This window comes from Dama dama, chromosome 24 (assembly GCF_033118175.1).
Source record: "Dama dama isolate Ldn47 chromosome 24, ASM3311817v1, whole genome shotgun sequence".
NCBI lineage: Eukaryota > Metazoa > Chordata > Mammalia > Artiodactyla > Cervidae > Dama > Dama dama.
The window spans coordinates 23,188,403-23,259,734 of NC_083704.1; the positions used below are offsets into that span (position 1 = coordinate 23,188,403).

The 71,332-nt window shown below is 47.3% G+C and overlaps 2 protein-coding genes across 2 annotated transcripts; one reads left to right on the forward strand and one right to left on the reverse strand.

The window, feature by feature from the left end:
* The first annotated feature begins 23,493 nt into the window (after positions 1-23,493).
* On the forward strand, positions 23,494-36,770 carry OXTR (oxytocin receptor). The gene is made up of 2 exons (XM_061128039.1): positions 23,494-24,424; positions 32,113-36,770. The coding sequence occupies exons 1-2, from the start codon at positions 23,494-23,496 to the stop codon at positions 32,358-32,360; spliced, it is 1,179 nt and encodes a 392-aa protein (XP_060984022.1). The 3' UTR covers positions 32,361-36,770.
* Positions 36,771-39,338: 2,568 nt separating this feature from the next.
* CAV3 (caveolin 3) lies at positions 39,339-51,258 on the reverse strand. Its single transcript, XM_061129152.1, has 2 exons — positions 51,145-51,258; positions 39,339-39,680 (listed from the first exon to the last, which is right to left on the reverse strand). Exons 1-2 carry the CDS (start codon positions 51,256-51,258, stop codon positions 39,339-39,341), a joined length of 456 nt encoding a protein of 151 aa, XP_060985135.1.
* Between the last annotated feature and the right edge of the window lie 20,074 nt (positions 51,259-71,332).

A 71,332-nucleotide genomic window follows, 5' to 3' on the forward strand; every position in this document is an offset into this window, starting at 1 on the left:
GACTGGCTGTGGGGGAATCTGGGTCTTGCTCTGATGGGCAGGGCCATGCTCAATAAATCTTTAATCCAATTTATGAAAAGGCAAAAAAATATGACACTGAAAAATGAACTCCCTAGGTCAGTAGGTGCCATATGGCTCCTGGAGAGGAGTGGACAAATAGCTCTAGAAGGAATGAAGAGGCTGAGCCAAAATGAAAATGACACCCAGTTATGGATGTGACTGGTGATGGAAGTAAAGTCTCATGCTGTAAAGAACAATATTGCATAGGAACTTGGTGTTAGGTCCATGAATCAAGATAAATTGAAAGTGGTCAAACATATGGCAAGAGTGAACGTCGACATTTTAGGAATCGATGAGCTAAAATGGACTGGAATGGGTGAATTTAACTCAGATGACCATTGTATCTACTACTGTGGGCAAGAATCCCTTAGAAGAAATGCAGTAACCTTCAAAGTCAACGAAAGAGTCTGAAATGCAGTACTTGGGTACAATCTCAAAAATGACAGAGTGATCTCTGCTCGTTTCTAAGGCAAACCATTCAGTATCACAGTAATCCAAGTCTGTGCCCCAACCACTAATGCTAAAGAAGCTGAAGTTGAATGGTTCTATGAAAACCTACAAGACCTTCTAGAACTAACACCAAAATAAGATGTCCTTTTCATCATAGAGGACTGGAATGCAAAAGTAGGAAGTCAAGAGATACCTGGAGTAACAGGCAAATTTGGCCTTTGAGTACAAAATGAAGCAGGGCAAAAGCTAACAGAGTTTTTCCAAGAGAACGCACTTTTCATAGCAAACACCCTCTTCCAAAAACACAAGAGACGACTCTACACCTGAACATCACCAGGTGTTCAATACCGAAATCAGACTGATTATATTCTTTGCAGCCAAAGATGGAGACACTCTACACAGTCAGCAAAAACAAAACCGGGAACTGCCTGTGGCTCAGATAATGAACTCCTTATTGCCAAATTTAGACTTAAATTGAAGAAAGTAGGGAAAACCACTACACCATTCAGGTAAGACCTAAATCAAATCCCTTACGATTGATTATACAGTGGAAGTGACAAATAGATTCATGGGATTAGATCTGATAGAGTGCCTGAGGTACTGTGGACAAAGGTCCGTAACATTGTACAGGAGGCGGTGATCAAAACCATCCCCAAGAAGAAGAAATGCAAAAAAAAAATTGGTTGTCTGAGGAGGCCTTACAAATAGCTAAGAGAAGAAGAGAAGCAAAAGGTAAAGGAGAAAAGGAAAGATAGACTCATCTGAATTCAGAGTTCCAAAGAAGAGCAAGGAGAGATAAGAAAGCCTTCCTCAGTGATAAATGCAAAGAAATAGAGGAAAACAATAGAAAGGGAAAGACTAGAGATCTCGTCAAGAAAATTAGAGATACCAAGGGAAACATTTCATCCAAAGATGGGCACAATAAAGGATAGAAATGATATGGACCTAACAGAAGCAGAAGATATTAAGAATAAGTGGCAAGAATACACAGAAGAACTGTACAAAAGAGATCTTCATGACCCAGATAACCACGATGGTGTCACCACTCACCCAGAGTCAGACATCCTGGAATGCAAAGTCAAATGGACCTTAGGAAGCATCACTACAAACAAAGCCAGTGGAGGTGATGGAATTCCAGCTGAGCTATTTCAAATCCTGAAAGATGAGGCTGTGAAAGTGCTGCTCTCAATACGCCAGCAAATTTGGAAAATTCAGCAGTGGCCACAGGACTGGAAAAGGTCAGTTTTCATTTCAGTCCCAAAGAAAGGCAATGCCAAAGAATGTTCAAACTACTGCACAATTGCACTCATCTCACACACTAGCAAACTAATGCTCAAAATTCTCTAAGTGAGGCTCCAGCAGTATGTGAACGGAGAACTTCCAGATGTTCAAGCTGGATTTAGAAAAGGCAGAGGAAGCAGAGATCAAATTGCCAACATCGTTGGATCATAGAAAAAGCAAGAAAATTCCAGAAAAACATCTACTTCTGCTTCATGGACTATGCTAGAGCCTTTGACTGTGTGGATCACAACAAACTGTGGAAAATTCTTAAAGACATGGGAATACCAGACCATCTTACCTGCCTTCTGATAAACCTGTATGCAGGTCAAGAAGCAACAGTTAGACGTGCAACAACGGATTTATTTGGCACCTTACTAAAAAAACATCAATTATTAGTATATGTGTATGGTCAGTTTATGGACTTTCTATTCTGTTCCATTGATTTATTTTACCTATTCTTATACCAATATTCTACTGTCTTGGTTATTCATGTTTTATAGTGGATTTTCAAATCAGGTAATCAAAAGTCTTCCAACTTTGTTATCCCATTTTGAAATTGTTTTGGCCATTTTAGATCACTTGTGTGTCTATATAAATATTAGAATTAGCATATTTCTTCAAAAGAGACTGCTTGTATTTAAAATAGTTTATGTTAAATCTGTAGATTAATTTATGGAGAGTGGACATCCTAAATAATTTTGAGTCTTCCAGTTCATGGATATAAAATACCTCAACATTTGCTTTTGACTAATTTTGGAAAGTAGTATTTTGTAATTTTCAGTTATAACTCTCAAACATGTTTCATTAGGTTTATGTGTGGGTATTTGAAGCCAGTGGTGAACTGAATGAAAAAAAGGATACAATAGTAGCCCAAATACTGCTCAATTTCAGACCCAAGTCAGCCCCTGCTCTAGTAGCCTTACAGAAGCAGTATTTTTCTTTTTATGTTCTTTAATATAAAATGTTTAGCATGCAATCAAGATAGCAAGTCACATGAAAAAGCAAGAAATGTGACCCATGGTCCACAGAGGACATGGTCAATAGAAGCAGACCTTAAGAGAACCCAGATGTTGGAAAGCTCAAATAAGAACACTGAAATAACTATGACAAAGATGCTAAAAGATGTAATGGAGGATTTTCCTGGAGGTACAGTGGATAACAATCTCCTGCCAGGGCAGGGGACACAGGTTCAATCCCTGGTCCAGGAAGATTCCACATGCTGCAGAGCAGCTAAGCCTGTGTGCCATATCTACTAACCCTGCCTTCTACAGCCCATGAGCCACAACTATGGATCTCACGTGCTGCAACTACTGAAGCTTGTGGGCCTAAGCACCTGTGCTCTGCAACAAGAGAAGCTACCCCAGTGAGAAGCACACACACCACAGCTAGAGAGTAGCCCCTGCTCTCTGCAACTAGAAAAAGCCCACAAGCAGCAGCAAAGACCCAACACAAACAAGAAATAAAACTTTTTTAAAGATAATGAAAAAGATGGGTAGTGTGCATGAATAAATGGGAAATTTAAGCAGAGCCATGGAAATAAGAACCAAATGGATATGTTGAGATGAATAATACAAAATTAGAGCAGTATTTTGGCTATTGTTGTATCCTTTCTTTCATTCAGTTTACCATTGGCTTCAAATTATTTGAAGGCAGAATCAATACATTCCCTTCAGCAGGGATTAAATCATTGCCCATATAATTGAACTCAATCTCTAGCCCCGTCACTCCCCCTGAGGTCATGCTGACCTAAAGTTCCAACTATCTAAACATGTGGTTGGCTATTTGGGTGACCAGCTCCCATTCTGAAGCTCTATAGGGGTCCACTATGAGCCACTTCATTAGCATAACAAAAAGTTCTGTCACTCAGGAAATCCCAAGAGATTTTGAAGCTCTGTGCCAGGAATCAGGGACAAAGACCAGATATATTCTCCACTATACCATAGGGTTTCGTTCAGCTCTCCTGCCCATTCCTGATCTTTTGAGGGAATCTTGCACTTGGAGAGAGGTCTCAGCCTGATATACCTCAGCGTGGGTTTCTCTCTGCTCTCCTTCTCAGTTCCCATCCACTGCTTTCAGTGTACCACTCCCCAAACATTGAAGACTCATAGTGTAAGTGATAGTGGTTCAGATCCTCTCTGTGGGTGTGACTTTGGCAGGCAGATTCTTTACCACTGGCACCACTTGGAAGCCTTCTAATCCATCTTGGCAGCCCAAATGCTGCTGTTAAAGTTTGCTTGAAATTCAACTAGCTTCTCTTACCCATTCTATGGAGGTTATTCTTTCTCTCGCAGTCTCACCAAACATGGAGCAGCTATGGATTTCTTCTGTCCTATGAAGGGCACATCACTTTCTGGATTTAGTTCATTTATATTTGTGTCCATGCTTTCTGATGAGTTTTTTAAAACTATGCTATTTTAGCTTATCTGTTTTTTTCTTTGGGGGATGGGATTGTTTGATGTTTTGTGTGTGTGTTTCTGCATCTGAACGTAGTCTGTTCACTTTTGCAGGGAATAGAGGAGGAGCAGTTAAGGGATTTTTTTTTTTTTTTGGTGGAAATTATATCAAATTCACTTTATTCTTCAATATATGAGAACTCTTTTGAGTAGCTCCTAATCCCTCCCTTATAGCTCAGTTGGGAAAGAATCTGCCTGCAATGCAGGAGACCCGGGTCAATTCCTGGATCAGGAAGATCCCCTGGATAAGGAAATGGCAACCCACTCCAGCATTCTTGCCTGGAAAATCTCATGGACAGAGGAGCCTGGCCGGCTACAGTCCATGGGGTTGCAAGAGTCAGACTCGATTTAGGGACTAAACCACCACCTAACCCCTCAAAGACCCCTTTAATCTCTCCCTTTTCTAAATCTGCTCTAAACACTATTCCTTTTATCTCAGCAACAGCAAGGAGCAGGCATGCATTCTGGCAGTCTGCTCTCTACCCCCATCTCCCAGCACACCCACACAGAAATTGCTAATCAATCTTCTGTCTTTATTTCCTGTAGGGACTGGATGAGCTCTTTCAGTACTTCTCAACATAATGTACCAGGCAATCAATTAGATTTGGTCCACAGTATTAAATGTGCTTGCCACCGTCGATTTAGCCTCAAAGGTGTTTTTTCCCCTAGTTGAGCACTTTGGGACTCCTCCAAGAAAACATTTGTCACACAGGGCATCCATAAGTTACGGGTTATTGTCACAACCAGACAAGATTTCAAAGAGGATCAGTGGATTCTGAGTTCAAAACAGAAAGAGAGATTAGTAGACACTGAAGTGAAATGATCTGAAAAGAGTTTGTACTGATATCATTTAATGCACATTGAGAGAGAGAGGATACAGACACTGAGGTGAAATGATCTGAGAATAGTTTGTACTGATATCTTAATGCACATTGAGAGATGGAGGATACAAACCGAGACTTGACCGCCTCGGGTTTTTATTCATCTTCCAAGTTAGTGGGTAGAAATGGGAGCAGTGAGATATGCTCTATTATGTAATCTCTAGGTCCCTTCTGGTGCTTTCATCAAATACTAAAGAAAATTATAATCAGATGATGTTGCTAAACTTTATTTTAGTGGACTCCTTTAATGCCTATTCTTTCTAATACCATTCAAGCAGCAACAAGGGCTTTGAATATACACTTCCCTATGAAACAGAGAAAGTAGAGTCAAATTCTTAAAAATCTATATCAGGAAGGATAGTCTTGAAAACCATGAGTTTCAGTGTTAAGAATCAAATTTCTGAGGAGGAGGCTTATTATTGCATTCTAAAGCTTGGTTTTTAAGTGCAAAGAACTGGAAGGACTTTCAGAATAGCATTATACTACAAAACTTCATAGTCTCTTAAGGGAAATGAAAGTTTGATCAGCTGGCCAGAAAGGAAGTACCAGAGGGAATGTGATCAAGATTTAGATATTTTAAGTTCCTTGTATCCATTTTGCAAAGCAAACCCCAGGATGGGGCTGGGATGACATAAAACCTGAAGACACCCCTCACCCACATTTCTAGACAGATTTGAGGATATAGCACAGCATAAAGACTCCCTGTCTGGCTTCACCAGCTGTGATTCAGAAGCTTGCATGGCTTGTAGAGAAGCTTCATCATCCAGCAGCATGTGAGTAATGGGGTCATGAGTGACTGAGGAAGGTGGCTCAGCTGACAAGAGGCCGTTTCACAGAATCCTCGTACGTGAACATTGTATGTAGAAAGACAAGACTTCCAGGGCTTCAAGGGGGCCATGGGAGGGCAAGTGGGCAGGTGGACTGAAGGAACTTGGGGTTTAGACAAGAAGGACATGGTCATGTTTCCAGGACAGTGGAATCCAGTTTCTAAGACTCAGGAGGTGAGCATTCCTAACAAACAGAGAAGCGCCCAGGGCTCAACCCCCTCCCTCTAGGGCTGGGAGATGGGAACTTGGCACAGCCTTCAGGGAGAAGGGAAAGGGAAGATCCCAATTTAACAGCATTTATCTGGAAGGGACTGAGTTTGAGATCAGAAATGATTTGAATTCTTTGAGTTGAAAGCTTCAGTTTTTCTGTATCCATGGAAATGGTAGATTAAAACCTTTTCATTTTTGAGAAATGAATTTACAGTTTTATACACATGAGTTCCTTGGACTCTTGAGTGTGAAAAATTCATACCTGCAGAAGTGATGAAGAATAGTTCATACTTGTGTATTGGCAGTGGTGACCCTCACAGTGCTTAATTCCAAATAGCACTTTGGCAGTAAACCTGGGACTAAAGACAAAAAGATGAGGTGGAACAGACAAATGAAAATGAAGATGAATAAAACATTCAAACTCTTAACTGAAACTTCCGTGCCTACAAGATCGTGCATGATCCGGCACTGCTTACCTCTTTGCTCATTTCTTCTGCTGCTCTCTCCACCCCTGTGTGCTCTCTGCTCACTTACACCGGTCTCCTTTACGCCAGCACACCAGAACTCTGCCCTGACTTTGTTATCTGTTGCTGCATCACAAATCACCCCACATTAAGGGACTTAGGACAGCAGCACCCGTTTGCTGTCTCACTGGGTTGACTGGGCTCATCTGGGTGGTTCACCCATGTGGTGTTGTCTCTAGTCACCTGAAGGTGTCACTGGGCTAGAATGAATGAGATGGCTCACACATGTGGCTGACAGCTGGGAGCTCAACTCAGGTTTTCCACTAAAGACTGTGTTAGAGTTTCTAAAGAAACAGAACCAGTAGGATGTGTATATATAAATATAGAAAGGTATTTATAATGAGGAATGGGTTCAGGTGATTATGGAGACAGGTAAGTTCTGAGATCTGCAGGGTAAGCCAGGAGACCCAGGAAGTCAATGGTGTTATTGTGATTGGAGTCTGAAGGCCTGAGACCCAGAGGAGCTGATGATGTAGATTCAGTCCAAAAGTCAGTAAGCTTGAGACCCAGGAAGAACTAATGTTTTCGTTTGAGTCTGAAGGCAGAAGAAAAACCACTTTCCCATCTCAAAGGCAGTCAGGTGGGAAAGAATCTGTCTGACTCTGAGGAGGTCAATCTTTTAGTGCTCTTCAGGCCTTCAACTGACTGGATGAGGCCCACCCACCTTAGGGAGGGCAGTCTGCTTTTCTAACCCTACTGATTCAAATGTTAATCTCATCTAAAAAGAGTCTCACAGGAACACCCAGAAAAGTGAGCAACAATCTGGGCACTCTGTGGCCTGGTCAAGTTGACACATAAACCATCACAGAGAGGCTCACCTCACCACATGATCCGCACCATGGCCTGGGCTTGTCACAGCATGGTAGCTGGGTCCCAGGGGGAGTGTTGCAAGCTTGCCAGAGCACAACCTGCATATCTCTCCAGACCCGGCATCACCTCTGCTGTATTTGTGGATCAAAACAAGTCACAGGCTCAGCCTAGATCCGGGGGAGGAGACGCCTCCACCTCTCTGCGGGAGGCTGGTGAGGCTTCTCTGGCGCCGCTGTGCTGTGCTGTGCTGTGCTTAGTTGCCCAGTCATGTCCAGCTCTTTGCGACCCCATGGATCAGAGCCCTCCCGGTTCCTCTGTTCAGGAGTATTCTCCAGGCAAGAAGACTGGAGTGGGTTGCCATGCCCTCCTCCAGAGGATCTTCGCAACTCAGGGATCGAACCCAGGTCTCCCTCACTGCAGGTGGATTCTTCACCATCTGAGCACCAGGGAAGCCCATGGACAACTTTCTGCACAAATTCCCAACAAAATTCCCCACAAATCTGGGCCTTTTGCATGCTGAGCTCTAAGAGGACTTTTCCTCCCCTCTCCTCATCTGGTCAACTCTACTTTGTTCTTTGGGTCTCAGCTTAGATCTCCTCCCTCCATGGAAGCCTTTCTTGAATTTGACTCCTGTATCCACAGACCTTGCTAGCTCACCTTATTCTGTGTGCCTACACACACTCTGCTTTTCTGAACATTTCTCATCATGGTTGGAATGAATTATCTAGGTGATGGTGAGCTGACTTGCTGACTTCAGTCTTGCTATGAAGATATTAGTGGTGGCTGGGGTGAGGCATGCCAAGAGCATTGGATTTAAAGGCAGAAAACTTAAATTTAGGTTCTGGCTCTGCCATTTATTAACTGTGTGACTTTGGGCAAGTCACATGTGTTCTCAGGCCTTTACTCTCCTCATCTGTAAAACCAGATGAGTCATAAAGTCATGAAGACCCTTTCCTTACAAAGTGACTGCACAGATTGGAAGAGAGACCAAGTGTCAAGCCGGCTGCAGACATTGGAGAGCTGTGTGTGACAGGCCCGCCTTCCTGCTCCCTTTCCTTTCCTCCTCCCCCTCAATAGAAGGAAGCCAACAGTATGTGCCTTTGAGTTCTAGCACCCCATGGGTCACTGAGGCCCCGGTTGTGAGCCCTTGAGGTGGAGAGCAAGCAGGGAGCAGAAAGGAAATGGCCCCAGGTGTGTCTGGAACAGGAGCAGGCAAGTAGGTCCAGCTCAGGATGCTCTGTGCTCACCTTTGAGGGGCAGAGCACAGGTGGAGGTCGCACTATGACTACTATTACACTTGGGAGCTTTGGAGGCTTCCCTCTGGGAGAGAGAGCTTTGGAGGTTTTCCCTCTGGGAGTGAGAGGAATGTGGGAGACTGTGAAGAAAAAAGAGGTTTGCTTCTAATTTGCTTACCCATATTTGATATATGGAATTTAAAACCAAGTGTGTACCTTAGTCCACCCTGAGAGGCAGCAAGTTACATGAGATTGACATCACCCAGGGTTCCAGGATATAGTGTGGACCATAAAGTCATAGACTTAAACACAAAACCAGGACCTCCTCACAAATTAAATATGACCAAGTTTATATAAGTTGTTCATTCTAGGTAGCAGGGAAGCCAACAAGAGATGGCTGTGTTTATTTCCAAAGGACTCGGGCCAGTTTGAAGAAGCTCCCCCTGGCTGGAAATGAGCATCAGCAAGGACAGCAACCACAGTGTCTTTTTTTTCACAGTGGGTGAAAAGTTATCAAATACAGTGAAATATCAAAAGTCATAATGAAACTGAAACAGTAATTGTAATTGATCACCATGTGAAGATGTTAGGGAGCCCACTCCCTGTTTTGGAAGCTAGTAAATAAAAGGGAAGAATCAAGATTTTTATTCTCTTTTCTACTTTAGCTCTGGCTAACCACAGAGCAGGTGAGGGAGCTTTCTCCAGGTACAAGCATTCTAGCCAGTCACATTCTAGCCAAGCATTCTAATCAATCTAGGGGCTGTTTGGCAGCCCCTAATGATTTAATGGATCTACGCCCTAGCGGTAATAGCTGCTAACGTGACAGAAAGAGACAGCAGGTCATTATGTGCTTCCACAAACACTGCTTGTGACACTGTCTTGCAAAATAAAAGAGTTAGTCCCATCAAGCATCCAAAACTGGAGTCAACAAATCTTTTCTGTAAAGGGCCAAGGCAAAAGAGCAATACTTTGGGCTTTGTGGATAATCTCAGTCATAATTACGGGAGTCTGCTAATGAAGCATAGAAACACACAGCACGTGAGCATATGAGTATGGCTGTTTTCAGTTAAACTTTATTTACAAAAACAGACCCCAGGCTGTATTTGGCCCACAGGTTACAGTTTGCTGAGCATTGTTCTAAACCCAGCTGTCCACTTAAAACAGGAAAGTTGCAAGACAGGACATCACACTGAGCAAATCCGGGCTGTGAGAAAAATTTTTAAGAAAAGATATCAATTCATAAGAAAAAGGAAAGGAAAAGAAAGGATATCAATTCAAATAAATTGAAATTGAAATGGTGGGGAGAAACCTATGGCTTAAGAGACCTCTGCTTATATAATTTCTTCCTCCATTAATCCTGTTGTCAATTAGTTAATAATTAATTACTAACTGACCTACTAATATTGGCTTATTAGTACTCCTTTGATGGCCTTTATCATATTCTGCCTTGTTGTCATCATTATTTGGGGACTTGTCTTAGGGCATCTGTTCAACTCTTGGCTGGATGAGAACAGTTGCTGGGTTGGTCTCACCCAGACTGAACTTCTCCTGTGGTATCAGAGGCTGGGCCAGAGGAAGACACTGATTTAGCTCAAAAATGCTGGCAGCAGCCTGATTCCCTCACCAGCAAACGTCAAGAGGAGACACCTGCCGTGGAGAGGCCCTCAGAGCGTGAGCCAGAGGCATGTGTTTTTGTCCAAAGGAGGGATGTTCCTAGTCTGCTCTAGCAAGAAAGGAAGAGACTGGCTGGCTTGAAACACAAGGAGGAAGCTGACTTAGAGGCCACCAAGGCTAGTGCATTGTATTAGGATAAGCTGAAGCTGGATTTATTAACAGGAATTTGGTTGAAGCAGTATATGAATCAAACCAAACTTCCTGAAAGTCAATTACAAAGATATGTGTGCTTCTTACTCTTAGAATTACTTACTATGCATTCATAATGGCAACACCAACATTTATAAGGGAAAAAATGTATCCAGAATCCTGTTCCCAAGCAAATCAGCTTTTTCCAGTTTTTTTTACACCCAGGTAATTCACTGATGCATAGGTTAAATAAATGCTTCCTGTTGCAGTGATTCTCAAAGAATGGACTGTGGACCTCTTTCAGGGGGTCTGTGAGGTCAGGATTATATTTATAATAATATGAAGGCTTTATATGTTTTTTCCACAATGTTGACATATACACTGATATCTAAAAAGCAGCGGTATTTAAACAGTGATATTTAAAAAGCACTGATATTTAAATATCAGTGTTGACATATACACTGATATTTAAAAACAACTATATGCTGTTTATAGGAGACACTTTAGATTCAAAGACAAAATAAATTGAAAGTAAAGTGGTGTGTAAAGTATATCATGCAGACAGCAACCATAACAAAGCTGGAGTGCCTATGCTAGCATCAGACAGATTTTAAAATAAAAAAGTTACTTGAGGTAAATTAGGGCATTCTATAATGATGAAAGAGTAAATCCATCAGGAAAATATCTACATAAAGATAGAGATAAACAAACATCCCTCTGATAACAGAGCCCCAAAATATATGAAGCAAAAACTGACAGAATTAAAGGAGAAATAGTCAGTACAACAATAATGGTTGAAGACTTCAATGTCCTAGTTTGAATAATAAATGGAAAGAAGAGTAGAAGAGCTCTAGGCAGAAGAGCAACAAGGAAATGGAAGGCTTGAACAATGTTATAAACAAACTAGACCGTACAGTTATCAGACAGCCTACCCAACAACAGCTGAACACATATTCCTCTCAAGTGCATATGGAACATATTCCAGAATAAAGCACGTGCTATGCCATAAACCAAGGCTTAATAAATTAAAAAATATGGAAATAATATAAAATGTGTTCTTTGGTCACAATGGAATGAAATTAGAAATCGAAAACAAGGAATTTGGGGAGATACACAAATATATGGGAAATAACACAGTTTCAAATAAGCATTGGGTCAAAGAAGAAATCACAAAGACAATATACTATGAAAAGAATGAAAGTGAAAATGCAGCATACCAAAACTTATGGGATGCAGCTAAAGCAGTACTTAGAGGGAAACTTACAACTATAAATGCCTATATTAAAAAAGAAAGATCTCAAATCAGTAACATGACTTTCTACCTTAAGATTTTGGAAAAAGAGGAGCAAACTAAACTCAAACAAAATGAAGGAAATAATGAAGATTAGACTAGGAATTAATGAAGTGGGTGATAGAAAAACAATAGAGAATAATTAACAGAATCAAAAGTTAGTTACTTAAAAAGATCAATAAAGTTGAAAAGACTTTAAGCTAGATTAACCAAGAAAATTAGAGAGAAGACTCAAATTACTGGAATCAGGGATGAAAGAACTTACCTTCTAACCTTACAAGAATTGCAGGAATTGTAGGAATTGTAAAAGAATATGATGAACAGCTGTATAACAACAAATTAGATAAATTGGATAAAATTAAAAATTCCTAGAAAGGCAAAATTTACTGGAACTGAAGAAAAACCAGAATATCAGAATGGACCTATAACAAGTAAAGAGAGTTGATTAGTGATTAAAAATGAACAAAATTACAAAGAAACGAGACCTAGAAGGCTTCACTTATGAATTCTGCCAAATATTTAAGGATTAATTAATACCAGTTATTCACTAGCTTTCCAGAAAGAGGAGAAAACACTTCCCAACTCATTCTGTGGGGCCAAAATTACTCTAATATCAAAACCAGGGGAAAAAATATCACAGAAGAAGAAAAGAACAGACCAATAACCTCTTACAAAAATAGACCTTTAAAAAATACTAGCAAACTGAATCCATAAACATTAAAAAAAAAATCACTTTACACACTGTGACCAAGTGGGGATTTATCCCAGGATGCAAGGTTGGTTAAACATGAGAAAATCAAATAATGTAATCCTAGGATGCAAGGTTGGTTAAACATGAGAAAATCAAATAATGTAATACATCATATCAATAGAATAGAGGAGAATACATGCAACATCTCAATAGGCATAGGAAAGAGACAAATTCAACACCTTCTTTATGATAAAAATATCTAGCAAACCATTAATAGAGTGGAGTTCCTCAACCTCATAAAGGATCTCAACCAAATATACACCAACAGCTAAACTCATACTTAATGGTGAAAGATTGAATGCTTTCCTCCTAACATCAGGAACAGGACAAGGATGTTTGCTATCACCAGTTTTATTCAATGTTGTGTTGCAAGCTCTAGTCAGGAAAATTAGAGAAGAAAAAAGGCATCCAGATTGATAAAGAAGTACAACTATATTTACAGATGATATGCTCTGGTATATAGAATGTTGTAGGAAATTCACTAAAAAAAAAACCCAAAACAACCAGTTGATCAAAGTTGCAGAATGCAAGATAAATATATCAAAATCAATGGTGTTTCTATACACTTGAATGATCTGCAAATTAATTCTGCTTACATTAGCATCAAACAATAAAATACCTAGAAATATTTAATAAAAGAAGGGCAAAATTTATACTCTGCGAACAACATTGTTGAAAGAAATTAAAGACCTAAATAATGGAAAAACATCCCACTTTCATAGATCAAAAAACTTAACTATTGCCAAGATGAAAATACTCTCCAGATTGATCTACAGCTTCAGTGCATGCAATCCTTATCAAAATCCCAGCTGCCACCTTTGCACAAATTGATAAGCTGATTCTGAAAATCACATATAAATGTAAGGGACTCAGGATAGCCAAACTGATCTTGAAAAAGCAAAGTTGGAGGACTCATACTTCTCAATTTCAGAACTTCCACAAATCTCCAGTAATTAGAGGACATTATGGTACTGGTGTGAGGATAAACATGTAAGTAAATGAACTAAGAGTCCAGAAATAAACCCTCATAATTATTCTCAGTTGATTTTCTGCAAGAGTTCCAAGTCCATTTAATAGAAAAAGAATAGTTTTTTCAAGAAATGGTCCTGGGAAAACTGGATATCCACTTGTAAGAAATGTATTTAAACTCATAACTTATATGGAAAATTACATGTACAAAATACATGTACCTTATACAAAAAATTACATCAAAATGCATTTAACAGCTAACACTATAAAAGTTTTAGAAGGAAACACAGGTGTACCTGTGTGACCATTGTGTGATCTTTGTGACCTTGAATTTGTCAGTAGTTTCTTAGATATAATAGTGAAAGCACAAGTGAGAAAATAAAAAAATAGATATATTGGACTTTAAAACTGAACATTTTTCTGCTTCAGAGAACACCATCAAGAAGGTAAAAAGCCCATAGAATGGGAGAAAATGTTTACAAATCTTATATCTGATAAGGGATTTTAATCCAGAATATATAACAAACTCTTAAAAGCCAGTAATAAAAAGACAACCCAATTTTAAAAATAGGCAGAGGGTAAATAGACATTTCTCTAGAGAAGTTATAAAAATGACCAACAAACACATGAAAGGATGCCTCAGTAGCATTAGACATCAGGAAAATGCACATGGAAACCATAAGACGCCACTTCACATCCAGTAAGATGGCTAGAATCTAAAAAGAGAGATTAGTAACATGTGTTTGCATGGATGTGGGGAAATTGGAACCCTCATGCTCTATTAGCAGGAATGTAAAACTCAGAAGATTTAGCGTAAAGTTACTGTATGCCCCAGCAGTTTCACTCCTAGGTATATACCCAAGAAAACTGAAATATGTGTCCATACAAACCCTGTGCAGGCCTGTGGGTTTCATTCCAGACCATTACAATAAAGCAAATATTGTAGTAAAGTGAGTCCTGAATTTTGTTGTTTCCTAGTACACGTAAAAGTTATGTTTTAATGCCTTGAACTGTGCAGGGGTTAGATTGTTAGATTAGGGATGTCCAATCCCTGAGTACTCAAAAACCCATGTATAGGTTGACTGCTGTGGTTCAAACCCATGTTATTTAAGGGTCAACTGTACATACCTTAATTAAAAATTGTTGCTAAAAAATGCTAACCATCACCTCAGCCTTGAGCAAGTTATCTTTTTTTTTTTTCCTGCTGGTGGAGGATCTTGCTTTGATGTTGACAGCTGCCAGACTGATCAGTGTGTTCGTTGCTAAAGAATGGGGTGGCTGTGAAAATTCTTAAAAATAAGACAATGAAGTTTGCTGTATTAATGAACTCTTATTTCCATGAATGATTGCTCTGTAGCATGCATTGCTGTTTGATAGCATTTTACCTGCAGTAAAATTTCTTTCTGAAGGGTTTGGAGACAATGCTTTCAAACCCTGCTGTCTTATTAACTAAATAAATTTATTCTAAATCATTTATTGTCATTTCAACAAACTTCTCAGCATTTTCATCAGGAATAGATTCCTGATGAACAACAGGGTCAAGAAGCCACTTTATTTACTCATTCATAAGATGCAGTTTGTCCTCTCTTCTGATTTTGTCATGAGATTGGAGTTCAGTCAGTCACATCTTCAGGCTCTACTTCTAATTGTGGTTTTCTTGAGATTTTCACCATATCTGCAGCTACTTCCTCCACTAAAGGCTTAAACCCCTTCAAGTCATCCATGAGGGAATCAGCTTCTTTCAAACTCCTGTTAATGTTGGTATTTTGACCTCTTCTCATGAATCACGAATGTTCTTAATGGTGTCTAGAATGGTGAGTGTTTTCCAGAAGGTTTTCTGTTTACTTTGCCCAGATCCATCACAGAAATTAGGTCTCTAGGGGACCAGGCTTTGCCTTGAGGCTCGACTTCCTCTGGAGCCTCATTTGAATGTTAGTGGTGGCCATGCACTCTCTAGACGCCCTGGGCAGGTATGGTGGGGGCCTCCCAAGGTCCAGATGCCTCCAGGCCTGTCAGGACCACTGGGAGCCACAAAGCCTACCTAGGAAGACAAACCAAACGTCAGGCTGGAGGAGGAAATAGATTGGACCCCAGGCGCTACTCCCATCCCTGGTGGGTGGCCTGGCAGGGAGGGAAGCTCCCTTTCTGTTTGAACTGACCAGGCCACTTCATCATCTTTTCATTGAGTCTAAACTTCAGGAAGCTTTTTCAGGAGCAAAACAGATGGACAATGCCTGGGGCAGCTCTATGCATGTGGGTAGAGTGGGTGTCTGCTTCTCCTCGTTATGAAAATTAGTTAATGTAGATTAGACTGAGGGTTTAGGCTAGATCTAGCTTAGGCTAAAATGTAATTAGGTGAAACATTCTCCCCTAATGTTGAACTAGCATAGAAGAATGTGACCTGGGTGTGGAACTCATCCCCACTGGATTTGAATCACTTCCTCCCATGCCTGTGCCTGGCCAGGGATGGGTATTAGGCAACCTGAAGTAGCAACAGAAGCCCCCCTTTAAGTGCATGTCCCTCTAGAAGAGGAAATGCATACAATCTCTAATCTATCATGAAAAGAAAGGAACCTAAGCATTACTTCCTAGAATCCCAGATATTTGGGGATAGAAAAGACTGGAGGGCTCCCTTGATGTCCACCTGCCCCAGGCCTCACAGTGTCCATCCACAAACATTAAATAGAATCTGTTGAGCATTGCTCTTGTTCCAGGTGCTTTTTTGTACACAGTCAATGTTGTCGCAGTCTGAGCACAGGTTGGAAAAGAATTTCCATACCCAGAGTATTGCAGAAAGGCGTGAGTTTTACCGAGAACAAAGAGCAGAGATAATGTGCTTGCTGCGAGCACAGCAGGCTGACCTTCTGACAGGCCAGGGAGAGTCGATACTGTTAGAACAGCCTACTGGTTCAAGGGAGAATGACGATTTTATGGGCTAGTAGCCAGTTTCTATATCCTCAAGATAAAATTCCTGCTGGAAGGGTGGCATTAGGTGATTTGTTAGGGTGCTAGAGGGTGAGTACCAAGGTGGTCATTTTTGCCTAATTTGGGGTCAGGAAGCTGACTGGTAAGGATCAGGGGGCTTTTGGCAACAGTTACAGTGGGGCTTAGTCAGTTCCGGAGCTATCTTGTTTCTGTGGCAAGGCCTTGCACCTGTGACCTTGGTATGGGACTCCACAGTCTCATTCTTTTTTTCCTTATTGAGATGCAGTTGACACACAGCACTGTGTATGGTATACAGCATGGTGATTTGACTTACATACAACGCAGTTTCATCCTTGTAACACCCATTCAAGGAAGGTAACCTCGTTCTCTTGTCACAGTTGAGGAGACGTCCCCGTTCCCCCTCATGACCAACCGGGCACATTGTCAGCCCCAGGATCTCTGTCTTTGTGGCAGCCGCTGCTTCAATGGCAACTCACTACTGATTCCATGACTTGTGCATGCTACAAGGTACTAGGCACAGGGACATTGTGGTGACCACAACCAGGCCCATCATTACCCAGAAACCCACCCAAATGGATGTGATTTCATACTCATGGAAGGCGCTGAGGAGGAGAGATATCTGCAGATGAGCGGTCCTGATGGAGTTAGGAGGATGTGGTGGATTTGCTGGGAGATGAGACATGAGTACGTGCTTGCTTGGCCAGGGGAATGGGGAAGTGGCTGAAGCTCAGAGGGCCAGAAAGAGGGTGGAGCAGGACAAGGCTGGTATGCACAGCAGGGGCTGCACCACTCAGGGCCCTAGGCTCCCTTAAAGTGTTGGTCCTTACTACCAGGGCAAGGGGAAGACATTGAACTATTCGAAGTAGAGGATGACATCATCACAAGTGTCATTTTAAAAGCTAACGGACTGCTGTGTGGAGAGCAAGTGGGAGGGGACAGCAGGATTGCAGTGTCTAGGAAGTGTGTGTGGCCCGCAACATGGCGTGGAGCAGTGGCATGGAGTTGGGGGACGGGGGAGATAGCATCAAGAGATACTTAAGGAACAAGTCAGATAGTCTTTGAGATGGAATGGATGCTGTGAAGGGTGATGGGTGAGCTGGATTCATGGGCCATGCAGTCTCTGCGTTAATTCAGGCCCCACTCCTTATTTAACACACTGACGTCACTTTCTTAATCAAATTTGATCAAAGGGCTCCACATTGTCACTTTGCACTCAACCTTGCAAAGTAGGTGCCTGGCCCTGCCCTGGGGCTGGAACTGGACTCTCAGGGCCCCCTCCCCCAGCTCCAGGCAGTCCAGAAGCAGCTCTCCTGGAGCAGGGGGGCCAGGTGTAGGGCTTGGAGGACTCACTGCCTGGAGCCATCAAGCTGCATACAGATCAGAGCTGCAGCCAAAGGGGCCTGGCCCTGCAGGAGAGCAGGAGAAATGGGGGTCAGCCCCGACCCCAGTCTGAAGCACACTTTTCTCTCTGAGAAGCAATGAGATGGCAAGACATGATCTCTGAAGTCCTTTCTGGCCCATCGTCTAACATATTTATGGTTCTTTTGTATCTTCGTTTGTTGCAATTCCTTGTGGCCTCTGCATGCAGTGCTGGCCCTCAGACTGTGGGACGAGCAGACACTGGCTTGCGGGGCTCAGCAGGCCCTTGCATGTCCTCTTGTTGTTTCTGTCACTCTGTGCCTGATTGCCACCCCCACCCCACCCCCAACCAACCCCGGCTTAGAGAGAAATGCTTCATGAGGTAAAAAACAACAACAACAGCAGCAGCAGCAAAACCACTTCTGGGAGCAGCGATACTTGTGGCTACTTTTGGCTGACATTTCTGTGGCCTGGTCTTCTCTGGTGAAGCCGAGGGAGGTCTGTTAAGAGAAAACAAACCTCAGTGACAGCTTGGCCCGGGGCTGGGCTGTGCAGGCCCCAGAGTGGGTTGGAAGCACCTGGCTTGTCAGGGACTGTTTTGCTGGCCTGGAGGACATCTGAGCCTCTGTTTTCAGAAGCTGCACGTGTCTCCACTGGCTCTGCAGCCTGCAGACATTTCTGTTCTCATTTCTGAGCCATGTGCTTAGTCTGTCTTATTTAGGATGTGTGGTTTCTTTAGGACCAACACCCTTGGCTCGTAATCTGGGACCTTGGGCAATAATATTGGGGTGTATTGGATGTGAGGGGGCATGTGGGGGAACTCTCACTAATGTGGCTTTCTTGTTGTAGGCCCCTGGTTCACTCAGATTGGGGGATAGTGAAGTGAACCTTGAGCCCTGTGGCTTGAGGTTTAGAGGACAAATTCCAGCTCGTCCCTCTGGACCAGGCCACTGGTTCCTGATCTGTGGTCTCTGGACAACTGGGCATCCTTGTAGGCAGTGGCCACATCCTAATTCCTGTTTCTTGGATACTTGCCATGTAGCAGGCATCATTCCAGCTCTTCTTTCATTGAAGCTTTCTGAGCAACTCACTGACACAGTGGGATTGTGTATTTTTCCCCTAAAGGTATAACAGTACTTTTAGTCCCACGTGCCTGTGTGACTCTTCCCCTACAAAAGACAGACTCTGTTCCTCCTCCTCCTGCACCTGGGGGGACTTCGTACTGCCTCGTGGAGCAGAATGTGGCAGAGGGATGCACTGTGACTTCTGAGGCTCAGTCCTTCTGCTGGTGTTGACTGAGTACCTACTGAGTGCCCCAGGCCTTCTCGGTCCTTTAGGTCCAGTAGGTACTCAGAGTACCTACTGAGTGCCCAGTGCTCGGTCCTTCTGCTAGTGTTGACTGAGCACCTACTGAGTGCCCCAGGCGTCGGGGGCACTGAGGATGCTTCATCAGTGTGTGTACTCCCTGCTCCATTGTGTGTGTTTGCTCACTAGATTTAGAGAATGATAGTGAGAACTGTGCGGGATCTTAGAGATTTTCCCATGCCCTGATTTTTAGGAGAAGAAACCAGGGCTCTGGAGGAGTGAGGACTTGCCCTTGGTCATACAGGACTCTGCATCCCTGGTGCAGTTGAGATCCCAGTCCTTCTGCTCATCTTGACTTTTGCCCATCTCAGGAGCGCTGGTTGGTGGACTTCAACTCCAGACTCTGTGCTGTGATCCTCGGTCACTCTGTTGGGCACAGAGTAGGTGCTTAGAAGATATTTACTGAGTGAATGTTTGTGCCAGAAAGAGCACAGAGTCTGCTCGGCCAGCCACAGTGTATTCAGCAGCCCAGCAGGAGAGTGAACTTCAATGAGGGCCCACTCTGGGAAGAAATGTCCTTTTTTTTTTTTTTTTAAATGAAAAATGAAAACAAGTGGGCTGTTGGAATTGGTGGAGGTTTAGGGCAAGTTTTGTTTTGGAGCTGTCGGGTCACTGGAATTCCCCTTAGGTTCTTTCATCCCAGCAGAGATGGACTGATAGAAATGAGGTGGTGGTGGGTGGAGGGGAGGGAGTCAGGGGGTGGAGGGCAGATGGGAGAAGAGCTTTGCTTTCTTTGTGTGCCCTGAATGAATCTAGGCTGACTCTCCAGTGATCCCAGGAGACTATCTCAAGTCACCTCTCTTAGCCCCTTGCAGTTTCGTACCTGACCCCCAAGCCAGCCCCTTGCCCTGTCACTGGTCACATCTCTCCCTCAGGTAAGACCCAAGTCGACCAGGCTGGGGGGTCTAGTGCCTGCCACCTCTCTAGATCTGCCTCATGCTTTACTCCAGCCACGTTGACCTTCTTTCACCAGCTATGGGGCCTTGGACAAGCCCCTCCTCCTCTCTGAACCTCAGTTTCCTCCTCAGTAGTCATCAGGGGAACGCCATTTGTTCATTCATTCACTTGCTGTGAAGATGACCCCCACGTTTAAATGACTTCCCTCCTCTAGGCCCTACCTCTTCAAACAGTCACACATTCCAAAGCTCCTGATTGTCAATAAACCTTTTCTTCTGCTTTAAAAAAATTAAACAGAAGAACAACCTGCTTTTATTCCAAGCTCTGTTCCCCCCTTAGAAGGCTTTTTCTCTCTGGTCATGCCTTAACATAGGCCAGTGGTGTCTGCAAGTGGAGAATGTGTGTGTTGATAGTAGTTCCTTAATAGGAGGTTGTATTGTCACAGCCACGGTCAGTGGACATGTTTGTGAAATTGGAAGCATCATGCTTTATCTCTGCCATCGCTCCCTCTCAGGAAAAATAGCGAACATATCAGAATAGCATGCTTTCTCACAAAGAGTCCTCTTTTAGCCAGATTTCCTCAGAAAGATTATTCTGGGAAGCAAAAGACTGAACCTAGTGGTTAATTTGCAGAGGGGTGTTTTTGGGTAATCCAGTGTCATTCTCTCAACACATTGCTATTGATAGGTATGCATGACAGGAAACATAATGGTAATTATTTAAAGGACCATGATCTGCGAGACGTGTTCTAGGCACTTACACTGCACTGGGGAGACTCGACACATTCATATTATAGGTGAATCTGCAGTCAAGCATCAGAGCTTCAGAAAATGGGGAATTCTCAGTGGGCTGAGGTGGTCAGGGAGGGCTTCCCCAAACAGGTAAAGATCTCAGATTCTTATCACACCAGTTTGGGTTCAGAGGGCCTAACTCAGAGGTCTTTGCATGGTACAGTCTCTCTCTCTCTCTCTCTCTCATGCACACACACTCTTGTTGGTCTTAATTGAAAAGAAATATGAGTTCAATCCAGGAAGATAAGTAAGATGGAGGTTGATGATGAGAACATGTTTTCATAGGATGGTCTTGGGGTGAGGATTATCAGTGTGAGAAAACAGCGTCAGATGTACTTAACTGTTTGCAGAGCACACCTCACGTGAGTGAAGTCTTACTTCCTCACAGCCCCACGAGGTCAGCCCCCAGACCTGGCCACACAGGTCGTAGGTGGTAAAGCCCAGAATCTAGCAGCAGCAATGGTCCACCCCTAGTATGTCTTGGCACAGGGCTGTAACAGCCCCCATCCTTGACTGACACTATTCTAGCCACATAATTTAAAAAGAGGTAAGTGAAATGTCAGGAAGAGATGCATTTAATGATACTTTAAGAACATGTCCACTTTTGAACCCTCTTTTCTTTCTGCCATTTTTTTCCTCAGCCAATTTAAATTATTTTTAAAAATGATTTTAGAATAGAGAAAGAGCTAGAAGTCAAAATTTCATACTAAAATTTCATATTACTTTGACATCTTTTAGGATTTTAACATTGAAGCATAGCAAAGAAGCAGTAATGGCTTTGGGCCATAGACAAGCAGAGTCATTTTAAAATGAAGATTTTTTTTTTTTTTTTTTTTTTTTTGGCCTTGAGGTCTTCCCCTAAAACTAAGTGAAGAAAGACCTCTCCTAGTGCTGATTGGAACAGAAAGTATCTCATTCCTCATGAATGGAAGTAGGAGCAAAAGTATTCCAAAGCATGAATCCACTGCTAAATCCACTACATCAAGCTCCCTGGAACAGTAGGAGGGGAAGAAGCCCTGAAATTGACCTGATGATTGGGAAATACGGGTTAAATGCTTTTGTAACTTCATCACTGTCAATTCAGCAGGGAAACACTGGTATCCAAGCCTCCTATTTGCCTGAGAGTCAGGAGCTTCTAAACCAAGAAAGGAAGAAACCAAGCATATTATTTACGAGCTTCTTCCCTCTTGCTGCTTTAAGTCACTGTGAAATAAGCCTATTTGTTACCGCGCTGGGGCAACACTGGGCAAGATTACACCGCTTTGCGGGAACCGGCAAGACCTGCCTTCCGCGCCTCCTCGCGGATCTATGTGGGATCTATACAGCCCACGCTACACGCTGCGGGAAAGCCGGCCACCGGCAGGCAGCGCCGCATCCTGACGCCGTCCGCGCATAGCCTCGGCAGGGCTCCCTGATCGCCTGTAGTCCCTGCCCCGCAGGCGAGGTGATTCCACACCAAGTTACAGCGAGCCCTCAGCATCCTATCAGACTGGGCACTGGCAGCAGCCGCTTTAACCTGCGCCGGGAGCGCACGCGTCTTTGGAACCATCCGTGGCGGTGGAACTTTCCCAGGGAACCAACTTTAGTTTCTCCCTACGACTCGGTTCAGGTAGCTGGATCCAGCGCAAGAGTGGACAGGATGTTTGGCGCTGGTGGAGCCACTGGGACCCGAGAGAAGGTGCTGGAGTGCTTTGAGATCCTAGTTTCTGGAGGCGCCGCCGGTACTCTGAGAGATTGTAAAGTACCTGCTCAGGATCTCGACGGAGATCCCTTGGCTGTCGGGGGCCAAGACGCCTGTTGAATTCCCGAACCTTCGAGGATGCTGGGCTGGGGAGGATCTCCCCCGAGACGTGTCAGGGGTACAGAAAACAGAGGTTAGGCGTCCTGGATATACTGAGTCAGGAGTGCCTCCAGGATGGAGGCAAAGAAGCGGTTGTTGTGGAAGTTCAGGGGTGGATGGCTAAGCATTTTAGAAACGAGGTTCGAGGGGGATGGTCTTGAGCAGGGTTTCCCAGGCAAGTGGCTGTTTGAGAGCGGGGTGAGGGGGCGGTGGTGATCAGAGGGAGCATCCGGAGTGGAGTTTACTAGGAGAGGAGGCTGTCCTGTGGGTTCTGGGGAGTAACTAGTTGGGGGATTCCTAGGGGAGGTGGCTGGCTTAGAAGCCCCAGTCCGGGAGGAAACTGGTTCCTCCCTCTCCTTCAGTGGAAGCGACTATCTTAAGGAACTGCGGGTCCGGTAGATTCCCGCTCATTTCCAGTGTCTCGGAAGTATCTCAAACGGGAGTTTCTAGGACGGCCGCCCAGCAACCCCAGGGCCGGCGGTGGTGGCCCTAGTCCTAGATGATTTGGGGTTCCTGGGAAGGGGACAGCTGAGGCATACCTGCGTCGGGAGAGAAACGCACGGTCTTCTCACGGCCCTCGGGGTTTGTTTCCGAGTCCGACCCAGCAGATCGGTCCGCGGAGTCTCAGGGAGGGGAACCCGGGAGCCCCCACCACGCCCCCAGGCACGCCGGGACTGCGCGTCGGGCCCCGCCCCGCGCGCCGCGCCTTAAAGGGCTCGAAGGCCGGGGCGCACCGCGGTGGCCACGGTCATGGAGGGTGCGTTTGCTGCAAACTGGAGCGCTGAGGCGGTCAACGGGAGCACGGCGCCGCCGGGAACCGAGGGCAACCGCACCGTCGGGCCGCCACAGCGCAACGAGGCCCTGGCGCGGGTGGAAGTGGCCGTGCTGTGCCTCATCCTGTTCCTGGCGCTGAGCGGCAACGCGTGCGTGCTGCTGGCGCTGCGCACCACGCGCCACAAGCACTCGCGCCTCTTCTTCTTCATGAAGCACCTGAGCATAGCAGACCTGGTGGTGGCGGTGTTCCAGGTGCTGCCGCAGCTTCTGTGGGACATCACGTTCCGCTTCTACGGGCCCGACCTGCTGTGCCGCCTCGTCAAGTACCTGCAGGTGGTGGGCATGTTCGCGTCCACCTACCTGCTGTTGCTCATGTCGCTTGACCGCTGCCTGGCCATCTGCCAGCCGCTGCGCTCGCTGCGCCGCCGCACCGACCGCTTGGCGGTACTCGCCACATGGCTCGGCTGCCTGGTGGCCAGCACGCCGCAGGTGCACATCTTCTCGCTGCGCGAGGTGGCGGACGGCGTCTTCGACTGCTGGGCCGTTTTCATCCAGCCCTGGGGGCCCAAGGCCTACATCACGTGGATCACGCTCGCCGTCTACGTTGTGCCGGTCATCGTGCTTGCCGCCTGCTACGGCCTCATCAGCTTCAAGATCTGGCAGAACTTACGGCTCAAGACGGCGGCGGCGGCGGCCGAGACTGCAGCTGGGGCTGAGGGCGCGGCGGCGGCAGACTGCGGGGGGCGGGCGGCTCTGGCCCGCGTCAGCAACGTCAAGCTCATCTCTAAGGCCAAGATCCGCACGGTCAAGATGACCTTCATCATCGTGCTGGCCTTCATCGTGTGCTGGACGCCATTCTTTTTCGTGCAGATGTGGAGTGTATGGGATGACGATGCGCCCAAGGAAGGTAGCGTGGGCAGAAACACCGGGAGGAGGGAGCGCGATGGGGCGGGGCCCTGGTCCTGCTGTCCCTGTCTAGGGTTTGGGGGGTTTCGTGGATTGTTCTGAGCCTTGGCCCCATCATCTGCTGGCCACGTGATTTGGGGCATAACTTTCCTGAGCCTTGACTTCCCTTTCTGTAAAATAGCAAAGATGATAAACCAGTTTTCCCCTGCAGTTGTTTAGTTGCTAACCAGTGTCCGACTCTTTTGCGACCCCATGGATTGTAGCCCACCGGGCTCCTCTGCCCAAGGGATTTCCCAGGTAAGAATACTGGAGTGGGTTGCCATTTCCTTTTCTAGGGGATCTTCCCAACTCAGAAGACTCCAGGAGTCTTCTGCATTAGCAGCTGGATTCTTTATCACTGAGCCACCAGGGAAGCTCCCTGTTCAACAGTAGGGAAATTAAATGAGAAAATGCATGTAAAATCCCTACCACAGTCTTTAGGCCACATATGGGGTATTTGATTCACTATTATGGACCAGGAAATTGAGCTGCCAATGACTTGCCTTTTCCACCTGGTGAGCGATGCGGGGAGGTGACTTTCTGACCCAGGCCCAAGCTCCTGCCACGTTAAGTTCACTTTACCTTGAACTTCACTTTAAGTTCAAGTCAGCGTGAACCCGGGAGACCTGGTTTGGATCAGAGCAGCGGGAGATGGGCGCTTGGATTCTTCCAACCGAGCCCAAGAAGGTGTGGGGCAGGGCGCCCTCAGGGGGAAGAGACTAGTCTGGGAATCCCTTGCGGAGTGGAGGAGGCAAGTTGTGCCCCTCGCCCTCTCCCCAGCCGCGAGGTGGAGAGGTGAGTACTACGGGGGCCGGGGGCGGCGCTCTCAGTGCCCAGGAACTCAGACAGTGCTTCTGCTGAGGGGTGGGGGCAAGCAGGGAAGAGAGCGAACTGGACGCAAACTTTCCCATTTGTCTCGGTGATTTTGGTAGGCGGGGAACGCGCGCTCTCCAAACTGGAGGACAGGAGGGTCAGAACTGAGGGTGGCAGGGGAAACCGGGAGGAGAAGGTAGGGTGGGATGCTTTGAGGAGGGATCCAAGGGAGCAGAGCACCTGGGGCGCTGGCTTGTGGCCGATGCTTTGCGCCTTCAGCCTTCATCACAGACAGTTCCTGTAGCTCATTTGCAAACAGCAGGAGAGGTGATCTGTGGTGGTGAATGACTTAGACCTTTTGGTTGGAAGGTAATTTCAATGCACTGGAATGCCGGCGGCTCAGTGGCTTGTAAGCAAAGACTGAGGGGCTTTCTTTCAGCCGTTCTGTCCGTGAGAAAGCAAACTCATCCCATTTCTGGATAGAGTCACTACTGCTTCCAGCAGTCTCCAACAGAGCAGCCAATCCGTGGAAGGTGAAATCATCATTCAGCTTGCTGACTTTGCTTTGCTCACAGGTCAGGGACTAACAGCAGCTGGATGAATCACATGTGGCTTGTCAGTGGGCCTTGTGGCCCCCACAGAACCCTTTCCTTAGGTTTCGCTCCCCCTGCCGGTCCCCGGAAACCCAGCTGCTCTTTTCCCATCTCTCCCCGCCTAAACCTTCACTCTCACCAAGCTCTGCCTTTATTGGTTTAGAGCTCACCTTGTTCGAAAAATAACTTGGGGAGGGGGCTCAAGGATTCAGGTCCCAGACATGACAAAAAAGACACGGGAAAATGGGAAGAAAGGGGAAAACAGGATAGAAATATAATAATAGCGTAATAAAGCCCCTCTGTGTGTATGTGTTGGGGGGGGGGGTGGCGGCTGCACAAGAGGCTGCCTTTTCATTGGAGCCAAAGCAAAGAGGAAAACTCTCAATTTCAGTATTTTCATTGTTCAGAGGAGAAAATAGAAAAAAGCAAGAGGAGGGTTGTGATAATTTAATGAGCGCCCCCCCTCCTTTCCACCCAGTGAAGTGAAGTGAAGCCACTCAGTCGTGTCCAACTCTTTGCAACCCCATGGACTGTAGCCTACCAGAATCCTCAGTCCATGGGATTTTCCAGGCGAGAATACTGGAGTGGGTTGCCATTTCCTTCTCCAGGGGATCTTCCTGACCCAAGGATCAAACCTGTGTCTCCTGCGTTGTAGGCAGACACTTTACTGTCTGAGCTACCAGGGTTCCACCCAGTAGCCACATGCTATTGGGACCCTGCTTTGGTGAGTCTGGAACTCTGCAGAAGGAGGGCTGGGACCAGACATCCCTGGCAGGTTTGGACAAGCCCCAGACATCCCTGGCAGGTTTGGACAAGCCCTGGATGGAACCTTCAGGATCAAATTGCGCAGCCAAAAGATTTGGCACCAGCCTTTCCCCTTGAACTCCGTGGAACTTGCTTTGCTGGTGGTAACAAGTACTCTGACTCGAAGGTGCTTCTCTGGGAGGAGATGAAGACAGATGGAGTATCCAGTTGGTCAAGACAGCAGGCAGGCACTGTAGTCCCCAGGTCTCGGTGCAGGGTAACAGCTGGTGGAGCAGGTGTTGGCCTGTGTTTGGAGTCCACCCTTCCACTTCTCTTGTGTATCCTTGAGCTGATGATTTCCCCTTTCTGAGCCTCAGCTTCCTCCTCTGTTAGGAGGATAGCAGGTCTACTCATGGGGCTGTATGAGGATGACATAGTGTGACCCATGGCACCTGGGGACCACATGATCAATGTCATTCTTCCTTCCCCCCATTCTGGTTGTTAAAACTTGTGTTTTCATTCTTGGGATTGACTTTGAGAATCTCGGCAATCAGAGGAAATAAACATTTCTCTCTCAAGAGCCTGGGTGTAGGGGCTGGGGTGGTGGCAGAGTCTGCTGGACAGTAGGTAGTGTGTCCAGGAAGGTTGGTATGTGGAGAAGCTTGTTAAAAGCCAGAGAGGTGGACGGTGAGCCTTGTCACAGGGGAAACACCACCCATCCTGTTCTCTGGTGTGTGCTCAGCGCCTAGCACGAGGCTGGCCACCCACCGTGCAACCAATGCTAGTTGAACAAATATGTGGGTTATGGGAGGAGGAAGGTGCATAAGATGGGGCAGGGATGGGTGTGTGGAGTTGAACTGAAGATAAATAAGACTCTGTACAGACCTCTGGGCATAGAATTGGCTACTCAGTAAGGAAGTGAGCCCCCCCCAACTGGGGGTAATCAAATATCTACCAGGGTATTTTGCCAGGATGAAGGTTGAAATGCACAGGAGGCCTGGTTGTAAGTGTTTCCCCATCTGTAAAATGAGCAGCAGTCATGCTGAATGGTTGACTCAACCTGCCTGGGGCTGTTTGCTGGGGTTAAGAGTAGGCTTTAGGTTGTGGGGAGGGTAGAAGGTGCTGGTGGCACAGGGCCTGGCATGCAGTAAGTACGCTGTCAGTGCTTTACAAAGAGGAGAATTTCAAGGTGTGTCAGGTCATGGAGTCCGTCCATACTGCTGAGGGAGTGTGGACTGTTGAGCTCAGGAGTGCATTTTCACAGAGGGACTGCAATTTTCATTGAGTGGTGGCAAGTCCAGTACTGCTGGGAACAAGAGTGTTAAGAGGTCAAGGAAAATTAAGGTTTTCTCTGGAGGAGGCAGTATGACGCAAGGTGGGGGAGATTCTAGCTCTGAGTTTTGGAAGCCCAAGGGGACCCTTTCGGATGAGTGGGTGGCAGAATGGTGTAACCAGGTGGTCTTCCTGTGATTCTGATTCCAAGCCACTGAGGGGCACCTCCCTCCGTGCTCTGCCGGGACGTGGTACCTCCCACCCTTTACAGATAGTTCAGTACCACGGGCCTCTGCCCTCCACGGTCCAGGCCTCACACTGTGATGGTCACACTTACTCTTTCTATTTCTTTCTCTTTATTCCCACCTGACCTTAATATTTGAGTGTGAACTCACTTTTCCCAGAGGGAATTGCATTTGCGTTCAGTCATCTTGTTAGGGGCCCATCTCCCATCATCAAGCTAAGAAATTGTCTTTTTGCTTTTCCAGCATACTGGTGGCAGTGACTTGTTTATCAGGACTTCCTGTCTGCTAATTTCATGCTTCACTTCAACTTAGTCCCTTATCGGACATTTCCCATTTTCCAGCTTCTGCTACTGGCCAAGGACAGAGCCACAGATATCACACAGTCCTGAACCACAGATTATAAGCAGAAATAACTACAATATGAAGGGATGATGCTGGAAGAGTTGTATTCGTTTGTCAGAAGTACTGTGAGTGCCCCTAGGTGCATCCGTTGATTCTAGCTCCCTGGAAAAAAACCAGGATCAGACAGGAATCGACATTTGAAAAGGGTTTTGAAGGATGAGTAGGAGCTGGCTATGCAAAGAAACATACGCACATTGCCTGATGAGATCATTGGAATACTTCTCAGACTTCACTGTGTACACAGAATCACGTGGGAGAACTTGTTAAAATGCAGATTTTGATTCAGCACATCTGGGTGGGGCCCGTGAGACTGCATTTTTAACAAACTCCTAGGTGATGCCCGTGCAGGGCCTTTGACTGCACATTGAGTAATGAGGCTTTAATGTATTATCTCTGTTCCCAAAACTTGTGGCTTGCCTTTGCATGCGTGGCCCAAGTTGGTGGCAGGGTCCTGTCATTCTCCAAAGGGTAAGGAAGGGCTCTTGGTTTGCAGGAAACCTCACCTCTTCTGCCTCTAGAACATGGTTATTTCTCAGGTCCTTCCTGGTAGGCCCCACATGTCCCCAGATTTGAGCAGTGGCATCACAGAAGACTATTTAAAGCTCTGTAGTCTACAAGTTTAGCTCTTTTTCCTGACCTTATACATAGTGAGATCATACACCTGTGACTTTTACAATTCCAATGTTGTAAAATGGTGGTCTTTTCAAAGACAGAGCCCTGGAATACATACTAGTATTCAATCTTTCTGTACATGTACATACAGAAATCATTTTTAAAAAACGTCTCTATACACCACAATTCCCAAATTCTCCTATAGCTCCTGTAGGGATAAGGGATTTAGTCCTTATGAGAGATGCCTGATTTGGGAGCCATGGGATGGGGTAGGGGTGGGGAAGGAAGACCTTGAACTGAGTGAGTGGTTTCTGGAGTGAGAGCCACTTAGGAAGGTTGATGAGCTTGATCATATTCAACTGAGCCATAGGTCTTTGAATTGTAAGTGACATGTGTTTGTTGCCTCAGGGACCACGCAGCCAGAGAGGAGAGGCCATGGCCAGCTGCCCGTCAGCTGTTCCAGGCTAATTTGGGCCCAGGGTGACAGTGATGGTGACAGGCGGGGGCAGTACCGGGAAATCCGCATAGGGGACTTCATGAGGCTTGAGTAAAGCCAGGCTGGTGGGTGGGCAGACCACTGGGAGACCCTGTCCTCGCATGGCCCTCGGCCACCCACCTCCTCCATGAGTCATGGTTCTGGGTGGAAGTTCAGCCTGGTCTCTGTCTTCTGGGGGCGGTAAATGCCCAGCAGGGGATATTTGCAGTTGGCACATGGCCCTTTCTGCTCAGTCCTCTGCTTGGCACATAGGAGCCCCCACTTGAAGATTACCCCTAGTGCCCTGCCTTGGGCTCATCACCCGTCCGCCAGTGCTGCCACTCCCCACTGACTAGAAGGCCTGTCTTGCTTCTCTCTTTCTCACCTGGATTTGTAAATCCCTTGAGGGCAGGTCTGCAGGGTTGATTGGGTGGCTGGCACTGAGTAGACACAGCAGGGAAGGATGCATGGACATCTGATCTCTTCCTCCCCCCCTCCTCCCTTTCCTGAGAAATGGCCTGAGCTCAGGCCAGGCAGGTGTGAGGGCCGATCCCCGGTTCATGCCTCCCACTCGGCCCCTCTTCTCTACAGGACCAAAGAGAGTGGTTTGCAAGCCCTCAGGGCTTGGACCTTGAGGGACATGTGTTTCTTTTGCTGAGAGGAATAGAAGACATGAATGAGAGCCAGCTCGCCTGGTGGAGACCCTGAAATCCCTTTCTCACCCATGGCTGCAGCCCCCTTCCATGTTGGGTTTCTTATGGCAGAGTAAAGTTTTCCACAGCAGACCATCTGGAGTTCCTTTGGGGTCATGTAATCCAATCTCATGGCTCTGGGTTTTGAGGTTTTTTTTTTTAAGTCATGGAAAAAAGGGCAAAGAACAGTTCCTGAATTGAACTCAGGAGCGATAAAAAAATTCTGCAGTTGATCACATTTCATATCTGTAAATAATATAAATACTTGAATAAACACTTTGCTATTCACAATGCCCTTTCACACAATTTTTTTTTCTTCCAGTTTTCTCAAAGTCCTAGTGGGTGTCACCTCCATTTCAAGATAAGACTGTTAAGGTTCAGATAGTAGATGTGGCTCAGAGAATGAATAGGTATGAAGGGGAGTCACACCCCATAGGTTTGTGTCTGGGTCCTCCGTAAGGGGCTCCCCATGGGCCTGACCCCCCAGGAGGTGCTGGCTGCTTACCACACCTCTCTTGGCTGAGTCTGTAGATTCTGATTTCCATACCTTCCTTTTGTCCACACTGACTTCCCCATCACTCTGCTGTAGCATAGCTGGGGCCAGAGTCACAGGAACTTAGGAACTGGGCTGACCCTTCAGAGCAGCTGGCATGCAGACACAGGAGCCAGCCTGGGGGCCCTGGCATGAAGCAGGCACTGGATCTGGGCTTCCTGGGACAGGGTGTTACCCTCTGGCTGAAGGCAGTGCCCCCAGAGAAACTCCGCTGTGTGCTTGCTTGCTCTTCTCTGGCAGCTCTGGGCTGAGCACCTGGGTCCTAACACGGGACCCCGAGTGGCCACTGCAGCTTCCACTGCCAGCCTGCTGGACTCCACTGGGGCAGCCCTCTCAGTCACCTTTTCGGTCAGTGCCCGACTGCAGCAACCCACTGGGTGGCTATATTTTGAAAGGAGACCGTTGACACAGGGAGGATTTCAGTGTAGCAGACTACCACCAGGAGAGTGGTGTGGCCCTGGGACTTGGAGCTAGAAGGCAGGTGAGCAGAAAGCGGAGGGGGTGATTTTACAGTACTGTTTCCAGCTGGAGTGTCCTGGCTGTGTGTGAGCAAAGCAAAAGACCTTCCCTCCGAGATCTGCATGCAAGATCAGATATTCCTGGGATAAGAGCATCTCCGTAAGTCAGCCAGAATAAGTCTGGAGCCTTCTCCTCCCCTTCTGGGTCACTCATTCAGAACAGCATGGACTTAAACGAGCGCCAGTGGCCCCCTGGCACGTGGTCATGATTGCGACTGCCGTGCGTTGGCCACTTGTAGTATCAGGTGGCCTGATACTACTCTCCCACCCTTGCATGTTCCTGTGAGATTTGGGGACTCTTGTCATCGTCATTTAGAGATGAGAAAACAGCAGTTTCTTGGGGAGTTAAAGTATTTGTGGCTGGCAGGGCTAGCATGCAAGCTAGGTCTGGCAGCTTCTACCTCTGTGTGCTTGGATGCTCTTGAGTGGGAGGCAGTTGATACTTGCGAGGTCAGTAAGGAATGAACAGGTGGCCAAGCGGATGGAAGCATGTGGTAGGTAAGCTTTGGATGGGAGAAGGGACCAGGAATGTTCCAGGGCTGGGCTGAGCAGGGAGAGGCGTTGGGGCCAGGCTGAGCATGTGCTCAGAGCACAGATGTGGAAGGAAGGAAGGCTTGGTCTCTGTGGTCCTCCGTCTTGTGACACAGCACCCGGTCCCTGTTCTCGGGAGGTGATGCTTCACGCCCCGACAGTGATGCCTTGTTCTCCCTTCTTCCCCTCTCCACCTTCAGCCTCAGCTTTCATCATCGCCATGCTCCTCGCCAGCCTCAACAGCTGCTGCAACCCCTGGATCTACATGCTTTTCACAGGCCACCTCTTCCAAGAACTTGTGCAGCGCTTCCTCTGCTGCTCATTCCACTGCCTGAAAGGCAGCCGGCCTGGGGAGACGAGCATCAGCAAAAAGAGCAACTCGACCACCTTTGTCCTGAGCCAGCACAGCTCCAGCCACAGGAGATGCTCACAGCCATCCGCGGTGTGACTGATGGGGCCAGGACCGCCCTCCTTGGCTTGGACTGTGCGGCAGCGACAGTCTGGCTCTTGGTGGCTATGTACATGTGTGTATAAGGTACCTTTCAGTTTGTACCCCTCTGTACTTTGGGCAGCTGGAGCTGGGTGGGGAAGCAACCCCCATGGAGAAAGATGGTATGGTGGCTCAACCATCAAGCCAAGCCCTGGGTCTTCCGTAGGCTCCCACAGGTACTTCTCCTGCCCTGACCCCACTGCTCCCTTCCTTTAACAGTAAGTCCCCTACATAAGAATGAGTTCTGTTCTGAGAGCACGTTTGTAAGTCTAATTTGTTAGTAAGTCTAACAAGGTTAGACTAGGTACCCAACTAACACAGCCAGCTCTATAGTACTGTACTATAATAGGTTTATAATACTTTTCACACAAGTAATACATACATAAAACAAATGCAGAAAGTGAAACGTTTTCAGTCTTATAGTAGAGTACCTTGAAAAGTACACCCGGAATACAGGGGCTGGCATGCCTCTTTGAAAGTTTGCAACTAGAAGGTTTGTGTGTAGAGGACTTACTGTATTCTGGGATCTTGAGAAAGGTAGTAAGTATAAGATTGGTGACCAGATGGGTACAGAAGCCTAGTGTTCTGAGCTTGGGGTGAGGAATAGGACCTTGCTGGTGGTGGTGCTAATATCCTCCTGGCCTCAAAGTGCTTTTGCCTTTGAGTGGACTGGTGCTAGCATCCTTGAGCACCAACTTGCCTGAAGGTGGCCCTGGAACAGGGGATTCTCTTAGGAGACTGTCTGGCACAGGCAGCCAAGTAAAACTTGGGTTAAAAATGTTTGATATGCTAATACTTAAGAAGTATTTGGGAAAGAAAAAGGAAATTAAAGGCATCCAAATTGGAAAAGAAGTAAAATTCCTTGCAGATGATGCAATTTTGTATATAGAAAATTCTAAGGAATTCATGCACACATGCACATACACAAACCCAGTAAAACTAATACATGAATTCAGGGTTGTGGAATACAAAGTCAATACAAAAATCAATTGCATCTCTTTACCCTGGCAATGAACAATGTGAAAATAAAATTAAGAAATAATTCTGTTTATAATAGTATCAGATAGAACATGAATAAATTTAATGAAAGAAGTGCAAGACATATCCTGAAAACTACAAAGTACAGTTGAAAGACGTTGAAGTCGTAAATAAATGGGATGACATCCTATGTTTATGGATCAGAGATTTAAATATTGTTAAGGTGAAAATACTCTTCAAGTTTATATACAGATTCAGTGTAATCCCTGTCAAAATCCTAGCTAGCTTTTTTGTGCAAATTGATAAGCTGATCCTGAAATTCACATGGAAATGCCAGGACCCAGAATAGCCAGATAAAAGTTGAAAAAGAAGGACAAAGTTGGTGCATTCATACTTCCAGGTCAAAACTTACTATAAGGCTACAGTAATCAAAAGAGTGTGGTATAGACAAAAGAAGAGGCATATAAACCAGTGGAATGGAATAGCCTTGTGTTTATGGCCACTAGTTTGACAAGTGTGACAAGAGAATTCAATAGGAAGGGTAGTCTTTTTGGAAAATGGTACCAGGACAGCTGGATATCCACATGCAAAAGAATGCAGTTGGATCCCTACCTCACACTGCATACAAAATTAGCTGAAAGTGCATCAACCTAAATATAAGAGCTATAACTATACTTAGAAGTAAGCAGGGATGAATCTTTGTGGCCTTGGACTAGGCCATGGGTTCTTAGATACGATAACCAAAACATAAGCCTAAGGAAGAATAGATAAATTGGACCTCGTCAATGGGGCACAAAACTTTTATGCTTCAGAGGGCACTACCAAGAAAGTGACAAAACAACTCAGAATGGAAGAAGATACTTGGAAGCCATGTACTCGTGTCTAGAATATATCAAGAACTCTTACTTTTTTATCAGTAAAATGCCAAATAACCCAGTTTAAAATATGAGCAACATATTTGATCAACAAATGAGTGAACATATTTCTGTATCTTCTACAAAGGAAAGATATAAGTGGCTCATAAGCACATGAAAAGACTCTCAGTATCCCTATTCACGAAGGAAATGCAAATCAAAACCACCATGAAATAGCAGTGCACACCCACTAAGGTGGCTCTAATCAAAGAGATAGGCAATGACAGGTGGGAGCGAAATTGGAACTCTCCTCCATCACTTGTGAGAAGGTAAGATGGTGCAGCCACTTTGGAAAATAGTTTGGCAGTTCCTCAAAAAGTTAAACATAGAATTACCATATGAGCCAGAAATGCTAGTCCTGGTTTTTACTCAAGAGAAATGAAAGCATACACGTACATGAAAACTTTTATGTAAATGTTTCTAGCACTGTGATTTATAAGAGGCAAAAATGGAAATAACCCAAATGTCTATCAGCTGATCAATGGGTAAATAAATGTGGTATACCTATACAATGGCACATTATTCAACTATAAAATAAAATGAAGTACTGGCATATGCTTCAACATGGATGAACCTGGGAAACATATTAAGTGAAAGAAACCTTGAGAAAAGTTACATACTGCATGATTCCATTTATATGAAATGTCAAGAACAGGCAAATCTGTGGAGACACATTACAGCATGGTGGTTACTAGGGGCCAGGAAATGGGGTAGGTGGGGAGTGACTGCTAAGTTACAGGCTTTTTTGAGGGGTAGTGAAGATTTTCTGGAATTAGTGATGTGTACATTTTGAGAATATGCTAAAAACTACTGCATTAATACTTAAGAAATATTTACCAACTGAATTTAGAGGCAACCAGCCTGAAGGATAAATTTCTTAGAATCTCTTACTTCTCAGAGCTTTTGTTTCTGTGTGACTCATCATTTCAGAAAAATCCATAGTTTTCTTTGTTTTCCTGCGAGAGATGGTGTTTCCGGTTTGACCAAAAGTATCAGCAGTGATAATACCTGGTAAACATGTTGTGAAATGTCTTCTCAGCCTTGAAGCACATGTGACCATGTCCAGGAAACACCTTTTGCTATTCAGTATAGGATGTTGTAGATCAGAAGTTTTCCGACTGGGACTGGCCAGCTCATTGGCACACTGGCACTCTTTTTTTGTTTTTTTGTGCACGTATTTTTGGACTCACTGTGATACAAGAGCGCTTCCTAAAGCCCCAGCTCTCCTCTCTCCACTTTCCTTTTCTCACTCTATACTGCACTGTATACACACATACACACAAAAACACACTCGCACACAGTAGAATGAGCTAGCAGGTCTTGATGTTCAGGGAGAAGAGAAGCGTGTGCTGAAATGCCAGTGTTCAGAGCCCCACCGTTTAGGACAAGATCTCTAGTACTCACTGAAGACAGAGGACAGTGTCAACTTTGAACCCACAGGCAGGGCAGTGTTGCTGTGACAGGTGCCTAGTGTCAACACCCGCCAGTCCTGGGGAGCTAACCAGATGCCAATTTGGGGTCTCCGTGCCCACCTCAAGGACACCAGGGCAGCCTGGGTGCAAATGCAGCGATGGCGGGGCCTGTTAGCATTTGAGCCTCTCTGCTCGCCGGCCGGAACTGCCCCAGTCTCTGCTGTCAGCTAGGGAAGTTGCCATCCTAGCAGCCACCAGAGGCCACTGGGGATCAAGGAGACACCGCAACTCAGGTGATTTTTCTGACCACAGGCATAACCTTGCCAAGAACCCTGGAGCTGCAAGGTTCTTGGGCATCAGAACCAGCTGGGACACTTTCCTTATTCTCTTGCTGTGGAAGCTGTGGTTGGAATTTTGGTTCTCATTATGGCACAAGAGCCTGTTTTATAGCCGATCAGTGACATTTGATTTCAGCAGCACCACTGGCTACGCACCTCTCCCCTCCCAATATTCCTGGAGAACATTTTCACAATTGATTGTTGCTTCCCCAACCCAAGCCTGGAAGAAGGCGATTAGGCGTCTGGAATTCTGCTTCAGACTGGGTTGTCTCTGTCTTCCTTCAGACCCATTGCCTGAGGTCCTCCAGCCATCTTTGCCTGCAGTTTCAGGACTGTTTACAAACCTAATGCACCTATTGGTACCTGGAGGTGCCAATAAATTGGAGCATAAAGATTTTCTTCTGGAATGTTTCATTATTCTCATGTTGAAAAGCGAAATGCGAACACTTGAAGACTCTCAGCCTTATTTCTTTATGTGCCGAAAAAAAATCTGCCACACTATTTGGTCTTCTTGGGGGATGGCTCTACAGGATGTGACTGCTGGAGGCTGCCTTAAGAAGATCCTGGTTTCAAAATGTGTAACCTTTTGTGTTTAATTGCAGCGAAATGCCCCTAAGTGCAAAATGTAAATTCCTCGATTTTGTTCTGCTTGGTGAATTTCTATGCTATCTCCTGTCTGTGCCAGTTGGGGAATGATGTACCCGACAATGAGATGCCTGCTTCAGTAGTTGCTCTATAAAAAGTGCACGTAATAAATTCATATTTTTCCATTTTTTGCTTTGCCCTCTTTCTTTCTCCTGAGAACAGTGACCATATCTGGAGGCTTGCAGACTTCAGTTCCCTTGCTGGGCTTCCCTTGAATATGCATAATCTGTCTGATTGTGACACAGGTGCATCTGGGCTGTGGCAGGTCAGTGGGTGGGGGTCGGGGAGATGGGCAGCAAGGGACCTGATCCCAATCTCTTGGTTCACAGGCTCTCTCATTTATCAGAGTTCTGTTGGAAGATGTTCTAAGACCCATACACAAACCTCTTGTATGATGTAGCCACACCCATCATCTAACTCTAGGAGTTATAGGAGTCTAGATTGTCATCTTGAAGGAAGCTTAAGGCATATCTTTCTTCAGATGGGATGTGGGAGTTACCTGCAGAATCACAAATGGGTTTGTGGTCATTCCTGGTCTCCACTACTGAATCACAACCTATGTCTTAAACAAGAATACCTCATGAGTCAGATGTAGTGTATGAGAGTGGAATGCCACCCCCTTCTCTGGCCCATTCTCACCATACCCCTAGCGTGCTGTTCTGACTGCTACTTTTCAGGTGGGGTCACAGAAGGAACAACTCCCGCCATAGTCTGGCCCTTAGAGAAGGAGAGTGAGCTTGAAAAATTGCAGTCAGGGTCAAGTTAGGTCACAGTAAATGCCAAGATGGTCAAAAGTCTCTGCGTAACCCAAGACTCCAAGTCTGAAATGGTTGGCCCAACAATGTGAGAGATGTCTGAGGAGCAGGCCCTTCGAGGGGATATAAAGGGTGCTTGCTTTAAACCTTTCAGCAGGAGGAGCCTGGACTCTTGAGTCCACTTGAGAATGTGCAGGGCCCTTGACCAAAGAGCAGTGGGCTGGAACCACAGCATGAATGTGACTGGCTGTGCACCTTTTGACAAGTCTGACCTCTGGACAGTGACTTTCTTGTTTGCAAAAAGTAAGGGATGATGATGAGTGTTTAAGAACAAAATATACCGACGTCTGCAGCTTCTTTTAAAATGCAAAAGAAAGGGGAGAATGGCAGATGAAAGATGAGTAGGAATGTGTTGAAGGCAGAGCAGTAAAATGTGAATTCTAGAGCCTAGATGGTGGGTAGATAGTTGTTCACAGAAGACATTTTCAACATTCCTCTGTGTTTGAAATGTTCATACTATGATACTCGAAAAAACAAAAGCAGGTAAAAAGAGCTTAAATGGACTTTAGAGATCATTTCATGGATGATAAAGTTGAGGCCAACTAGGAGAGGCAAGGATAGAATGGAGGCTGCTTCTGCCCTGCCTCCTATGCAGGTGTGGTCCCCTCCACCACATCACCCCCAGGACCCTTTGGCTCATGGCCAGGTGCCAGTGAGGTGATGCCTCTGAAAACATGAAAAGTACTTTGGAACCTGAATTTCATCAGACTTACAGGTGTTGCATGAAAAGAAAACTGGGGTTGGGGGGGGGGGGTCGAATAGGATTGGAGGCTATTGGCTTAAATAGCTCTCTTTACTGCAGGACTTGTCAGAGCCTTAAACATTCTAATGTCTACTGAAAATCTCAGAGAGAAATATAATACATTCTCCAAACAAATTTAAGTGTAAAAGCTGCCCCCTGCATTTCCCAAGGACTTAGTTCTAGATAACACACTTGGGGAAAGCATCCCTAAAGAATGAAAGATTTCTTGTTTTCTGAGTTTTTTTTTTCTTGCTGAGGCTAGGTGGGCAGGAGGTTGGACCATGCCTTTTCAATGCCTTTTATTTGGTCCACATGTGAAAAAATTGGACCATATGCCCTCATCACATCACCAAGAGGCGATGCCAGGGGCTCAGTGTCTGAGCCAAAAGGGAGGTTTGAGCCCAGGCCCTGGTTTCAGTGGTGCCCAGGGAGTGTCATCTGCCCCTTCCAGCCCAGGGGCCATTTTCTTCTGTGAGTAACCCCTGGCTGGCCCAGGGGCAACAGAAGTCATTGGCGAATAATCTCCCCAGCGCAGTGGAGGAGATACCCAGCAAACAAGAATCCCAGGAGAAACCAAACTGGTTCTTGCATTTGGCTGAGAGATGGGCTAGCCAGCTTGACCCTTCTGCTTCTCAGGGCAGTGAAATATATTTTTGGAGCTGATCAGGGCACGTACCCACATTGTGGACAGATGAAAAACAGCATTCTCCAGATGCAACCGAAACCCTTTATTGGAATCACCCTCCTAATGCCAGCAGTCACTGGTGGTTTCCTGGGGCAGGGGTAGGGTGTCCCGGGTGGAAACTGTGGGCCAGTTTATGCTGTTACAGTACAAGTGAATGCAAAGATTTGCAGTAGCTGCCTCTGAGCACATGATTTTCCCTGGCGCCCAGTCACGGGGGCATCGTGGTTCAGCAGAGGGCAGAGGGAAGGCCACTGTGCTTCCATGGTGGACTGTCTTTTCTCTCTGGCTTCCCTACTCTCTGTGCTCCCATCTTGGGGGGCAGCAGTGGTCCCCAAGGAGAAAGAGCCCATCAGCAGCCCCACGAGCAGTGGGCTCCCCTGCCCCGCCGCCCCGTCACCCACCCGGCCTCACACTTCCTTCCGCAGCATCACCTTGATGTTGCTGCAGACCTGGCCCAGGGCAGCGAAGAGTGGGTTGCAGAAGGTGCGGATGCAGAGCGAGTAGATGTGGCTGATACACTGGATCTCGATCAGGTAGCTCTTGATGCAGGGCACCACCGCCCAGATGTGGCAGAAGGAGATGCAGGCGAACAGGAAGCCCCAGAGCAGAGCCAGCGGGACGCCCAGCAGCGTGGACAGCAGGCGGTAGCACCAGTACTTGGAGACGGTGAAGGTGGTGTAGCTCACCTTCCACACACCGTCGAAGCTGTAGGTGCCCACAGGCTCCGCGATCACATCTTCAAAATCCACCTGCAGGGGCAGGAGGGGGAAGCCTCAAGTCACAGTGTCACCTATTTCTTAACGGCCAGAGCCGCCTGAGTGGGCTGTTGGAGCTGGTGCCTGGGCCACACCCACCGGGCTTCGGACCCCTGTGAGTCCAGGTGGGGCCTGAGACTCTGCATTTCTGGCCAGCTCCCAGGTGATGGCTGGTGTTGCCCTAGAGTGGTGAGGCGTAAGAGCTGGTCTTCTCTCTCTTATGGAGGGGAGAAGAGGCTCCAAGGAGTTGATTGACTTAAACTCTAAGTTATAGGCTGGCCAGGAGACTCTGAAATTCTGTTATTTTATGATCCTAGGGAATTGGAACGACAGTAATCCTGGAAAGATTTACCAGGTGCCTGCTGATAGGATGGCAAACAGGTAAGGGTTCCTGCCCTCCTGGACTTTATGGCCGCGGAGAGAACAAGGCCAGTTCTCTGGTAAGGGAAGAAGAACAGGGACCGTGTGCACCCACAGGGTGACGTTTGACTCAGCCTGGGGGTAAAGCTTCCTGGAGGAGGCGATATCTGGCGAAGCTGATCCCTGGTGGTAGCCAGGTGGTGGGCGGGGGTGTGGCTGGAAAAGTGTTTGGGGCACCGAGTACTGGGACCTAGTGGGATAGATAGTGTGATCTCTCAGGGAGTTCCAGGCCTTCTGGAAGACCGAGCACAGGCCCACGACGGCCAGAGGGAGGCTGGAGAGGCCAGAGGGGGCAGGCGTTGTGCAGAGAGCCGCCTCCGAGTGAGGGCTTTTGCACAGGGAGTGGCTTGGCTGGATTGTAGCCTTCTTTCAGTTGAGGTGTAATTGACACGTTACATTAGTTTTAGGTGTTCAACATAGTGATCTGATTTTTATATTTCAGGAAATGATCACCACATTGAGTACAGGTAACATCTTTGTGTACGTGTGATGAGAACTTTTATGGCTTACTCTCAGCAGCTTTTAAATATACAGTACAATATTATTCATTGTGGCCACCATGCTGTACCGTACATCCTTAGGACTCATTCAACTTATAACTGGAAGTTGGCACCTTTTGACCCCCTTCACCCATTTCACCTCCTCCCTCACCTTCCTCCCTCCCTTCTGGAAACCACCAGTGTGCTCTCTGCACCTCTGGTCTGAGTTTTGAGTAGCTCATCCTGGTTGACATGACTGGGGTGGTGATTGGGGTGGGGGTGAGGATGCCTGTGAGGAGAGGCCAGCTGGGAGGTGTCGCTGGATTCAGCCTTGTCTGGGGTGATGGAGGAGGCTAGAGGAGGTGCATTGGTCTGAGCTGTTTCAGGATTGGCCAGTGGTGAGGTGAGGACTGTGTTGTCCTGGCTGGTGGAGGCGTCTGGTATTTGAGTGCTTCACCTGGGGAATGTAGCATTGTTCTCTCTGCCCTGATCCTGCAGCAGCCTCAGGCTTTCCTCTCATGCTGCCTACTTGGTCCTTTCTTTTTCTTTTTTAAAATCTTTTTGGCTGTACCGCTTGGCATTTGGGCTCTCACTTCCCTGACCAGGAATCAAACCTGCGCCCCCTGCATTGGAGGTGTGGAGTCTTAACCACTGGCTCACCAGGGAAGTCTCCTCCCTGTCCCTCCCTTGCAGTTGGGAAGAAGGTGGACACTCAAGAGAATCCTGCTCACACATCCACTGAAATGGTGACTGAGGCCCCATTTGGGAAGTGGGAAAAAATAAAGATTGCTTTCAGCCAAGTCACTTCACTAACCTTTCGTGAGTCCCTACTATGCCTTAAGCATCATCATGCTGCTTCCTCATGTGTGATGTCATATAGTAGCACTGAGCGTTAGGTGTCTCATCTGTAAAATGAGAGGCAGTGTGTTCCTGGGCTGCTTTAACAGCAGTTGGTTGAATAAATGCACAAATGAATCAGACTAACTGGAGGGTGGGGAGTCGGGCCAGTGAGCTCAAACCTCAGTCTCCCATGCAGACCCTTTTCCCACTTTTGAGGGGGAAGGAGATCCTCTCTATGAATAAAGTTATTATTAAAATTACTTTTCCTTATAACATAGCCACCTTGCAGAAAATTAAGGGAGTAGGAAAAACAAAACACATGCATCTCCAGTTTGCATTTCTCTACTAGTAATAATGAAATTATTATTGCTTTGATGCTTTTCTTTGCAGTGTAAATCTTCTGAGGGGTGGGGAGTGGATATGACCATGTTGTATGTCCATTATTGAGTCCTGTTTTTCTCATGTGGCTGGATTCTGAGCTCCTAGGCCAGGCCTCAGATCCCTGGGTCCCCCTGGAGAGAGCTGAGGATACAGCCCGACACTTGGAGGGATATGTTGATGGGGAGCAGAATTCACAGGATGAGATTTCAGGCTGCAGGAGATGTGCACAAGTTTACTTGGGGAGTCAGAGGGCCTTTTCGGATCCACTTGTGAATCTCAGCCCCCCAGCCTTCTCTTCTTGGGGCTTAGTGGAGATCACTTAACCTTTCGTAAAGACAGTCAGCCCCCTGAATGGAAGGGAAGGGCTGGAAGGAAAACTGTGAATATGGTCCTCATCTCCTCCAAAAGAGAGCACTGATTCCTGGAGGGCTTCTAGGAGGTGGTAGCTGGTGGGAAATTTGGAGTTAGAGATGCAGGAGTCTCCAGTCTCTAGATCTAGTGTTGGATCTTTGGAAAAGAAGGCCCAAGTTGGTTGGGGAATGTCCCATGGCTTTGGAGAGTGAATGGAAATAACTGGTATCTTTCTACATCTGGTTTATATGGGCAGAAATCCAAAGTTGCTGTTTCTTAGGGGAGTTGAGATCCAAGAAGCTAAGGAGTATAGGCCCCAGGGGACCATTCCAGCTTTGCCCAGGGTACACACACTGAAATTGTGGAGTTTCAGCCAAATCCCCAAGGCCTGGATCCTGCCAGCTGAGGGATTCTGATCTCTGCAGCCAGCCTCTTCCCTATCGTGGTCATGCCTGCCTGTGCCCGATGCCTTCTAGCACCTGGGCTGGGCTCTGGACCCTGCTGCAGTCCTAGGAACGTGGCCGCGGAGGCAGGCCTTTGGGCGGAGGTGTGCTCCCTGCCTTGCACCTCTGTCCTGTCCAGTGCCTGGGGCCTCTCCTTCCCTGCTGTGACTCTTCCTTGGGATCCTGTCCCACAACTCAAAGATGACCCCGCCCTGCCTCCTCCCCTTCAAGCTGAGTGCCAGGTGCATCTAGGCATCCTGATTCTACTTTGAGCTCTTCACACAGCCCCAGCCAGGGTCAGGCCTGAGGCAGATACTGGCTGCCAGGGAGGGAGACTCTTCCCTCTGAGATCTGGTCCTAGTCTGCCAGAGACACCTGCCCCAGGGCAGGGCCCCCGGCCCCTTCTTCGCAGCCACCTACTCTGCTCCAAGCAGTCAGCAAGTCCCCTGCCCCTCTGTAGCCTGCTTTGTTCATGTATGCATATTCCTCCATTCAACAACGTTTGATTATCTGTATCTTGGCCTCTAAGGGTGGAAGGGGCCCTGACCAACTCATACTGTTGAGATTTGCATCCAGTTGTGTCTCTTACTGGCTCTGTGACCTTCAGCAAGTGTCTCAGCTTTCCTATGCCTCGCTTTCTTAGATTGATCTCATTAGGTTTATCAGAGCATTGAGTAAGTTAAGACATGTAAATACTCAGCTTATTGCCTGGTTCAGGATCCTGATCACGAACTGTTACCTGCTAATGGCTGTTAGAGTGCTTTCTTCAACAGAAGCTAGGGTCCCAAAGGTGGATATGCACAGTTGCTGATCTGAAGAGTGACTCTGGCAATAATGTAACCTCTTTGAGCTTCATTTTCTGATCTGTAAAATGGGTTTGCTGTGTTTTACAACCTTGTTATGAAGAATAGACATAATTTCTTTTCTATCCATCTGCCTCCTACCATTTGTTCATCTACCCATTCATCTATCTTGTCTGTTCTCCCAACCATCCTGCCATCCATGGATCCATCAGTCCATCCATATGCATCCATCCATTCATAGCCATCTACCTGTCATCTATCTGTCCTCCCATTCATCTGTCCATCCTCATCCACCCATTCATACCTATCCATCCATTCAGCCAAACAAATACTTATTCAATACCCACTTTGTGCTAGGCGCAAAATGGGTCTGACCCTGGCTGGGGCTGTGTGAAGAGCTCAGAGTAGAATCAGGATGCCTAGATGTACCTGTCACTCAGCTTCAAGGGGAGGAGGCAGATGGATGGGTTCCTCTTTTCCCTCCTTTTCTGCTTATGGCAATACTCCTACTGCCAAGAACCTCTCTATGATGTCTTTTAATGATCATCCTTTTTTTTTTTTTTTGGCAGAAGGCAGAAGCTGTTGTTGCTGAAATTTGAATTCTTTTTAGTAATCACCTTCTGGCATTGTGCCCAGGGCAGATTCTCTGTTGTCTGTGAACGTGAAATCATTCTCCCAAAGAGAGGGGTCATCCTGGGAGGAGGCAGCCGTTCTCTTAACCAGGACTGAGACCGCTCTGGTCACCATACTACTTTGGGGAGATATTTATAAAGCTCAGCTCAGGCAGCTCTAGGCAGACGTGCCAGTGTATCAGAAGCACACAGTGACTTCATTTCTTAATTCGTTTCCGGAAGTGGAGGGGAGATGGCTTTTTCTGGGAGGGTGGAGTGGGGCTAAGTCCATGGGCAGAGCTGGAGGGCTGGGTGTGCAGCTGGAGGAAGGGCTGGGAGGGATAGAAAGTGGTGGCTCATTTAGCTGGTGTCCCCTTCTCTGGCGTATTTATTTTTGAAACAGCAAGAGAGCTAGTTGATTCATTGGAATCGGCCAGCAGGCCTCCTGCCATCTCCAGGAGGGCAGGGAAGGTGCAGGGGAGCTGGGCTGGGCGCTGCCAAAGGATGCGAGGGAGGCCAGCAGCCACCCCCCACACCCCCCCAATCAAAAATGCCTCCACACTCCCCCCAATCAAAAATGCCTCCCAACATTCCTGCGTGACTCAGTCTTTGCGCATGCAGGGCCTTGCCGGATTCAGACAGGCTCTCCGTAGGTGGGGGAAATGGCTCTAGGCAGGGGGATGGACATTTGGGTCAGGTCTCTACTTGGCCACTGAGTTACTGTGTGATTTGGGGTCTGGGGCCTTCCCTCTCTGGGCCCCCTTTTTTTGTTTGATTTTTTGTTTGACACTACCAAGAGGATTGGGCCAACATCCTTAGTGACACAGAATTAGTTTTGAAGTCAAGATCCGAGGAGTGCCTTAGCTTTGTGGGGTCTTGGTTTTGTCACCTGTTATCTAGCTACTCAAAGGGTGGTCCACAATCAGTGTGCTCCTCCCAACAAGGTAAGTACTCAAGTTGAGAGCAGGCATTTTAGAAATAGTTATTTCAGCTAGTAATTTTATGTCTGTTGATTCTAATAATAATAAAAATTGGATTTTACATAGTCAATACCTATTTTTCACTGCATCTCTCTAGTAGTTAATTTTGATTGACTTTTGCAAACTATTGGTGTACAACAGATTGGAATAATAACAATAAAACTGGCCCTTCACCCAGACAGCCTGAGCAGCACTGACCTCTAAAGTAGGAAGCTAAGATGCGGTGATAGCTACAGAATAGCTGGAAAATGGCAAAGCTTTGCTTCCTGTGTTACAGCTGATAATAACAGCAGTAGGATTCTGTACCATCTGGGATGACCATAGTAAGGCCCACAATTTGGCCCTTGTAGGTGTCAGTTTGGGCCATTTGTCTTATATCCAGTATTCCACCCAGCTTATAAGGGACAAGCAGGGGTGGAACCCACATCAAACCTTGAGCCTCAATTTCTCCTGCCATCTCCCTGACTAGGGTCATTGCAGGACCTGGTTCCTCAGCCAGAGGTGAGGCAAGGATGAAGCACAGGCTGGTTCTGGGAGTGGGATGAGGGGGCCAAGTACTAGTGGGTGTTTGGGGTCCAGATCATCCTACGGGGAGCGGGGGAGGGCAGGAGGGCTGGGTCACCTGGCCTGAAGCTAAGGACACAGATGAAGGAGCTATGAAGAGACTCAGATAACAGAGGGCATCAGGGAGGAGAGAAGGGTCCCATCAGAGGAGTCCCCATCAGATCTTAGTGAACCCTGCCCTTGCCCATCTCTTCGCGTCCTCTCCCTGGCCCCCTTGGTTTCTGCCTTTGTGAAGGTTGCTGTGGTGGACTGGAGAGTAGCAAGAATTGCCTTGGGTTGACTTCTAGGCTTGGCTGTGCACCAGCTTCTCGAGGGACGTTAGCTAGTCTCCAAAGACGACCCCCAGTTAGTGATGCCTGTCAGGGCTTCTGGCTGAGCACAGCCTCAGTCTGGGCGCGCCTTGTGACTTGCTTCACCACCAGGATGTGGCAGAGGAGGTGCTGCCACTGAGACCTGCAGAGCTGCCCAGTCAAGTCCAGTCAACCCGCAGAACTGAGAGAGCCTCGCAGGGCTGTGGCTTTCAGCCATCAAGTTTTAGGGTGGTTTGTCACCCAACTGATACTGTTCACCTTTAAGGAAAACTAGTGACGACTCTGGACTCTAGGTGTATCTTCTGTTGGACCAGGAGGACTTGCTAGCTCTTGAAAGTACAAAACATTGACTAGGTCTGCCACATAAGAATTTCTAGTGGTAGGGCCCGGAAATCTGCATTTTTAACAAGTGCCTCCAAGAGAGTGGACCACATTTTAAAAAATTCTAGTTCATAACACAGGAGTCCCCATAACACCAAGTTACAGATACCTCAGTAACTTGTGAGTTAGTCCAGTGTAGCCCTTCTTAGAGGTACTTGCCAGGGGGCAAGCTGAAAAGTTTTCAAATGAAGGAGTTGCCAGTGTGGAATGCCTGGCAGATAATGACCTTTCCTAATTCAGCATCATCCTGCCGCTTCTGCCTTCTCTCCCGTAAATTCAGGTATTTCTAATCCTGTTGTTCTCCTGCAGACAGTGTAGCAAAGAGGTTTCACCTGTGTGCCAGCTTGGCCAAGCCTATGGTCCATGGCTTCCTGGAAACATGCTGTGATCCATAGTGATGTCTGCCATGGATATAGGCTGGGGAGTGGCAGTGCCCGGTCCTCCCCTTTGCTGATGCTGCCCAACATTCTGCTCCATGTTGTGACCTTTGTTTATTTCATTCCCTCTTCTTGGAAAGCCTGATGCCCCCTTTCCACATTGTACATTTTTCTCGTTATTTATGCAGCTTGGATAACATCTCCCCATGAAGCTGGCTCTTGATGTTCCAAGTGCCTTCCTCTCTGGACCTCCCATGACCCTTCAACTGATGCTGAGTTATGGTGTTCACCACCTCCTCCTGTACATTCTCATTAATGTAGCCTCCTCTACTCTGTTGGGTTGGATTCTTCTCAAGAGGAAGCCCCAGGTCAGTCACATCTTCATGCAAGAGGGTGTCCAGGTGGGTCCACACTGAGAGCAGAGTGTGGAGGACTGGGGGGAAGAGGGAGCTGTTGGGTTCTCGAGGTACTTATTAGCTTGAGCTCAGCAGCAGAAGGTGGTGTTTGTGCGTTTTCTGGAGGAGGAAGGCGTGTGTGGCAGATACGGGTTGGAGGTAGGTGGGAACTGGTATGATGGGCTGGGATCAGGTCTGTTTGAAGGGTTTTCAGAGAATGGCTAAAAACAAAACAAAATGACCCGCCTGACACAGGGGTCAAATGTCCTGCTCCAGGGTCGGGCTCCTAAGTGTGAGTTGTCAGTGAGACAGTCCTGAGACCCCTCTCAGATAAGGAACAGACTGTGGGGGTGGGGCTGGGGTCCTGCAGAAATGCATGGGGGAGGGGCTTTGCAGTTCGGGTCTGAAGGGAACAGTGTCCTAGCTGGCCGGTTAGGGGACCACTGGGGAGCACTGGCCCTCATTTCCTGCCCCAGAGCCTGGCACAGGGCTCACAGACAGTGGGTCTGACTTGCTCATCACCATCTCCTCGGCAACAGCCCAGTGCCTGGCACAGAGCAGGCAGTGATTGGTGGCACTGATGTTCTGTGAATGGTGGGGGTGGGGGAGGCAAAGGCAATGGGGCGGCCGCCCCTCTGCCCAGGCCCAGACCAGAGCATGGAGACTACAGTGAAGTCTGTTGGGTTGTGCAGGGCTCTCCCTCTGCCCTTGGCACTCATTTTCCATCCTGGGCTCAAGGGCAACACCAGACCTTGCTCAGTGAAGTTCAGTGAAGTTTCAACTCTGGAAATCCAAAGGGAGCACCTCCTTCTCCTGAGGGTCAAATCCATGGACCCAGTGAGTGAATCTCCTGTTCTCCACTGTTGGCTTTTCTGTGTGAAAACTCAGCAGCACCAGTAAGGGAATGGGTCTCCCTTCTTTCTACTCAGGGCTTCCCTTGTGGCTGAGACAGTAAAGAATTTGCCTGTAATGCAGGAGACCCATGTTCAATCCCTGGGTCAGGAAGTGACCCTTGAGAAGGAAATGACAACCCACTCCAGTATTATGGCCTGGAGAATTCCATGGGCAGAGGAGTCTGTTGGGCTATATAGTCCATAGGGTCGCAAAGAGCTGGACTCGACTGAACAACTTTCACTTTTTTCCACTTGGCCTCTGTCTACACTAGGGACTGAGACCCAGAGAGGGAAAGGGATTTGCCCAGAGTCACATACCAAGTTAGTGTCAGGATGGGATCAGGCGTGGGCCTCTGTAGCCCATTTTACTCCAGTGTCTTACTGTGCCCTCCTTGCCCACGGGTAGCGCCAGCCTTCATCTTGGCTTCATCTTGTTTCTCTTTCTCTCCAAGTCTGTCCCCCTCACCCCTGTCCTTTGCTCGATTGATGAAAGACATCCAGGTGATCCAAAGGCCAGTCTGTCCAGGTAGACCCCTCTCTTCTAGCCACATTCTTCCCCGTTTCTTCCTTTCCTTTATTGTTTCACAGTCCATTACACCAACCTGAAGTCCCCTTCAATCTTTCTGTAGTATTTAGCTGATTCTGGTTTATAATCCCTGTTCTAAATTTCAAAACATTTTCATCTCTTACTCATTAAAAAGGAAAAAAAAAAAGTCAAATAAGTTTCCAGACCAGCTTATCCTCAGTATACTTCCCTTGTCGCTCAGCTGGTTAAGAATCCACCCGCAATGCGGGAGACCTGGGTTCAATCCCTGGGTTGGGAAGATAACCTGGAGAAGGGAAAGGCTACCCACTCCAGTATTATGGCCTGGAGAATTCTGTGGACTGTATAGTCCATGGGGTTACGCAGAGTCGGACAAGACTGAGTGACTTTCATTTCACTCTCAGCAGGAATGTTTGTGGGCCTTTCGCTTCACCTTGGAGGGCTGGTTTTCTGTGGCTCAGTGCCTCTAGTGAGGGTAGCTTCTAGTCCCCAGGAGGCGACATAAGCAGCTGCACCAGTGTGGCCATTCCCATCCCTCCCTTGAGTTACAGTCTGGGCCTGGAGCCCACTCAGTCCTGGCTCACTGGGACCCTTGAGCCTCTCTCCACTTGTCACCTGCTGCAGGAATCCTTCAGAAACCACCTTCTCCCTTGGGATCCTCTTCTCCATCCCAGCAAATGGCAAGGGACCACCAGAGCAGAACCCGGGCATCCGAGCTGCCCCTGGCTTAGTTCTTTTGCACTACAAGCTCCTCTAGGCTCCTATCAGCTCACATTTGCACACCCTTGCTTTGTGCCAGGGACTCTATTAGGCACTTTCAAATCCCTTATCTCATGTAATCCTCATGGTCTATTTCTATTGCACAGTGCTGCTCTGAGATCCATTTACCCCGTAGGGATGGGGGTGGGTAAATTATGAACATTTTATAGAGGGTCTGGTGTCATTGTTTTTAGGTAGAAGAGTCTAGATTTGAAACCAGATCTGTTAGTGTCAAGTCTGGGATCATTCCCTCTAGATCACACTGCCCAAACTGTGACAAATACTACTTAACGTTTTTATAGTGCTTTTAAGTTTGGAAAACTCATTCCCTAATTTTGCCGAACTTTCCAAGCTGTGTTGTGATTGCACTATCTCCACCACAGATGATACTTATAAATACAATAATAGCATAATATGAACTGTTACAGAGAAATGTCCTGAGTGACATTTCTCTCAGGAGAAAAGTGGGGTCACAGAGGAAGGAGCTCCCAATTACCCGGGGGAGTTGGGGAAGGCTTCTTGGAGGAGGTGACGTTTAAATCGGGTCTCAATGGCTGAGTGTGTCCTACACCACATGGAGGAGAGGAAGCAGGCATTCATGCCAAAGACACAGGAGTATGTTCTGGTTCCTGTGACTGGCTCCTGACATGGGGGCGGGAGGTAGAAGAGGAAGGTGGAGGCCAGATTATGCTGGGGTTCAGAAGCCATGGGGAAAAAGTTAGACTCAGCCAGCGTGGGAGGTGTCCCGCTGAAGGTGACCATGCAGGGTGGTGCTTAGAACAAGCCTTTAACCATGCTGTCTAACCAGTAGCCTTGAGCTATGTATGAGCATTTGACCTATGGTGAGTACAAATGAAGAATTTACTTAAAATGTAAAAACCTATAGTTAATCCTGTGACTGGGAAACTTGTAAGAATGTTTGGAAAAGTTTGGGCTTGTGAATCAATTTTCAACTATACAGTTTATGAAATCTAGATACATGGAGTTCAATGAAAAATATTGTGAAAATTAACTTCACCTGTTTGTTTTTCCATTTTAAACTCATGACTGTTAGAAAATCTAAAGTGACATAGACTAATTGTATAATGGGTCACATTATATTTTTACTGGATGGGGCTGGTCTGTGTTTCTGATGTATTCAGAGGACCCTAGAGACCCCTTCATGTGCCCTTTTAAAGGCCTTTCCAGTGACTCTGATGCTCGTGGCTGGGCACCCTGCTCCCAGGAATTCTGCTGTAGTAAGATGCCTGTGGCTATTGGGTGGAGGTTGGACTGAGAGGGGGCCTGGAGGCAGCCAGGTTGCTGGTGGCATGTGGGCAAGGAAAGAGGCCTGACTCAGGCACAGCCATGGGGGAGACTCCCTGAAGGCAAGGTAACCCTCATCTGAGATCCCCTTTCAAGGTCCCTGGTGCCCTCTGAGGGCCTCTGCCCTGCCCAGGCCACTGGACACTGGCGTTGGGCTGGGAGCAGGCACGAGTGCTGACCACAGCCCCCAGCCTGGGGCAGTGGGTGTTGGGTGGTGCCCTGGGGAAGCTGGGCCCCTTGTGAGGGGCCAGGAGCCCTGCTGGAAGCTGCCTTCTGGGGATTAATCCCAGGCCCACTGTGGAGACCGCAGAATGCCCCTGGCACACAAAGGGCCCGACTTGGCCACCGTGTCTGTCCCCGGCTGAGGGCCAGGAGCAGATGGGGAGAGCGGCAGGGTTGTAAGGAGCTTCCCCCTGTGGATGGTCCTGCATGTGTGGCTGATTCTTTGCTCTTGTTTACACTAAAGGTTCTTTGGGGGGTACACGGTGGTTTCAGAGTGGATATTTGGAGAAGCCAGGGAGGAACAGGGAAGCCGATCGTGCTGGAGCAGAGCCCACTCCCGTCTAGCACCCAAACCCACACCCTCGGGCAGGCAGCACCAGGGCAGGCCCGTAAGCCTACCTTCACTATGTCCTCGTTAATGTTCTTAGGGTCCCGGTTCACCAGATCGATCTCCTTGAAGTGAATGTCCTTGACGATCTGGGCTTCCAGGTCTGTGCGCTCCTCGGCCATCATCTTGGAGCCGGGGGACCCGCGGGAGGAGATGGGAGCCGTGTGGCCGGCGGGGCTGAAGAGACCCGGGGCCCAGACACCAGTGTCCCCAGACTTGTGCCCCTGCTGGCTAAATAGGCCCCACCCAGCGTGCCGGCTGACAGCTGTCCCGCATAACTTCAGCCTGCCGCTGGCTGAAGCCTCCAGTGGCAAGCCTCCAAGCTAAAATTAAGACTGGAGCCCTGCTGGAAGACCCAGCACTCCTTAAAGGGGGCTGCGTGGGAGCTGGGCCTCACGAGTGAGTCAAGGGCCTGGCATCCCCTGATGCCACCACGGTCGGCGGCTGCTGTGCAGCCCTGGTACTTGTGTTTCTGCCCCCAGCTTGGCTTCTTGCTGGCTGCGTGAGCTTGGGCACAACTTGTGTCTGGGCACCACATCCCCACTTGTAAAATGGGGCCATAATAGCACCAACTGGGGCTCTGCTTAACCTTGTGGAGAGGAGACAAGCTTTTGGGGGGAAGGGCTTTAGAATGAAATCGGTCTCTGGTGGGGATTCTCGTTGGAGCAGTTGGCACCTGCCCTGTGGTTTGGTGGCCCAAAGCAGGGCTGAGGTTTTCCCACCTCTGGGGTTTCCCCTGGATGGGGGTTGATGGACTGTGGTTTTGGTTGGGGCTGGGGGAGGGTGAGATGGGAAGGAGACCACTCATGGGGTTGTCCACCCTCCTTTTCCTTTTGATACCACGTGGAAGACGTGGAGTTCATATTTACCCTGCCCTTTGCCCTGTCCCCAGGGACAAGCTTCCAGGATATCCATGGACCCCAAGCACAGCACGGGCATCAGGCAAGCACCTCTTTTAGGTGTCTGGTCAGTTTCCCTGCATCCTTCTTCAGTCCGGCCATCACCCAAGGCCCCTGCCGCATGAAGGAGGAAGACTCTGAGTCCTCAGGTGGCAGGGTCTGTGCATTCATTTATCACCCACCAACTCATCTCAAAATTTGCCAAGAGCTAGGATAAACAGACTGATAAGGATCTGTCCCTGCCTTCTGAGGAGCCCACAGCCTAAGGTGACAGACTGGTCAGAAAAATAAGTAATTGTAATAATGTGTGGCAAGTACCTACAGATTTATTTACAAAGAACTTGTCTTAGAAGCCCATGGGAGGCAATGGCTTACTCTGTGGACCTCAGGGAAGACTTCCTGAAGTAAGTGGCTTTAGCCACTTAAGGTGTTTACCACACAGAACATTTCAGGTTGAGAAGTTGTAGCAGAGGACTATTATGAGCCAGAATGCTGAGAGTTGTGTAGTGGCTTGAGCACATGTTGTCTGAGGGGTGAGGGAGGGGGTAAATCTTGATTCCGGCCTGGGTGTGAAGAATCTCAAATGTCATACTGAAGAGTACAAATTTGTCTAGAAGTGCTGGGAAGCCAGTGAAGACTTCATAGCAGCAGAAAGTCTTTAACAGATTCACATGTAGGGAAGATTTGATTGGAGTTGGGTGAGGTTTGAAGCAGGAAGACTAATCTAAAAGTTGGTGGTGATAAAAGACTCTTATCAATAACTGTACTTGGATACAAATAGTAAAGATACAAAATAATGCATCCAAGATAGGGGCTTTTTTTTCTCTTTTGCTTAATACAAATAGATACTTTAGAACTACTGTGGTGGCTCCATGGTGTTATCAGGCACCAGCCCTCCATCTTTCTGTTCTATTCTCAAAGCTACCTTGTAGGCACAAGAAGGATGCTACCCTTCTAGTCATCATGTCTGAGTCTAGACAAGAGTGAGGCAAGGGCAGGGTAGGAAAATGCATCTGTCAGCCAAGTCAACTTCATTAGAAAACTTTCCAGGAGGTCCTTCATGACAACCGTTTATTTCTCACTAACCATCTGTCTTGGCAACGCCAGGAAGTGTCGATATTTAGCTGAGTACAGTTTCAGCCTACACAGTATCACTAGCGAAAATTGTTAGCAACTAGAAAATTCTGTCCTGAAATCTCTTAGGAATTCCTTTTTTTTTTTTCATCTCCCCTACCTGGGACCAGGTCCTGGGGATATATATACCTCCTCCTGCAAAGAAATGAGGACAAAGGTTATTGCTGCTTGTGTTCGTATGGGCTGTGGCAGGAATCTGAGACTAAGCTTGAGCTTTGCCCACTGCAGGACCAGATATATCTGGTAAAAAGCTGGGGCAGCTGTATGGTCAGAAGGGATGGAGGAGCCACCTGATGGAGACCTGTCCTAAGGAGAAGTGATGATAAAAGATAATAGTAAGGATTACAGAGATTGTATTTTTCAAAGGGGGCCGCATCTGTGCTCTTACAATGGTACTGACACTCCTTCCAGCAAGATTGACTCACAGAGTCTAGCAGCACTGATTCTCCCTGACTTTGGGGCCAGGCTGTAAGACGGATACAGCTTCCAGGGTCTCTCCTCCCCAGACTGTTGCCCTTGGAAGTTAGATGCCACACTATGAGGAAGCCCAAGCTAGCTCATGGGGAGAGATCACAGGCAAAGGAACCAAGACTCCCAGCCATCAACCAGCATCAACTGTTAGATGTGTGAGTGAGGGAGACTTTGGATGACTCTAGACCCTAGATTTCAAGTCACCCTTAAACCTTCATGCCTTCCAGCTGAAGCCCAGACTTCACGGAACAGACAGAAGCTGTTCTCTCTGTGCGCTGAATATCTAAAGCACAGAGTCCACGAGCAGACTTTTCCTGCATCACTGAATTTTGGGGTAGCTTGTCTGACAGTCATAGCAACTGGAACACAGTGGTAACAGTAGTAGTGACAGCCACTGCTGTTCGCGGAGGTTCCCTGTGTGCTGGTGCCAGGCCAAGGCTCCCTAGGTGTGTGGAAGTTGGCTCGTTGGTCATGGAAAGGGGTCACTGCCCTGGGCCAGTGGTCAGTGCTAAGGGCCGAGGTAGTGGGGAGCTGAAGCACATTTCGGATTTCAGAGGAAGCAGGGGCTATGGGCTGAGGTGCCCAGGGAACGCTTTCTGCAGGTGGTGGCTCTTCAGCTGGCGCTTCGACAGAGGGTGATTGGAATCGGAGAGGCAGACTGGAAAGAGGCGGGTGTCAGGGACAGAGATCTGTCCCTCATTTCATGATGGCAATCCCGTTTCCAGGCACACGGTAGTGGAAAGGACACTTAGTCTCTTCTCAGTGCCAGCACCAACCAGCTCCTTGGTCTTGGCTCAGCTCCCTACCTCCTCTGTGCTGAGTTCTCACCTGTCGCATGTGGATGGTGACACCCACTTGTGTTCCTTCCGTTGTGACTCTGTGCCTCTCACACCAGGAGAAAAACAGGTGGGATACCAGCGGGCGCACGCACCCAGGGAGAAGATGTTACTAAGGACATAGTGAAGGATGAAGCTTTCAAGACAGCCCTGGGGCAGTGCTCCTGATGTGAGAACACAGGGCAGGAAGAGTAGCTTTCCGAAATCCATTTTGCACCTGGGGTTTATGGAGGACTCTGTGTTCTTGTTTTAAAGGTATTTTGGGAGAGTATTATTTGGCTTGCTAAGGGAGTGAGAGGGAAAAAAATTTTGAAAATGGGATGTGCAGTAAGACATACTCTTGTGGAATGTGAACAGGGAAGAAATAGAGATGGTGTGGGCTGACTTGCCAAGAATGTTGTAGTGCTGTGATCCAAAGACTCGATTAACTATCAAATTTAGAACTACCATTAACCAACAATGTTCATCACTTAGCCCCAAGTTTCCAAAGTAGGTAAGGCTAGGATGAGGAGTAGAAAAGGAAACTTTTTTTGTTTCTCTTGGGAGTTTTAGATCTAAGCGCAAGGCTTCTATGTTCTGTTCACCTTTTGGCTTTCAGACTCTGCATTTAGAAGACAAGTCAGAGCATGCCAGAGCTGGGAGAAATCCAGTTTCTGCATTTTGCAGATGAAGAAACTGAGAGACCAAAACGTCTTGGTTAAAGGCGGAGAGAACTTGAGATTTGGAGGCAGGCGAACCAAGAGTAATTGGACAGATGCTCGTCAGCAGGTCACGCCCCTCCAAGCTTCAATTCACTCCGCTGTAGCACGAGGATCAGGATGTCATCTCTTTTTAGCAGCTTATGGTACCTGATTCCTACCAGAAACCTTGGAGATTTTTGGAATGGATTCCAAAAATGGCACTGTGATCTTAGGATGCTTTGAAAGAGATATATCATCTAGAACAATAGAGGTAGCTGATCTACCTAACTCCTCACTGGTCAGACTACACTTGGAACATTGTTTAGGGCCTTAGAAAACTGGATTATATCTAGAGAGGGTGAGTAAGATGGGGCAAGAGCTTGAAACATGTCTTAATGAGAAAGAACAGTTTTGGATTGGAGAAGAGGAGTCTCAGTAGGGAAAAACAGAACAACTTCACTTAAATCCCTGAAGGCTTAAGGATGAGATTGATTCTGGGTGGCCTCAACGATGGATGAGTAAGTGGCTGATTCTGGCTTCATTCAGCCCAGTGCCTGGATTGTTGTAAGCCCTCTTGCTAATGATAGCTGGTAGGCTCCCTGGTAGCTCAGATGGTAAAGAATCTGCCTGCAATGCAGGAGACCTGGGTTGGATTCCTAGGTCAGGACGATCCGCTGGAGAAGGGAATGGCTACCCACTCTAGTATTCTTGCCTGGAGAATTCCATGAACAGAGGGGCCTGGTGGGCCATAGCCCATTGGGTCGCAGAGTTGGACACGACTAAATGACTAACCCTTTCACTTTCAGTGTTACTCTTAAGGAAGAACTTTGCTGTAAGATTGGGTCTCAGCCTCAAAAGAATCCACTCCGATTCAATTTTCTTTTTATTTACTTATTTATTGTTGGTTGTGCTGGGTCTGCGTTGCTGTGTGCAGGCTTTCTCTGGTTGCAGCAAGCCAGGGCTGTTCTTCTTTGCCGTGTGCAGGCTTCTCGTTGTGGTGGCTTCTCTTGCTGCGAAGCTCTAGGTTCGTGAGCTTCAGTAGTTGCTTATGGGCTCTAGAGCATGGGCTTAGTAATTCTGGTGCATGGGACTAGTTGCCCCACAGCTTGTGAAATCTTCCTGGACCAGGGATCAAACCCATGTCTTCTGCATCGGCAGGCAGATTCTTAACCACTGGACCACCAGGGAAGTCCCAGTTTAATTTTCACTTGAGCTTAGGAGGCCAGCTGCACCCCGAGAGCCCTGATCATTCAGAGAATGCCCCCACCTCACAAACAGTGTTTAAAACCAGGCTAGGGACTTCCCTGGTGGTCCAGTGGTTAAGACTCTGCACTTCCAATACAGAGGGCATAGATTGGATCCCTGGTGGGGGAACTAAGATCCCACATGCTGCATGGTGTGGCCTAAACAAACAAGCCGGAAAACCGGGCAAGCTCAGCGCCTCTGTATGTAGGGAAGCTTCCCTGGGACCATTTCTTCAGTCACCGCAGAGTGACTTGGTGCTGGTGTGTCTGCAGGACTCAGCAGATGGACGGGAACCACAGATAAGGAATGCATCATCTCAGCAAATGCTTACCGGGGTGTGGCTCATCACTGGTGCTGAGGATGCAGCGGAGAAGGTTAGGAGCAGAGCTGGCCAGCTGTATGGTTCCCCTGGGAGGTGGATGAGAAAAACCAGTGACCAATGCAGGGCCTAGCCCCAGGTGACATGAGACAGGCAGCGGGGAGGGACTGGAGGGTGTGGGAAGAGGGGCTACATGGTCCTCACCTGGAGGCATAGGGGATGTGGGGGGACCACAGCACCCCACGCCTCATGGACTGTGATGAGCTATAGGGAGCTGTGGGTGGACACTGTCCCCGAGCATCTGGTCTTTGCTCCTGGACAGTTTCAATGGGCTCAGCAGCACGGTGCGTATTTAGAGGGCAGATTTTAGGAGTACTATTGTGTATAGGTTGAACTGTGTGCCCCTAAGAGATATAGAAGTCATCACCCTCAGTATCTGGGAATGTGACCTTATTTAGAAATAGAGTCTTTGCAGATGACCGGGTTAAAATAAGCTCAGTAGGGCGGGCCCCCATCCTGAATGACTGTGTCCTTGTCAAAAGGAAATGTGGACCCAAGGACAGATGTGCACACAGGGACGATGTGATGTGAAGACAGGAGTCATGCTACTACAAGGCAGGAACCTACCAGATGCTAGGAGCAGGGCCTGGAGCAGATCTTTCCCTGTGCCCTCGGAGGGATGTGAGCCTGCAGGCATCTCGATCTCAGACTTGTTTCCTCCTGAACTGTAGGACAATACACTTCTGTCGTGTAAGCCAATCTGTTTGTGGTACTTTGTTACTGCAGCCATAGGCAGCTTCTACGGTGGAAGGGCCCAAACCTTAAACTGTCTTAGTTTCCTTTTGCCGCTATAACAGATGAGCACAACTTATTTTAATATAACACAGAAATTTCTCTCTTACATTTCTCGAGGTCAGAAGTCGTACAATCAAGTGGTTCAACTGTCCAGTGCTCCTTTTGGAGGATCTAGGGGAGAATTTCCATTTTTGCCTTTTCTAGCTTCTAGAAGCCACATGTGTTCTTTGATTTGAAACCCCTGCTCCTGTCTTCAAAGTGCACCCCTTCAACTTCAGCTCCAAATCAGAGCCTGTGTTCCAAGCTCTCGTCTCTACTCTGTCCTCTGACTGCCGTCTCCAACCCTATATGTCTGGTTCTTGCCTGTTGGCAAATAAGCACCTAGGTTCCTCTTGAGCCCTCAGCATTGACTCTGTGGGCATTCTGGGGCCCCATAACCCAGGGCGGTCTCTCCAGACAGCAGAAACACTGCTGGTCCCTAGCTGAACAGAACCTACTGGTCAGTCAAAATGCATCTGGCCCCCAGGCTCTCCTTCCTTCCCTTTCTTTTTATATGAACATTATATTTGAGATGAAAAGCGATTTGGGACTCCATAGAAGGAGGGACTTTCCAACACACAGAGCTCTCGGAATGGCACAGGGTACCAACACAGCTCCTCTGGAGACGGCAGAATCCTGTAGATCTTAAGAGCCTGGGCTTCTGAGTTAAATTGACCTGAGAGGATCTAACAGTTGTATGACCTTGAGCCTTAGTTTTCTCCTCTATGACAGGAATAATAGTAGGATGAAATGAAGACAATGTCAGGGTCACAGATTTAAATGCTCTCAAGAGAAGTGAGCAAACCAGACCAGGTGGAAGAAACACAGGGCTTTGCTGGTCATCTCTCTTTGGGTAGACCTGGGGGCAAGAAACATACCCTTTATTTATTTAATTTTTAGCTATTGGGAAACCGATGGGGAAAACATTAGTGACTAACCAAGGGAAACTCAGCTTCAATATGGGGTTGGATAAAGAGTGGTAGGAACTGTGGAAAACTGACCACAGGCCCTACTGACCCACAGAGGAGAGGGGTGCTCAAGCTTGAGCATGGAGCTAAACAGCTTAACTGAAGTGAAGACGGACTGAGCCAGCTAAGCTGGTCTAGGGCTGGCGTCCTCCTGGACTGTGAAGAGTCAGTGTGCTGGCCACACACAGACCAGTTATGTCGGCATCTCTGGTTTAGAACCTGGCATCAGTCATTTTTAGAGCTCTACTCTCAGTGAGTCCCAGTTTTACTTTCTTTTACATATTTTAATACATATATATTTGTTATTTTAATACAACTTTAAAGGTTACTTTCCATTTACATTTATTACAAAATGTTGGCTATACTCCCCATGTCATACAGTATACCCTTAAGCTTGATCCTATCTTATACCCAATAGTTTGCACCTCTTAGTCCCCTTCCCCCATGTCGCCTGCTCCACTGGTAACCATTAGTTTGTTCTCTGTATCTATGACTCTCTTTCCTTTTTGTTACACCCACTAGTTTGTTATACTTTTTAGGTTCCACAAATAAGTGTTATCATACAGTGTTTATCTTTGACTTCTTTCACTTAGCATAATACCCTCCAAGTCCACCCATGTTGTTGTAAATGGCAAAATTTTATTATTTTTAATGGCTGAGTAGTATTCCATTATGTGTGTGTATAATATATATATATATATATATATTTGTTTTTAATCATGTTTCTTCTTCATCTCTTTATCCATTGTTGGACACTTAGATTGCTTTCATATAACTTGGCAGTTGTAAGCAGTGCTGCCGTGAACATGGGGGTCAGTGGTTCCCAGTTCCAGAACCAGTAGTCTGGCAGTGGGGAGGGAGAAGGCACAGCCATAGGCCCCCTGGTGATTAGGGCTGGGGAGAGAGACCCAGGGAGAAAAGGAGGCCATGATAGGGGTTTGAGGGTGATTGCTATCAGCTGTGTCTTCTCCCTGTGACCCCCCTCACTGTCTTCATAAAGCTTCATATATCCTAACGTGCCTATTGTCATGAGCTTTGGAGGAAAGGGCCAAGTTCAGTATTAAATTGATGTGGGCTAAAATGGCTCTTGTGAATAAGAAGGGTACTGACTGACTGTGGATGAAAGATCAGAGAGTCCTTGTGAAATTGTTTAGCTGTGGCTGGTCTTTTATGGGAAACAGTATACCTCTTTTCAGAACTCAGACAAAAAGAGTGACAAAATGTACATTTACCATGAGAAATGATCTTTTAAAAAAATATTTATTTACATATTTAGCTGTGCTAGGTCTTAGTCACGGCACACGGGATCTTTGATCTTCATTGAGGCATGCAAGATGTTTAGTTGCGGCATGCCAATGCTAAGTTATGGCATATGGGATCTAATTCCCCAACCGGGGATCAAACCCAGACCCCCTGCTTCAGGAGCATGGAGTCTCAGCCACTGGACCCCCAGGGAAGTCCTGAGAAAGGATCTTGACAGATTGGAAAATAGGAAGATGTCCTTTGGGAGTTACAGAGCAAGTGGCTGGTGAGGCTCCAACAGGAAATAAAAATTTCCCAACCAGCCTCCATGAACTTGGTAAACTCCAGCTTAAAATTTAACTTAAACTGGCTCAAGGGAGACAAGGATAATAGGCTGTATGGGAAATGACTGTCAAAAGTTAAATGGAGTGTTTAAAGAAAAAGAGTCCTTGATCACCCCTGGGGTGGGGGGGAAAAAACATTTGGGAACATTTAATAAGATCATTAAACTGAGGCAGCCAAGCAGACGGATTCATTAGGTTGCATTTATCTGATGAACTTGGCACTTCTTGCAGGTAAATAAAAGTCATTCTTACTGGAATAGAACTTTTGTAGTTGGGGACTGGCCTTACTTTGTTCAGGTTCAGATAGACAAGGCCTTTGTTTTGCTCAGTCGTGTGAGGTTCGCCGTACAGCATTTGATTTTCTTGTGCTGTAGTGCTGGCATGGGCTTGTAAAGAGAAGTTTTAGTCAACGTGCATATTTCCATCCATATTTTGTGTACCATAGTGTAGGAGGAGTTAATTTTATTGGGTGAAATGAGATGTCCTATTGGCAGACTTTAATTTCTCCCCATTTAGTGGACAAAGCAAAGAGTGGTCCATTTGGTTGGTTCCCAGGAGCCAAGAGAGTTGAGGAAGCAGGCAGTGGCTAGAATGAGGGAAAGGGGCAATGTGATTTAAAGTAATATGTATTTGGTCTTTGTCCCTGTTCCTGTCACACTCCCATACCCCTGACCTCCCTAGAGGGGAGGGGGCTAGATATTGAACTGTCATCCATGGCCAGTGATGATCAGTCATGCCTATGTCATGAAGCCTCTGCAGAAACTCTTGAAAAGGATGCATTTGGGAGAGCATCTGGGTTAGTGAACAAATGGAGGTCCTGGGAGAGAGGTGTGCCCAGAGAGGGCCTGGAAGCACTGTGGCCCTCCCCCATACCCTCACCCTATGCATGCCTTCCATCTGGCTGTCCCTGAGTTATATCTCTTTATAATAAACAAAAAAAAAAAGTGGTCATCTCATCAGTCAAATGCTTCTCTGAGATCTGTGAACCACTCTAGCAAGTTAACTGAACCCAAGGAGGGTGTCATGGGGACCTCTGAACTATAGCCAGTTGGTCCGAACTATAGCCAGAAGCCCAGGTGGCAATCTGGATTTGTGATTTGCATCTGAAATGTGTGTTTTTGGAGGAGTGCGGGGGGAGAGTGCACAGTCTGTGGAACTGAGCTCTGAAGCTGTGGTATCTCATGCGATCTCCAGGTAGTGTCAGAATTGAATTGAGTTGTCCGACACTCAGCTGTTGTCAGAGAATTGCTGTGGTGGTGGGAGGGGCAAAACCCCACTGGAGCAGGGACTGGGCCCCTCACCCTCGAGAGGTGCTGAGGGGAAATGGCTTTGGGTTTGTGGCAAGATGACCCAGGGAGTTGGAGGAAAGCTTGCAAACTGAGAGGGGAGGGTTGCAACAGAGAATGAGAAAGCATGGAGGAGAAGCAGGGGCCTTGTAGGCACCCTGCCCCAGGCTGGCCTCGTTGAAGAAGGTGGATTTATTTAACAGGGTTGGAACAGGACACTCTTTCTTTGAATAAAATCAGGTTACCTGTAGATATGGAGCCTGCAGGACTTTCAAGCTTTCTGACCTCAATTCTGAGAAATTAACTGAGCAGTTGGTTCATGGAAAATGAGTAGCAACTAGGAACAAGTTCTTTTGAATTTAACTTTTTGGAACACAGTGCCTGGCCCCCAGCAGGAGATCTGTAGATATTTGTTGAGTGAGGAAATGAAAATCATTTCACGTGGATTCTCTCTGAGAAGACAAGAAGAGCAGAAATGCTCAGCTGGCAAATTCTATGAATGAATTTTCACAGGTGATAGAGAAAAACTTTGCTTTTCTGTATAAAACTCTTTTTCTGAGCTATAGAGACATAGGATTAAAGGCATCTCTGGGCTGGCTTCGCACTGACAGAAGGGGAGGATTGTGAACGAGCGTCCGGCTCCAGTCACGCTGAATGCCTGCTCCACTAGGCGGGAAGCAGCTGGCTGCCCATCAAGGCTGTGCCTGGTTCTGGAAGCTGCTGGGAGTGGCTCTTGTTATACGCACAGAATGACTCACGTCACAGCTGAGTCAAGAAATCCGAGCAGCTTTCGGCTGAATTCCGCATACTTTTGAATTGACGGTTAATATTAAACACAGAAAATCTTGAGATGTGTGTTTTGAGAAGCTGAGATATAAATTGGCTGTATAAATTCAGATTCACCCTGATTCTAGAGCTACACACCCAGTGTGACTTCAGGCGAGTTACCTGATGGAGGGAGGGGTAACGTGTGTTAGTTCTCATGGGATCGCCCTCATAACTCAGAAGGTGGGAGCTACTGAGGTTCAGAGAGGCGCAGTAATGTGCCTAAGCTCTCACAGCTGCTAAGTGGTGGTGCTGAGATTTGACCTCAGTGATGCCCAAAGCTCTCCCTCGGGTTACAGGGTGCTTCAGAAAGGGAACAAGAGGACCCGTGGCTGGCAATTGAAGATGACCTTTTTGTGGAGAGTGGGGGCCGACCTGTGCAGAGATGCTGCTGCACATGGCTTCTGGGACAATTTTTATAGGGGGGTTAGAGGGTCCTGACTGGGAGTATAAGGTAGGAGATCCTGGGTCTGATTGTATAAGTTGTTTCTAGACCTTCAATCTTAATGAATCTGGGGTTCCCTTGGGGTACAGCCAGGAGGAGATGTGCTGGGGAGAGGTCCTGGTGGGTAGAGCTGATACCAACAGGGTCAGCAGCACGGGAAGGTACACATGGGGTCTGAGCCTCATGTGCCTCCTGTCCTGGGGAGGGAACTCTGGCCGGTGAGCCTGGGGCCAGGGAAACATGGGGTGTAGCAGCAGCAGCAGCCAGTGGGTGTCTGGAGGTGAACTTTAGACAATTGAAATGAGAGCCAGCCCTACAGAGCCCAGGAATTGGTTGATGGTAACAATTTTGTGGACACAGGTCAGATTTCCCCTGGGGAGTCCCAGAGATTTGGGGTTGGAGGTACGTGGTGCAGCAAGACCAGGCGATAGCAGAGACAGAGGTGTGAGTGTCTCCTTTCAAGAAGGGAGCTCCAGTGGTGCCCATGCCCCGTCCAGTGCTGTCTGTGCCTATCCCTCCGGGCGCACAGGTGGCCGATCCCTAACCTGCTCTCCCTGCGGAATGCTGGTGGGGGTCTGTCCTGACCTCCCCAGCTGCGCCCCGGCCTGCTCTTTGGTCCCGCCCCGGTGCACCCCCCGGGGGCTCCTGCACTTTGGGGGTAGTCACAGGACTCCAGAGCCCTATGGGTGCCTGGGCACTTGCAGGCATCCTGGGTGCCTTCACTTGGGCTGCCATAACACAGTGCCAGAGACAGAGGGTTTAACACAGACATTTATTTCTCAGAGTTGTGGAGACTGGAAGTACGTTCCCAGATCAAGGTGCAGGATGTTAGGGTTTCAGATGGGAGTGCTATTCATGGCTTGCAGACAGCTGCCTTCTCACGGTGTCCTCACATAGCTCTCTGGTGTCTCCTCTTGAAAGGACACTGGTCCTCTTAGAGCAGGGCCCCACCCTTATGGCCTCATCTAACCTTTATTGCCTCCTTACTCCAGATAATCCCATTGGGGATTAGGACTTCATAATACGAATTTACGAGTGGGGGACGAAACTCAGGTCAGAGCACCGGGCCCACCAAGCATGCAGGCTGTTCTCCTTGCTATTCTGTTGCAGGCTGCCTCTGCCTCCTTAGGCTTCTCTGCGGGGCCAGCACGAGGCCTGTCCTTGCTAGGACCCCCAGCCTCCTAGGACCTCCTATCTGGCGCCGCCAGAACTCTTTAATGCTCAGGGTGGCCTTTGAGGTTCTGCAGCTCAGCAGAGATCAGTCAGGAGGGGATGCCTGTGTTGCCTGTGCTCATCCTGCCAGCACCCCCCAGCCTACCCACATGGTTCTCCGGGGCTCCCCCGACTTGGCTTAGAAAGGACCCCCTGGTACCTGCACCTGCAGCAGATTCCCTTCAGAAATCCCCTCCCTTCCCATCCATAGGTGGTGGCAGGTGATGGGTTTGGCAATTCAATATCTTGTTCAGTCATTTTTGAAATAAACACTTATATACGACAATGAAGTACCGTTACACACCAGTCAGAATGGCTGCTATCCAAAAGTCTACAAGCAACAAATGCTGGAGAGGGTGTGGAGAAAAGGGAACCCTCTTACACTGTTGGTGGGAATGCAAACTAGTACAGCCGCTATGGAGAACAGTGTGGAGATTCCTTAAAAAACTGGAGATAGAACTACCATATGACCCAGCAATCCTACTGCTGGGCATACACACCGAGGAAACCAGATTTGAAAGAGACACGTGCACCCCAATGTTCATCGCAGCACTGTTTATAATAGCCAGGACATGGAAGTAACCTAGATGCCCATCAGCAGACGAATGGATAAGGAAGCTGTGGTACATATACACCATGGAATATTACTCAGCCATTAAAAAGAATACATTTGAATCAGTTCTAATGAGATGGATGAAACTGGAGCCTATTATACAGAGTGAAGTAAGCCAGAAAGAAAAACACTGATACAGTATACTAACGCATATATATGAAATTTAGAAAGATGGTAATGATAACCCTGTATGTGAGACAGCAAGAGAGACACAGATGTATTGAAGAGTCTTTTGGACTCTGTGGGAGAGGGCGAGGGCTGGATGAAATGGGAGAATGGCATTGAAACATGCATATTATCATATGTGAAATGAATTGCCAGTCCAGGTTCGATGCAAGATGCAGGATGCTTGGGGCTGGTGCACTGGGATGACCCAGAGGGATGGGATGGGGAGAGAGATGGGAGGGGGCTTCAGGATGGGGAACACATGTACACCCATGGCAGATTCAAGTCCAAGTATGGCAAAACCAATAGAATGTTGTAGAGTAAAATTAATAAGTTAATTAAAAAAAACACTTATATAGCATTTTCTAGATGCCAGAAGTTGTTGTAGATGCTTTACGCATATTATCTTCTTTAATTCTTACATGGAATCTTGTGGGAAATGATAATTAGCCTCATTTTACAAATGAATTGATAGAGGCACAGAGAAGTTAGATAACCGGCCTAAAGTCACATGGCTTGTACGTGACAGAGCTAGGATTTGAATCGCAGCAGTGGAGCTCTGGAGTCAGGGCCTCTAACCACTGTTCTTGTGGCCTCTGAGAGGCTAGGATTGCATGAGTGAGGAAATTGAGGCTCAAAAGAGGAAGTGACTGAACTGAGTTTTCCCGGCCCATAGATGGACAGCCCGGAGTCTTAAGTTGAGGTTCATGACTCCAAGTCTAGTGCTCTTCCCTCAGTTCCCTCGGCTGGCTTTTGAATACTTTCAAGCACAATGAAACTTACAGGGCTGCTCTCACAGTGACTGCAAACAACTTTTCTCCACAGTGGAGGCCTCTGGGATATTGTGGGTGGGTTTCTAGAAGAACCAACCCCAATTCCCCACCACTCCCCTGGAGTTCATCCTACACGTGTGTCTTTGGAGCTCTTGTCAAACTGAGGTCAGGAGCACCCAGCTACCCATGTCTCCATCTTTGCTGTACCCCCTGCTGCCTGCCCTTCCCACTTCCTATCCTCCACTGTATTCACACCACTGGTTACTCACACTCCTCCGTCATCAGGCTTGACACTTGGCATGAATCAGGAGCTCTGGGCCACGCTGGCTGCTCTGACAGGAGCCACCATCAGAATAATGGCACCAGCCTGCTGACTCCTAGAATGTAAATCCCAAGTCACAGATTGCTCCTCAGCCCTCTACTCCTTCACTCTGCTGACCATTTTACATGAAGATGAGATGGCCTGATTGCCGATTAACACCCACTAAAGCATTAGCTCATGACTGTCTGAAGGTTTTATATTGCCTAGCATCTGCCTGATACTTTCGTAAAATTTGTTGAGCTAACGGGTGAGTCAGCCTCCTAGGGACATTTTAACAGAGGATCCTGGAAAATGCCAGAGCCTTCCCTGAAAGCATTAATCTCTGGCAGTGGGATCTTGGACGTCACACCAGCCACTGTGATTCATGGTGTTCAGCTGGGTTCGGCATCCTCACCTCCCTGTGCCCCGATTCCTCCCTGACCTTAGAGGGGGTGCAGCACTGAATGAGGTCGGCTCATTCATGCTGCGTTCATAAATGTGTGACAGTGATCTCACGCAGCACATGGCAGAGTCTGCCGAAGGCCACTCCCATCTTCGGTTCATCTGATTTGTGTGTCAGCTGACTGCCCACAGGCGCTTTGTCCCCCAGTACCATGGCCTTGGATGTTGATAGCCCTACCCGAATCTCCAGGTGGCTGGAATGCAGACAGCCAGCCTGTCCATCTGGCCATCACCGGCCCTGTCTCTCACCCCTATTCCCACACAACACTCAGCCACTTAGGCCCTCAGTTCCCACACCCTCCAACCCACTGCGCCGCTGACACCAGGCCCGCACAGTCCCAGGGGCTCTAACGGGAGAGCGCGCTTTTCTCCTTGGTTCCCTGGAGGTCAGTTCTCCCCTGCTGCCCCGAGTGCACCTCTAAGCGGGAGGCCTTATCAAGACTTGCAGACCAGCGGTTCTCAAAGTGTGGCCTGTGGACGAGCAGCAGGAGCATCACTGGAAAGCTTGTCAGACATGCAGGTTATTTGGCTTCATCCTAGACCAGGGTAGGTCCTGGTGACCCACGTTTAGATCCCCTCCAGGTGATTCTGACACAAGTTCAAGTTCAGAAACCTCTGGACAATCAGTGTTCCTTCCTTTGGAAGATTTCTGGTGAATCCAAATTTCTTCTTGTTATGAAGGTTTCAAGGGCAGTTAAGCTTCTGCCAGTAACCTCCCTGTTGAGCCAACAGAACATGGGCTTTGGAGTCAGCAGGCCTGGGTTCTGCCATCCATGCTGCTTATGTGCTAGGCAGCCCTGGGGAGGGTGGTTCACCTCTCTGAGCCTCAGTTTCTAACCAAACAGTATTCTCTGATTGTACCCCCTCCTGTGATTCTCGTGAGTCTTGAGGGAGATCACATCTTTGGAGCTGCTTTATAAAGTGGAAATTTAGGGAATATGGGTCACCTTATGACTTCCAGGCTTCTTCCCTGAGTGGGGCTCAGGTGGTTTCTCTTCTCTCTCCTGAACAGACCTCTGGGTGCTGAAAGCCTGAGTCCCTGATTGACCAGTGTGGGGAGAGGGATGCAGGCATGTTGGAAAACTGGGCTTGAAGACAGAAGCGCGTGGGGTGTGAGCAGTGCTGGCTAGGAGCACCCTCTGTATTTAACTTCCCATAAGGTGGTTTTCAGGCTTCCCTGGTGGCTCAAATGGTAAAGAATCTGACTTCAATGTGGGAGACCCAGGTTCGATCCCTGTGTTGGGAAGTTCCCCCGGAGAAGGGTATGGCTACCCACTCCAGTATTCTTCCCTGGAAAATCCCATGGACAGAGGAACCTGGCAGGCTACAGTCAATGGGGTCACAAAGAGTTGGACACAACTGTGCAACTAACACTTAAGACAGTTTTCATTCTGAAAAATCAGCTAATCCCAACCACGCTACTGAGTTAATAGCACTTTTCATTATTCTGAACTTCTTTTATTTTTGTACGCCTAGAAATAGAAATTTTCAATAATGGTAACCCAACCTCTATACAGTTGACCCTTGAAAAACACAGGAATCAGGGTGCTGACCCTCCGCACAGTTAAAAATTCGACTATAATTTATAGTTGACCCTCAGTATATGCAAATTTATCTGTGTTAGATTCAACCAACCTCAGACTGTAGAACTGTTCAAACTGTTCAAACCATGTTGTTTCAGGGTCAACTGTACATTTTTGTTTTGCACACTAGGTATATTAAAAACATTTTCTAAGTTGTTACATAATTCTCACAATTGTCACCTTAAATGGCTCCAGAATATTCCATTAGGTGCACATGTTATAACTTGCTGAACTGTTTCCATACCATGTATGTTTTTAAATTTTTCTTTGTTGTTCTACCATCTTTGGACATTGCACTTTTGGATTCTTTTAGAAAAAATTCCATGGAGTGTGACCATTGGGCCATAGGGTACCAATAATTTTATGGCTCAAGAAATGTTTCCAAATTAACTTTCCAAAATATTCTGCTACTAGTAATGTTTGAATTTACCAGTTTTCTTACAGCCTTGCCATCATCAGGCATTATTGTTATTTTTTCTTTTTGATTACTTAATCGATGTCATGTGACACACCATAGTTTCTACTTACATGTCTTTGGTAACTGGTGATGCCAGTTTTTCCTATGGAATTTTATTATTTCTATTCTCTCCTGGGGAAATTTCCTTCCCATCCCCTTTTCACATTCATCTTCACGTTTTAATGATTTGTGCCAGCTGTTAATATTGATACTAACTCTCTGATAAGTCTGTCTGCTTATTGATGAGTAATAGTTTCTCCCCAGCTCAACCTGTAATCATATAACTCTGTGTACCTCTAACTTAGGATGCTTGGTAAATTCACCATGTTGCCAGAGACTGAGCATTTGGAATACTGCATGTTTAATTTGCAGTTAAATGAATTGGCGTACTTCAGTCTGCAGTCTAGGCAGGAGAAGGTTTCTTAGCATCTGACGTCACAGGGCTGGTGCCAGCTCTGCGGCTGGACCTTCTCTCTCCCTTGCCCTGCTCTCCCCTTTGCCTCTCAGTTCTTCTAACTCTTTAGCTGAGAAGGAGCCAAACAAGCACATCCTCAAGTTGACAGTGAGCTTTGCTGCCACCATCAGTCACAGTGAAAGAAATGAGCGTGGGGACTGGATCCCCTTCCTGACCTGTTGGGACACTCCTGTCCCTCCCCAAAGTGTCCTTCCTGGTTCCCTGGGCCCCAGGCAGGGCTGGTTGTGTCTGCTCACCATTGCCTGTTGGGTCATGGGACACCGAGAGTCAGGCGAAAGTTCTGACTCCCAGGCCGCAGGGCTGTCTGGTTGGGGTGTCATCTCTCTGTCCCACATGCTTTTCCCTCTGGGGCTGCCCCAGGCCACCTGCACCTCCCATAGTATCCCGAGTGTGGAGGGAGGATCGGGGGCTTAGGGATCTGCCCTGGTTTTCCATCTGTCCTGCTGGTTGTGTGTCCGTTCTCAGGCCATGAGCAGTGACAGCCTGCTCAGCCCTGTGCTCATTGAAGCCGTGCTCTGCGTCTGTGGCCTCCAGCCCTTTCCACATTCCTTTCTGCCCTGCCCTCCTTGACATGATGCTTCTCATATCACTGGACCCCAGATTGCTGTGGTGTTTGAAGCTTTTGGTTGCATTTAACTACTTCTCCATTTCTTCCCTCACTTTCAACTGCCACTCCTTGTTGTTGTCGGCTGCCTCTAATTTCTGCCCCCTCTGAAGTCACTGTTTCTAATCCTCTGTAATCTGGGCTATCGGATAACTAACCTGGTTACAATTCTGTCCCAACTGTGAGTCATGGCTGCGAGCGTGGCTTTGGTGCACACACTTGGTCCTGGCAGTAACTTTGACTTTGCCAAAGGACCTTTTGGCTCTCTCTTCTATATTCTGAGTCATGTTCTGAAAGGTGAAATTCCCAGATTAAGTGACACTTCACCATAGCGGGGTAAGTGTATAAGCGTGGCTCCAAGGGGGAAAGGAACGGCAGCTGAGATAGGCCCTGGCAGGGTTGCCTGTGTCTGTGAAGCGTGGTGAGTGGGGACGGGTGGCCTGGGAGGCCCACGTTGGCTCCCCGCAGCGCTGGGCCTGGGTGAGTCCTCCTTTCACATCCACAGACAAGTAAATACTCTGACTCCATGAACAATCGCCTCAGGCCCTAAACTGGAGTCCCAGCACTTGGTGGTGGGTTATCAAGGAACAGTAGCCAGTCACCAAGGTCATAGGCCACGAATGGCATTGAAAGGGGACCAGCATGATCAATCCCAGGATTGCCGCAGGTGTGCCCTGAGGGCAGCCTAGCCTCACCTGCTGTTTTCTGTAGCCACTGCTTAGCATCTCTGGAAGCTTCGAGATACAGTTCAAACAGTGTCTGCTTGTTTTTCTAGTAAAATTGGATTGGTAAGCACTTTCATATACATAAGCTTGTCAGATCGCCAAAATATCTCTAAATGCCAAATATATATGTATACATCTATTTATCTGTCCATCCATTCACCGATTTAATTTCAGTAAGTAGTTTGTGTTGTTTATCCTTTTAAGATGGAGGCTTTTGAAATGCCATGCTCTAGTGTACGTACTTTACCTACATTAGCTCTTTAACCCTCACAACAACCATGTTGCGTGGATAATAGTATTATCTTTTTATATATGAGGGCGGTAGGCTCTACAGAGAGGGAAAGTAATTATCCCAGGATCACACAGCAAATAAGTAGAAAGATTGAGATTCAGTGCCAAGACAAGCTGGTATCAAAGATAAAATTTTTTTTCTGGCGGTTGCTATAATAGAGTATCAAAATCAATTATTTTAATGACATCCTCTCAGGAGTTAGAATCTTCCCTATTTCTACTCCCAAAGAAATCAGAATAAGGATGCAAGGATCTGCCTTTAAATTCCATTAAATACCTAATGCTGGGAAGGATTGGGAGCAGGAGGAGAATGGGTCAACAGAGGATGAGATGGCTGGATGGCATCACCAACTCGATGGACATGAGTTTGAGTAAACTCCGGGAGTTGGTGGTGGACAGGGAGACCTGATGTGCTGCGATTCATGGGGTCGCAAAGAGTCAGACACAACTGAGCGACTGAACTGAGCTGAACTGAACTGAACTGAAATAGTGAGATGGGATCAGTCTGCTGCAGCTCTCTATGTATAGGGAGAGTAACAGAAATTGGTCCAAGGATAGCTGGATTCCTGGGACCGCTCTGCCCCCACAGGTCATCGCTGACACCACTCATCACCCACCAAGTGCAGCCAGCCCTCTTCTCCTCATTGTTATATCCTTCCCTTCTTCTCTTGGGGTGCTGCCTGCTGACTACAACAACAAACACCCCTTCCCCTAAATTTCTAAGGCTTGTATCAAGTGTGGATCCATGTTTATTGCAAGGGATAGAATATAACTTCTTCAGGAAGAATTATATCTAAAAATACTGGGTAATGCTACCATATAGCCCACTTGACTTGAAAAGCGTTTCAGTCAAACATTGTGTGGTGGGAGCCAAGATACTGATAAAGTCATAGCTTCCCTGCCATCTCAAAGGATCCTTTGCTGCATGCTTTGGAGTCTGGTGATGGAGCTCATGCTACCGAGTGAACTGGGGCATCTGCAGAAGCCAGGAAGTTTAACTTGCTTCCTTT

Coding starts and splice junctions, on each gene's coding strand:
- OXTR (XM_061128039.1), top strand. CDS start 23,494: ATGGAGGGTGCGTTTGCTGCAAACTGGAGCGCTGAGGCGGTCAACGGG. Junction 24,425..32,112: donor TGACGATGCGCCCAAGGAAG/GTAGCGTGGGCA, acceptor CTCCACCTTCAG/CCTCAGCTTTCATCATCGCC.
- CAV3 (XM_061129152.1), bottom strand. CDS start 51,258: ATGATGGCCGAGGAGCGCACAGACCTGGAAGCCCAGATCGTCAAGGAC. Junction 39,681..51,144: donor TTAACGAGGACATAGTGAAG/GTAGGCTTACGG, acceptor CTGCCCCTGCAG/GTGGATTTTGAAGATGTGAT.